Source organism: Canis lupus, chromosome 3, assembly GCF_003254725.2.
Source record: "Canis lupus dingo isolate Sandy chromosome 3, ASM325472v2, whole genome shotgun sequence".
Lineage (NCBI taxonomy): Eukaryota > Metazoa > Chordata > Mammalia > Carnivora > Canidae > Canis > Canis lupus.
Genome location: NC_064245.1, coordinates 77078973 through 77151061, shown reverse-complemented (window position 1 = coordinate 77151061; position 72089 = coordinate 77078973). Strand labels below are relative to the sequence as shown.

General features: G+C 33.8%; 1 protein-coding gene and 1 long non-coding RNA gene across 2 annotated transcripts; one reads left to right on the top strand and one right to left on the bottom strand.

Annotated features, from left to right (window-relative positions):
* Positions 1–7181: 7181 nt before the first annotated feature.
* Positions 7182–9225, top strand: LOC112665603 (60 kDa heat shock protein, mitochondrial). Its single transcript, XM_049108715.1, has one exon. The coding sequence runs from the start codon at positions 7238–7240 to the stop codon at positions 8957–8959; it is 1722 nt and encodes a 573-aa protein (XP_048964672.1). The 5' UTR covers positions 7182–7237; the 3' UTR covers positions 8960–9225.
* Positions 9226–24735: 15510 nt separating this feature from the next.
* On the bottom strand, positions 24736–54982 carry LOC118354173 (uncharacterized). Its single transcript, XR_004814184.2, has 5 exons — positions 54879–54982; positions 42841–42946; positions 41243–41285; positions 25908–25974; positions 24736–24800 (listed from the first exon to the last, which is right to left on the bottom strand). It is a non-coding gene; the product is annotated as an uncharacterized LOC118354173 (long non-coding RNA).
* Between the last annotated feature and the right edge of the window lie 17107 nt (positions 54983–72089).

Sequence of the window (72089 nt, the reverse complement as noted above, 5' to 3'; positions counted from 1 at the left end):
CTGGGGATATATTAAAGAACAGGAGGGTAAAGATCAATTCCATGATACAGTAATTCTTACTAGAATCTTATTGCTCTTCATTTGTACTACTCCAAAGATGTTCTTAAGGTAGTCTTTGCTATTGCTATGTAGATCCATGCTTCTAGAATTCTGGACAAATTTGAAACCCCAAAATCTTCATGCCACAGTACAACAGTTGTTGTTTTGTTCTGTCAGGGATAAGTGCTACTTCATGTCAACCCTCTATGCCCACCTCTTCCCTTGTACAAGTAAATCAGTAAGCATGTGTAACTGAAGTTCTACTTTGCATCTCCCCATTTGCCCAGTTCAATATAAGTGCATGGTTAAGTTCTCAGGAACCCTGAAGAAAATAGATAAACGTTTTTATCCACTTCATTGAATCCACTGAAAGACAGAAATAGCTGTTGCTTTATTTTTTGTTAGTGAGAATGCCCACTTTTCTTTGCCATTCCAAAGACTTTGTCCATGTAAGTCATAATAATAGGAATGGTCCAGCTTCCAACAACTTGTTGCCATGAGAATGAGAGGATTTCTTTAAGAATTCTCACTTATAGACTCAAGGGCCAGACAGAAATCCTAGCTTGCAGCTGAGCCAAGAGAACAATAGGTAAATCGATAGTCACTGAGCCTTTAGTAGTGGTATGAGAATAGACAACAGAGAAAAAAACTGATACCATTCTCATCATCATGACTAGCTACGCAGAACACGGATCTCATCTATAAATTGAGATCTAAAGTAATGTCTGGTGTTAGGAGCTTCTGCTTCTGTCAAAAAATGATTTATATAAATGCACATAATGATTCCTCTAATATCTAGGAGAAAAATACAAAGACATTACATTTCCCCCACCCATTTCTTTGTCTTGCTATAACAATTGTTCTGCCTCAGGAGTGCTGCTAAATATACTTCAGATATGGCATAGCCACAAGTATGTAGGATGGAGTTTGACTTTGGCACATCATCACAATTTTATCTTTTCTTCTTATTGTTGTAAGATTCTCTGTTAAAGGGAAAAGAAGATCAACAAGTTTATTTTTGTCTCACCTTAGTTTTCAAAGCATGTAATGCCAGTGATCTAAATCTAAAATGAAGAGTACATTTCTGTTATTAATGTTATGGTTGTAGTATTTCCTCTACAACACAAAAAAAGCCCATATGCTACTGTGCTATGATAAAACAATAACAAGAAGAAAATTTTAAAGTCACATCTCTCTCTTCTACTTTATTTTATTTTTAAAAAATTTTAAGATTTTTTTCTTTTTAATTTATATGACACAGAGAGAGCACAAGCTGGGGGAGTAGCAGGCAGAGGGAGAGGGAGAAGCAGGCTCCCCACTGAATAGGCTTCTCCTCACTGAACAGGGAGCCTGACCGAGGGCTCGATCCCAGGATCCTGGGACCATGACCAAGCCAAAGGCAATTGCTGAACTGACTGAGCTACACAGGTGCCACTCCTCTACTTTCCTTTACATTGTCTGCAATTAATTTCAAATTATCCAGGCACATTATCCTAAACCAAACCTCCAGAAATACTACCATCAATATTCTATCATCATCTAATTTAATGGTTTTAATAAGAATGATTTCGCCAATTTCATTATATGGATAAATTCACTAAGTATGTACAGGTAATGTAAGTATTTTGACCTGGGTTCCAAAGGCATTTAAGAAAAACTCATGGGACTTGCATTTAGTCTATTTCTTAGCTACAATCAAAGCATATTTTCCCAAATTGCTAATAATTCTCCCAATATCACAGCAGCTAAGGACTAGGAGTGCTAGTGTCAGCTCAGGAACTGGGAGAAAGTAGTCTGAGCTAAAGCTAAAAATATCCTAGAGATATTGATACTATTTGCTTAGTACAAAATGGTATCATTCCCAAAAAAACATATTCAACTAGAGGCTTATTTCATTGAGGTCAAACTTCATACTTTTCTTTATAGGAAGAAACATTGAGGATATGCAATTAGAGGAAGAGCTAGAGGGAAAAAAATCAATGTGGAACTTTGGTGCTAGAAATATAAACTTCAAAAGATTAAAAAAAAAAAACTATAGCACTATAGACAAAAACATAATCACAGCATTCAATCAAAAAGGTTGAGTTCTTATTTTCCATATGAATATATTAGAATATCATGCATTTCTGTAATTCTGATTTTATGTGAGAAGCTTTTCAAAAAATATTTATATCTTTATTTGAGAAAGAGAAAGTGTGAGAGCATGGAGAGGGCAGAGGGACAGAAACTCAAGCCGACTCCCAGCTAAGCATGGAGCCCAGCACCAGGCTAGGTCCCACTAGCCTAAGATCGTGACCTGAGCCAAAATCAAGAGTCAGATGTTGAACCAACGTTGATCCTGGGATCAAACAGGCACCCTCTGTTTTTTAATGAGGTTAGCAGATAAAGCTCTTTACCTGGTTTCCTACTTGGTAGCTAATTTACACTATCAATAAAGAGTAACATTTTAATCTTTAGTGGAATAGTAATTACTAATATTTAAACCTCATAATACTCTTCAAGGTCTATACTATAATAGATTCATTAAATAAGAGTACAGAAGTTAAGCAACTCCTACTTGTAAGGGACCACACTGAGATTTAAATCCAGGTTAGTTTGATTCTTAGAACAAGGAGAATTCCGACTGTAATATGCTCTGATCTTCAAATAGCTTCATGAATAAACAAAAATGTACACAAGAAATCATAAATATACCAGGTAACAATATGTAATATTATGTAACAATAAAGAGCTATTGAAATGTAAAGCCATTGTATAGATCTTAAAATTGATTGAACTGTAAAGCCATGATGTAGAACTTAAACATAATATACAAATAAATCTATACAGAGACATTAAATATTATATCTTTGTCAAGTGATCATAAAGGTGGGAGAAATTAACCTGAGCTGATGAAATAATGAAGAATGAGTGGTGTGAGGAGTGTAATTGCAGGAAAAAAGTTAAGCCTTAGGAAGTGGTTGGATGCATTTGGGAAGAGACATAAAGGGTAATGATGAGCACATGATGAGTATCTTAAAAAGTAGAAGTCCTGATTTCTAAGATTTGCCAGTTACATGCTCCTGTACAAGCTATAAAATGATGAAAAGGTACATTTAAAGAATATTCAGAATTTAACCCAACCGCTTCCTTCTACAGATGGAAAAACTGAGGTCCATGAAAGTTAAGGACTTCTCTATTTCCTGAAATCCTCACTAATTATCTATAGAGCTACTGGGCTCAGTTTACATGTCTATAAAATAGGGAGAAAGTTCTATTTCTCCCTAAAACTAGACAAGTTTATCACTTGTCTAGTTTTAATGCTAAAACTTGTCTAGTTTTAATGCTAAGCCTTAACACTTTTTTTTTTTAAATAGCTTGTGAATCTTGTAGAGTATACTTGTCACACTGTACAATTACTGTTTCTTCTATGAGGAGAACTTGTTATCTCTCTTACAGCACAGAATATTCCTTCAGGAGACAGAGGCTCTTCTTTCCTATTTAGTACCTGAAAGTCTGCATGGATGAATGAAGTTGATGAAACAAGGTAAATGACTTTAAATAGTAAAGACTTAATAAGTACTACATTTTTGAAAATTATATTTTTCAACGTAATGAGATGCCATTTATCATCCTACACCTTAGTATAGTAAGAAAAAAAAATTAAAGATTTTATTTATTTATTCATGAACAGAGAGAGAGGAAAAGACATAGGCAGAGAGAGAAGTGGGCTCCCTGCAGGGAGCACGATGTGGGACTCAATTCCAGGACCCGGGGATCACACCCTGAGCCAAAGGCAGATGCTCAACTGCTGAGCCACCCAGGTGTCCTAGTAGAGTAAGAAAATTTGATTTTCTTTATTTTCTTAAAATTGGATTAAAGAAAAACTTCTTTAAGTACTATTAATCTATTTTCTTACCATGAAAACTTTTAGACAATTAAGACCATAATTCATATAAAATTGATTTTGTGGGCAGCCTGGGTGGCTCAGCGGTTTAGCGCTGCCTTCAGCCCAGGGTGTGATACTGGAGACCCAGGATCGAGTCCCACGTCGGGCTCCCTGCAGGGAGCCTGCTTCTCCCTCTGCCTGTGTCTCTGCCTCTCTCTCTCTCTCTCTGTGTCTCTGATGAATAAATAAATAAAATCTTTAAAAAAAATGATTTTAAACCTTTAGCTTATTTGAGATTTTTTCATATACTTAGTTGCATATAGGTAGGCATTAAAATTGGTAACCTGTCAAATTTAAAACTTACAGAAGTTGGGGACGCCTGGGTGGCTCAGTGGTTGAGCATCTGCTTTTGGCCCAGGGCGTGATCCTGGAATCCCAGGATTGAGTCCCTCATTGGGCTCCCTGCATGGAGCCTGCTTCTCTCTCTGCCTGAGTCTCTGCTTCTCTCTGTGTCTCTCATGAATAAATAAATAAATAAAATCTTTAAAATAAATAAATAGATAGATAAACAAATACACAAATAAACAAACAAACAAATAAATAAATAAAATAAAACTTACGGAAGTTTACTAGAATAAATGACAAAAGATTGTGGCCCGTAGAGAGACAGACACACGCAGACACAAACACAAACCTAAACAAAAATATATTCCAACACTACAAAATATTTACTTTGAGTTTGGATCTGTTATTAGTGTATTTAATTAACTAATTATTTAGCAATATCTTGTTCTATCATTTTGTTTAATATTTTAATGACATTCTATTTAACATTCTGAAGCATAACAATGTAGATAAACTCCAGCATCATTTACCGATGCACACTTGTTCTTTCCCACTAATAGGAAGTTACAGTTTTCTTTTAATTCTAGAATTTAGAAGCAAATGCCTTGAACCCTACTCTCCTAAAAGGAAAAAGAAGTAAAGAGTACTTAACCGTGATTGAATCAGACAGTTTGTACAAAATCATGGGAAATGTGCATTCTAAAGAGGCAGATAATTGTACAAGCATATTGCATAGAATACATAAGTGGAGCCCTGGAGGTCAAAAAGTAGAAGCAAAGCAATTAAGCTAAGTATCCACTAAATTGTTTTTCATTGTCTAATTGAAAAGTGATCACAAGGAATCAGAAAGGTTTAAATTGAAAAGGTTTTTAGTTGAAATCTGACCTTAAGCCAATGTTATTTAATTAAATATGGCAAATAATGTATTCAGAAAGGAACTTTTCTAGAAATTCAAAATTCCACTGAGGTAATATATTTGGATCCTTTCCGAGTTCTTTCACTATTATTCAAGCATATTTTCCAGCTTTTAGTTAATGAAAGGAGCAAACTTATTTATACCAAATGTGAACATTATGAATTTATTTGTAAATCTTATCTTAATCACTATGTTTCCAGTGAAATAGACTCATCCATTCATTCACTGCTTTTGATAGTAATTTAGATCATTTAAGGTAAACATGAAGCATTGGCCTATGTAAATTCATCCATTCACTCATTACTTTTAGTGAATAATTGATAACGTTTAAAGGAAACTGAGTATTCACCGAAATCCTACAAGATTAATAGTCCCTTCAGCTAAAAGACATCACAAGCAATCAAAGCTACTTATTACTTCATATTCTTGGTTAAACTTGATTCTTACGTTGATCCAGTATAATAATTTTAGAGTTTAGACCCTACTAAAATAAAAAAGAGAAAGAAAAGGAAAATAAAGTTGTTCTTTGAGGGATCTATTCAGACAACTAAACCCCATACTTTGCCCTTCTGCCAACCGTTCTTTTCAGGTACCAGAACAACCCTTAAAATACAGACGTAGAAGATCAAGAGGCACCATGCATGGCTTCATCAAAGGCAGCATGTGTTCAAACTCAGCTTCTCCCTAGGCCTAAATGCATTCCCTTTATGAAGCTACAACTTTCAAATTGGTTTTAAAGGGACTATTCTGTCTTTGAATAAATGGAGTAGGGCAGAGAAGAGTAGTTTCTGTTGCTCCAGTTCTTTTAGGCTCTAATTCTTTGCAAGCTTAAGACCAGGCCAGCGACTTCTAGATTGTGAGGTGTCTGGCTACAAACAGAAGATGAGCCTCCTAGGCCCTAAGCAATGAACCTTCTCTCACAAACATACACCCTACACAGATTGTGCTCTCTCAGTGTTTCTAGAATAATTCCATGAGGCCCTATTAAGAGTTTGCTTAATCAGAGAAAATATCAAAGCGTTTAATTGTTTGCAATTCTTCTGAAGTTGCAGAAACCAACAGCCAATTAGTACTCAAACTCCTCTTTTCAGATGAAAAACTAATCTGTTTTTAATAGAAACTTTTCCTACTCATTTTTTTTTCCTGAAAACATACTTTGCAACCCAATCACATTTAGAATACAGTGAAACAGAATATAAAATGATATTTTTCTGCAAACTATCATCTTTTCTGGTTCATTTTCAAGATCTTTGATATTTACATATGACCTTTCCATTTTTATTAACAGTTTATTGGATTTTTGCATTCCAGCCAGCAGAAGAGAAAGGTAATTTACAGAAAGATTTGACAGTTATACACACAGCTATAAACTTCAGTCCATTAACTTATTTCTCATGTAACCTTTAGTCAATTCTACCAAAACAGCCATATAAGCACATGCCTTTTCCTTTATGTTAAAAAGCTCTCATTATAGAGCCCTATTTATAGAATGCCAAATGAAAGGAAAATCATTCTATCATGTCTCTTTATGGCTTACAGATGTTTACAGCTCTTATTTTTTAGGGCACAAAAGTAAAAGTCAAAGATTTTTTTGTGTGTGTGTTGCTTAGATTTCTATTGGATGTGAATGGATATATATTTTATACTTTTTCCTTGATTAACTTATAATTATAGATTTGATAATGGCAATATCGTTTTAATAGATCTACTTTAAATAGTGGCTTAGAATATTTTCATGTAATTCATTGTATTGTCTGAAGCAACACATAATACCATTTCTATGCAAAGTATGGGAAATGATTTGTGTTAAAATGATATTTGAACCTTAAAGTTTGCTAAGGCATTTCTTTAAAATGAAACAATTTTGGTAGCTTCTTGAAAACCTGAAGCTGATAGACTTTTGCATAAATAAAAGGACATGACTGAATTGAAGAAAAGTGGAAATGTCGTGTATTATTCGTTCTTTAGCACGGAATGGATTGTTTCTAATTTAATATTAATATTTAAATGCATAGTCGCCGCCGCCGGCCTGCCTCGCCGCCCGCACGCTCCGCCGCCGACCCGCAGAAATGCTTCGATTACCCGCAGTGCTCCGCCACGTCAGGCCAGTGTCCAGAGCCCTGGCTCCTCATCTCACTCGGGCCTATGCCAAGGATGTAAAATTCGGTGCCGATGCCCGAGCCTTAATGCTTCAAGGTGTAGATCTCCTAGCCGATGCCGTAGCCGTTACTATGGGGCCAAAGGGAAGAACAGTGATTATTGAGCAGAGTTGGGGAAGTCCCAAAGTAACAAAGGATGGTGTGACCGTGGCAAAGTCAATTGACTTAAAAGACAAATATAAAAATATTGGCGCTAAACTTGTTCAAGATGTTGCCAATAACACAAACGAAGAGGCTGGGGATGGCACCACTACTGCTACTGTCTTGGCACGCTCTATTGCCAAGGAAGGCTTTGAGAAGATTAGCAAAGGTGCTAATCCTGTGGAAATCAGGAGAGGTGTGATGTTAGCTGTTGATGCTGTAATTGCTGAACTTAAGAAGCAGTCTAAACCCGTGACAACCCCTGAAGAAATTGCACAGGTTGCTACGATTTCTGCGAATGGAGACAAAGAAATTGGCAACATCATTTCTGATGCAATGAAAAAGGTTGGAAGAAAGGGTGTCATCACAGTAAAGGATGGAAAAACACTGAATGATGAATTGGAAATTATTGAAGGCATGAAGTTTGATCGAGGCTATATTTCTCCATACTTTATTAATACGTCGAAAGGTCAGAAATGTGAATTCCAAGATGCCTATGTTCTATTGAGTGAAAAGAAGATTTCTAGTGTCCAGTCCATTGTACCTGCTCTTGAAATTGCCAATGCTCACCGTAAGCCCTTGGTCATAATTGCTGAAGATGTTGATGGAGAAGCTCTGAGTACACTTGTTTTAAATAGGCTAAAAGTCGGTCTTCAGGTTGTGGCAGTCAAAGCTCCAGGTTTTGGTGACAATAGAAAGAACCAGCTTAAAGATATGGCTATTGCTACTGGTGGTGCAGTGTTTGGGGAAGAAGGGTTGACTCTAAATCTCGAAGATGTTCAGCCTCATGACTTAGGAAAAGTTGGAGAGGTCATTGTGACCAAAGATGATGCCATGCTTTTAAAAGGAAAAGGTGACAAGGCTCAAATTGAAAAACGTATTCAAGAAATCATTGAGCAGTTAGATATCACAACTAGTGAATACGAAAAGGAAAAGCTGAATGAGCGTCTGGCAAAACTCTCAGATGGAGTAGCTGTGTTGAAGGTTGGTGGGACAAGTGATGTTGAAGTGAATGAAAAGAAAGACAGAGTTACAGATGCCCTCAATGCCACAAGAGCTGCTGTTGAAGAAGGCATTGTTCTGGGAGGAGGTTGTGCCCTGCTTCGGTGCATTCCAGCCTTGGATTCAATAACTCCAGCTAATGAAGATCAAAGAATTGGTATCGAAATTATTAAGAGAACACTCAAAATTCCTGCAATGACCATTGCTAAGAATGCAGGTGTTGAAGGATCATTGATAGTTGAGAAAATTATGCAGAGTTCCTCAGAAGTTGGTTATGATGCTATGCTTGGAGATTTTGTGAATATGGTGGAAAAAGGAATCATTGATCCAACTAAGGTGGTAAGAACTGCTTTATTGGATGCTGCTGGAGTGGCCTCTCTGTTAACCACGGCAGAAGTTGTAGTCACCGAAATTCCTAAAGAAGAGAAGGACCCAGGAATGGGTGGAATGGGTGGAATGGGAGGTGGTATGGGAGGCGGCATGTTCTGATTCCTAGAATAGTGCTTTACCATTCTTAATGAACTGTGAGAGGAAGCTCAAGGCTGTGTTCCTCAACCATAACTTCAGAGAAGTCAGTTCAAGGAAATGACTGAAGAAAAGGCTGGCTGATGTTTAAGAAAATCGCTATAACCATCAGTTACTGGTTTCAGTTGACAACATATAATGGTTTACTGCTGTCATTGTCCATGCCTACAGATAATTTATTTTGTATTTTTGAATAAAAAGACATTTGTACATTCCTGAAAAAAAAAAAAAAAAAAAAATAAATGCATGACACAGCAATCTAAATGGATTTTTTATTCCATTATGCCCAGAGTAGTTTCTTTTTGAAAAACAAAACAGCAAAACATTAAATGTAAGTAGTGAAGTATAAAAAAAAAAAGGAATTAGAACAGAAGAAAGTATCTTTTTACATGAATTTTGTTTCATTTGCAAAATGCAGTAATTTAGAATGACTTCTCCAATGCAATTTCACTGTAGAAAAAAATAGAAAAACAAAAATATAAAAATTATGAAAATATATAAGATGTAGAAATAGAATTAATCATCACAGAGGCCTATAAATCTCAATTTCTCTCCTTACCTTCTGTAGGTAGGAAGGAAGAAATAAGTGAAATATATTGATGAAATTTGAAAATTAGTAAAGTAGTCCAATTAGGGCCAATTGAGCTATGCAAGCATGATACTGGGAATGTGAACCCTGAGATATTATTAGTGCTTATACCTTGTTGATGGATTTCTACAAGGCCCATAAAGTGGGTATGAAATGCATAAGATCAAGAAATCCAAGGCTTTCTAGAATTCTTAGGACATCCGATTCCTATTTATATATTTATCTGTATGTTATAGAGTTGTAAAGGAGGAAGCATATTAGATTGTCATATTCTTGTGTTATATATTAAACAATAATGCCAGCTGACCTTAGGAAACAGAAGTGAGAGACAAATTTACTAAAAAATAGTTTTACTGTACTTCATCTCCTTTATTTCTGCTTAGCCTCTTAAGGAAATGGAAAAGTTCCATAGTGCCATCTGGTGTGAATTAAGGGAACAGCTTCCTTCAAGCAGCATCTACTAGAATATTCCTTTAAGCAATAAATCAGACTGCTAAAGAAAAGTAATTATTGACACACAAAATGCATGTAACCAATCTGATTAGAACATATATGTTTTGTCCAGTTCACCTTATTATCTTTCTTCAGGGAAGTTCAACTGTAATTGTTAGGATGTATAGATTTATTAGTTCATATTTATGCCTTTTTAAACTATTTATATTTATGTAAAAACAAAAGCTGAAACTTTTATCAAGTTTCTTATTGGTGCATTTTAAAACCTTCTTCACATTTTCATTTAAATTGTCATTATTTTACTTTGCAAATAAAAAATAATATTGGTCCCAGGATTTTCCTGTCAAGTTTACATTATGTGTGTGCATGTGAATATTTATTTGAATTGCAAAAGTCCGATGCAGACCTTCATGAAATGTTAGGGAGTTATGGATATTGTACTTTTCCATCATATATCTCCTGTTCATTTTATTTTATCAAATTATATATGTAATAATATATTGTATATAAATGTATCTATGCAAAGATATATAATAATATATAATCTATATAAATATATATACTATTTATAATTAATGCCTATGATTTCCATTGAAAACCTGGTATATTTTTTCTTCCATAAATAACATCACACTATGCTAAAGTTTTCTTTAATTTCTAAACTTTTACTCTTTTTACATTTTGTGTATCATACCAAACTATTTGCCCTTTATTTTTCATGTTTTCTATTGCCTCCTTAGTCATTTGAAGGCCAACACTCCCTCTTTTATATCTTCTGTCCCTTTCTTAAATTGCATACATGAATGTCCCAAGTTGTAACTGAATATGGCCTAGACAAACTCTGGAGGCTGTTTTTGAGACTAGAGTCCTGACTTCTGACTTTATTACCTGATTTTAATAGATAACACTAAAAAAGGATTCCTTAAAATCCTCTACAGCAGAAATTGAAAAAAATCATAGTTTTTTCATATTTTAAAATGGTAAAACACTATTTTCCCCCAAACATCAAACCACTAAATATTTTTGTCTGTAAACTATGGATATGCAAGTTGCAAGTCCATTACTGTTGGAGAAACTGGGCAATAATTATCTATAGTACATGCTTGTATATGTATATGTGTGTGTATCTGGGATACATCCCTAAGAAAAACAATTTTCAAACAAGTCAACAAGGGGAAGAAGATCACTTTTTAAAGGCTTATATATCCTCAAAATTAACAGTTCTCTCCGGTCAGGTTTCTGGCCAGTTACTCTTCAAAAATGGATTGAACATTGAGACTAGCATTAATCACCATTTACACTCTGTTCTCTATATAGAAAGAAATCACAATGGCCTATTTTGACATTGCTTAGGTAAATCCTATCTGAGGCTGAAAGTGTAATTGAATGCTTCTCAAAACATTAACCCTCGAAAGCCATATGGTTATTCTCTGAGGTATTACAAGGAAACTGGATCAAATACTGAATGCCTTATAAACCAATAATAACTGATTAAGACAAAGGGATACTTAAAAGGTATAAACTTGGCTTTTTTTCTTTTTTTAAAACCCCTGGAGTGATTATGAAAACCAACTAGCAAACTCTAAATAAGCAGTAAGTAGCCCCAAGTGAACAGCATATAATTATTTGTGATACATACTCAAAGGACTTGTAAGTGTTAGTAAAACCAAATATGTGAATTATATAAGTTAAGGAAAATTTCCCTAAAATACTGATTTCTAAATTATATTTTGAATAAGGAGTTAAGTGGAAGACATTACAAAGAGGTCATTCGGACTTGTTAATGGAAGAGGCACCATGAAATCCAAGTCCTGTAGATGGGAGTACATACAAAATATTAAAGAAATCTGAGAACTGCCTATTCTAATACAAAGATAATTTCAGCAGAACAATAAATGTGTTCATATGGCATTTCTCATTAGACCAATGAAGTAGTATTGGAAAGAGAAGTGATTCATTTTCCACATTTAGAAGATCTTTTTTTTTAAATTTATTTTTTATTTTATTTCTATTTTTTTATTTTTTATTTTTTTTTTACATTTAGAAGATCTTATGTGTATTTTCAGGAAGATGAAAACATTCTGTCATCAAAGTATTTCTACATGTATGTGCTGCAATGCCACATACACATTGCATTGAGAAGCAGCATCAGGAGAAAAATCCGAAAGAGCATTGGTCACAGATGTGTGTCAGAAGAATTTGAATGCTGACTCTTGTAGCTAGAGCTATATATATATTTTTTTTTGTGTGTTCTAAAAGTAAGATGCAGGGGTTAATGGACCAATTTTGCCCATACCTGTTACAATAACCTCAGATATTAGAAATGACTAATCACTGTTAAGAAGCAAAGTCCTAGAGATCTTACTGTATAACAGCTAAGTCATAGCCAGTCTTAGAAAATGAAGCCTTGGAACAGTTATTTGAAGATGTTATTTGAACCTTCAATTAATATTTATATTAGTACTCATTTAAGACCATTAGGATATGCAAGTTGCAAGTTCCTGCCAAAGATGCTACTTTGGAAAATATTAAAATGTATTCAAGTACAAGGGGAATTGGCATTGGTATTTTTCTGCTGAAGTTAGGTATAAAATAATTATTTCTTGGTCTACACCAATGCTATTTTAGCACAGGGAATTTTTTTTATGTGTACAAGGGAATAACAATGGCAGATAAAAGTTACTGGTTCAAGAAAAGGCTCGGAGGCATTTACATTTTTATACTAAGACCTAAAATTAAGACTATATGCTAACGCGGGAGGTTGTACTATAATTCATTTTAATGCTGAGCACACTGTAAAACTTTGTCTCCATACACAGAAAGTACTGAATAATGAGGAAACAACACTTGTGATGGGATTGGTTGTATATTTATCATTGTACTCACGAAATGAAAGTGTGCAACCTTGTTAGCAATACAGATCTGATCTGATATGAAAGATACTCATGATGCAGTACAAATTACATTCATATGTATATTAAAAACCAAAATTTGGTTCTTTGTCTTATTCGACTGATAAAATATTTGTCCTTAAGGGAAAGGTAATTCAAATATTTCCATGATGAAGTACAATGCTTCTCTGCAGTTTTTTTCTGATTGGGGATATAAAGGTGACAAGTGGCAACTCTTGAAACCTAGAGAGGGTTGTGCTGTATGTTTAGAATGATCGCAAGGCTCCAGAAATATTCCACATCAGCTGGGAACGTTAAAGCAGCAAAATTCACTTCAAATGCCCATTATACAAAGATTATAAGCTGAAATGACAGCTGCCTATAGAGATTGGAAAATTTTAAACTTTTCTTCATTCTCCCCTGTTCTATCTTTCCTGAAATAATTCAAGCTGCAGTTAGCCATCCAAGCAATCATTTACATTCTTGGACTCGCTCAGCAAATGCTCCTGTATAATCAACCTAATTCCTAAGAACATTTAAAGGCATAATGATACTGAATATTTTAAACTAGATCGTAATACTGTACTGTGTTGCAATGTTATAGCACCTTTCAAATTAGATTCATGGGTCACTAAAATTCATTATTTAAAGATTAGAAGTCTCTGTCATAGATCAGCATTTTTATAAATGAGGGTATGCTATCAATCTAGACAAAGAAACTTACTTAAAAATATAGAACATTGCAAACCAAGAAGAAAGGAGTATTGGTGCTTTTAGAAATTATATCTCTCCTTCAAAATACATTTAAAGTAGTTTATCTATTAACCTTACCCCCAAAATAAAGAGTGATTTAAAATATTTGCAGCTCTCACCATCAAGTACACATGTCATCCTCCACATGGTCAGCCAACCCTTGCTTCATCATGCCTCAAGCCTCACCTCATGCCATGCTTTCTTTCCTGCCTTTCTCTCAACTCTAGCCCTTGTAAGCTTCTCTCATCAGGTCATACCTTGTCTCTGCATCATCTTTTCTTCCTGGCTTGGAAAGCCAAACACCAAGTTCTATTTTATAAATTAGGTCTTGGTTTAAATATTATTACCCTTAAGGCTCTTCCTTTGACCCTCCCCAAACTTGGTTAAAGACCCTTCTAAAACGTACTGTTACTTAAAACTGCTATTTTGAAAACACGTATACTCATTTTTGATTCCTGCTTAGTGCTTTACAGTCACCCTTTGAAATTATTAGTAATTTTATCTTCGAATGTATATTTTATAAATAAAGTGCAATGAGAACACAGTATATATGTTACAGACTTGGAGTCTTGGCTCCTGTGAGATCCATCCTTCTGCCTCCCCTCTGTATGCAAATTGATCCTCAAGCACCCATTTCTCTGTCCCCACCCAGTAATCACTGCCATCTTCCACCCCTAGTGGGGGCTGAGATGCAGAAATGAGGAAAGTTAGTGCACAAAGTCGTAAGATTGAGCCTCAGGGGCTTGTGAAGGTCTGTACTTGCACATCAAGTATGCTATGCCCAATGGAGTGTAATGTCAAGTAGAAAATAAAAAATCCATGGCAAGTTAAGATAGATTATGAGACAAAAGTAAAAGCTTCTTTCATGCTTATTGAATAAGACATCCTCATTTTCATTTTACACTACTTTCCCAAAATTATATAGCCAGCCATGCTTATGACACTGCACCTCAAGAAATCCACATAAATAACTTACTGATCTTCAATTCTTTGCTCAAGGAAGACCTTCACACTAAGGTTTTGAATGACCACATTTCTAGGTATCAAATACCCTTCCAAACATACAACTTCAGTTCCAGAAACTCAAACTATCCCTTAATTTTTCTCCACAGCATTTGCTTTTATCTGACACATCATACAGTTTATCTATTTACTCTTATGCATCTGTTTCCCTCCACCACAAAATGAGCCTTATAAGTTAAGGGTTTAGCTAGTCCTATTTATTTGAAAATAACCATGTTCGTGAAATTTGACTATCCTGTTTGTATCAGGCAGCTTTGTACTTAACGTCTCTTTGTGTTTAACTTGGGAAAGCACTATCAATTGTGAAGGGCAGTATACCCAAGGAACAACTTTATGTCTGTCTAATCACTGGGTCCATCTATATAGTGTAGAGAAGTAAGCCTAGGCTAGATTGACATACAACAACTCACATGGAGATTATACCAGGCTCCTCTGCCGCATGTTAAACAGAATCTAAAAAACAAAACCAAAAACAAATAAACAAAAATCCTGTATCTCACTGATATATAGCAACAAATATTAAGAGAACAGGCAATTCTTTATTAAGAAAATATAAATACATCATACTTATCTGAACTACAGAATATATTTAAGATGTATATGTTGTTTAGTATATATAATGCATATACTAAACATTAAGTTAAGCATATCTATGTATATATGTGTATATGTATGTGTAAATGTTTATATATTTTACTTAAGCTATAGAGAAAAAATATTTTGGTAGTTTTAAATGAATGTGTGTTTTTGATGTTTCAGTTTTTTCTGGGATTTATAATTCTGTTGGGATAATCAGGTCTTTAGAGAGGTGAGAATGAAAACCAAGCATTATTGAATTATAAGCTGTTAAGAGAATGATTAGGAACAAAGCTATAGAACAATACACCACATTAGAAATTATAAAGTGTATTTCATCTATTAAATAATAAAAATTATTTTTAATCCACTAACTTAATTTCAACTCTTTAATTCAAAATTAAAATAATAATTGAAGTGCCATTATTTATTTATTTATTTTTATTGAGGTATAATTAAAGTTTCCTATATTGGTTTAGTAACAAAGGCACAGAAAGCTGCAGTGCATTTAGAGAACTACAAAGAGCAGCAGCACAAATAGGGAAATTCAAGAGTTTTGAGCAAGTAATAGTAAGTATTTTGGTAAGCCATCATAAGACAACACGAAAAATTGAAGTAGGAAAAGAAGGTTCACTTTAATCAATGGCTTCAACATGTATTTGCTGAACATATAGTATGTTTTCGGGTACTCTTCTATGCATCTGGAACACAACAATGAATACAGCAAGAAAAGATCCCAGCCTGAGCCATCAAACAGTGAACTGAATGAAGGAGGTGAAAGTGATTACCAGAAGAAAGCCACATTTGGAAGGAGAGTTGAAAGAAGCTAAATACACAGTACATGCATGCAAGAAATCTGCTGAACAAAACAAATTACACAACACTTCCAAAATGACTCACTGCTTTGGGGAAATACAAAATAGAACACAAAGAGGGAAAATTCACCAAAAATTGCAATCATAACAACTATGAGAAAAATGGCACTGAAAAAGAGAAACTCAGTGAAAATATTGTAATAGAATCAATCCCATGTAGCACACAAATTAGATTTCCCAGGAAGCCAGGTAGGAAAAGCCAAATGTAGACAAAGAAAATGAGGGGTCAGGATCAATCATTCATTTTAAGCAGCAGGTCTCTCTCTGGTTGTTTATTAGAATCAGTAATATCTATGTAAATATAAATATGTATACATATATACATGCACATCTATGTGCATATACGTGTGCTAACACATATATATGTACTGTATGGCAGCCACTAGAAAATATGACCCTTTAACTGCATGGCAGTGTTCCAGGGAATTTTACCAAAAAATGATTCATAAATACTTTTCTTTGAAGTTTCATTTTTAATGTATAAATATGAGACATACATTTTTTTGAATAGAATAACATGTTTTATTCCAAAATGCAGCAGTCTTCCCAAAAACAATTGTTCTGAAAATTCAGTATAAGTTGTATATTAGAATGTTTTTTCCCCTTTCATGATTTCATATACTCTGAAAGTACAGATATTATTAAGTAAAGGTTCATATTTTATGTAAAATCAGGTTACTGTATGTAAAAGAAGTGTATGTAAGCTATTTGTCAGGAGCTCAGCTGAGCTAGAGCGAGAACTGAGAGCTGAGCCACGAGAGCAGTCTATTAAAGCAATAATGAGCCAAAATGAAAGTAATATTGAAACCTATAATCACAAAAGTAATTCAAGAGACCCAAACCAGAAAAAGTATTTCTTCTGTTTCATTTCTCCCATGGAATGGCACACTAGTTAAGGGTCTGATGGATCCACACAGATTGGGATCATTGCATCTGTGTCTTACTTTGTTGAGGGAATCTGCAACAAAACTCTCTGGTAGTTTTCTGGCCCCTGGGTGGTGGTTGGGAGTAAGAGAGAAGGGTTAGGAGTGGAAAAGTACTGGGTATTGAGTCAGAGTGGAAAAAATAGTTTCTTCAAGGTTTTTCCCTCCTCTTCTCATAAAGAGACTTTGGCAGAGATACTCACAGAGGCTCTGTGCCAAAGGTCCCAGATAAAGAGACCTGGGGATGCAGGTGTCTAAGCTAAGAATGCAAAAATACATAAGAGCATGACCTGCTAGAAGGTCCCGAGTCCTTGACTGCAGTTCTTTTCAGAGATTGCAGTGTATTGGCTGTGCACCAGTTTGGTGGGAGGGCAGGTTTCCTGGCTAAGGCCTGCCAAATAAAGCCTTTGTAATTGTATACAGCATGACTTGAAAAATCTCACACAAATTTTAAGCATGGGCCAGACTCATTACTCTTAAATTCAACGTGAACTATAAAAACCCAAGTCACAATTTTGTAATATGCTTAAAAATAAATAAGTAAGCATGTTGGGGGAAGTTACTGTTTCTTAACAAATCATTGTGGCTAATATTTAACCCTGTAATTAGAAGAATATGTTTTACATTTTTAGGATGTAGTTTATATTTTGAAGGGGCTAGGGAGAAAGTACTTCTGTTCGTAAATCGTTCAACTGCTTATAGCAGAAATCAAGAAATCCTCTTGATTGCTCTTACTTCTCAATGTTTCATATTTAATTCATGAAACAGCATTGTAAGTTTTCATTCTTTGATAGTCATTCTATTCACTGCTTGCCATTTTTTGTCACTTACCAACATATGCCAAACTAGTCATCTTTCATCTAGAGAGAAAAAGGCAAAAAACACCCCAAAACTACAATACTAAAGGAAACAACTAGCAACATGATTATAGTAAGTCCTTCGTTATCAGTAATTACTTATAGTAAGTCCTACATTATCAGTAATTACTCCAGAAATTTTCTGGACAGCATAGTACTAATAGTCAACAATAATATATTCAACACTTAAAATTTTAAAATGAGATATCTAATGTTAAGTGTTCTTACCACAATAAAGTAAAACAATATTTTTTTAAAAACCTAGCCAGATTGTTGATGAAAAATAACTTTTGTCTCTAGAAATAGTTTCTATGTATGATTTATAAATTAAATTTTAATAAGACTTTACAACATAAAAGGAAGGTGACTGTATTTCAAAGAATGTTTTTAAAGCAAAGACATTTCTCATGTGTTCATTTTATACTTTTCATAAAAGACCAATAAAATCTTAATAAATTTAGAGTGTAAATTTTAGTTTTTATTATATCATTACTTTGTAAAGACAGAGAAATTTGGTCCAGCTCAGCACTTTACAGATACATAATAAGGTAATTTTATACTACTTTGGCTCACTGATCTGAGAACCTCATGGTGATTATTAATAAGAAGATAATTTGAAAAACCCACCAAATCATAAAGTTTGCATTTAAATTCTCAAGGTACCTAGACCATACTCTCACCTCCATTTAAGATCCTCTAACTAAGAAATATAAAGTGTTTAATAACCTTTAAATCGTCACTTTTAGAGTTCTTGTGCCTTAATATTCGCTCAAGAATTCTGTGTGTGCGTGTATACATACATTCACATATATATTTGAATCTATACATATATTTTTTAACATTTGTGTATACATATCCCCTCACATATGTTTAGGTTGACATCCAAAAATTTTGTTAGAAATGTAAGTAGTTGCATATTTAATTTCTGAGGTATTATAAATATTGAATTTAAAAATAAAACCATTACACAACTCATTTAAATACTTCAACCAAATCTAAATGTCATGGCAATTTGATATATTTAAAGGAAGATGAAAGTTGAAAGTTAAATTACTAAAACCCTGGAGCAAAATTCAGACATCCCAGTGTAGATTATGACATGTGTGACAAGAACAAGTTAGGAATGCATAGACATTAATCCAGATTCCTAGAACTGTCACACACTTCTAAGGCCTGCTATGAGTTACTTACTGAAGGTGCACTGCAAGCTAATGTCAAAGTACTATAGTTATAGACTGAATGTTTGTTTCCATACAAAATTTGTAGGTTGAAACCTAATCCTTAATGTGATGGAATTTAGAGGAGGAGCCTTTGGGAGATGAGTCCTGAAGGCTCTGTTTCAAGATTCATTAGTGCCCTTGTGTTAAAGAGGCCTCAGAGAGCTCCCTTGTCCCTTCTATCATATGAGGATCTTGGAATTCTCAGCCTCTAAAACTGTAAGAAATAAATTTCTGTTGTTTATAAACTACCCAGTTTATGGTATTTTATTAGAGCATCCCAAATGGACTAAGACAGAAATCTGCTTGCTATGTAGTTATAGCATAAAATACTCATTCTGGATAGTAGTATGTTTATCATTTTCATTATAGTCTATGGATTAATCTATTATCAAATATTTCTTTATTAACATAGTATATTTCCTTGTAATCATACTTATTTCATTTTAATTAGGGACAGGATATCTCACCTTAAGACTCAGTCTTTATTGTTTCCATCTCTCTCTTTTAAACATTCTTCTAAATTTCCCACCCTTCAGTAAACACAATAATTAATTTCAGTCACTAGTATAAGTGTAATTTTGGCACTCTGGTCTTATAAACAGAGCTATAGTTATTAATCAGCATGACATGGTATTCTTGAAACGAGATGGTTTATAAATCCATTTATCATTCCTTACCTCTATTTTCTACACTCATTGAAGGAAAAGGATATTTCTTATCATTGTAATATTTTCCAGTGATAACGGGAGTACCTATTGGGATGAGTATAGGTGAAACAGAAACATGAAATAAGAGATTAAACTAGATGATGCTGTGGTCGTTGGCTGAATTACTTTGCATTTGTGTAGGAAGGGGGGTCATGCTAGTGATTTCAAAGGAATTAATGTTCCTCCATGAATACCTTTCTTAAATCAAAAAATGGCATAAATACTAAAGGGAGTAGAGTTCCAAAAATTATGAGTGGAAAGACCAATCTATGATGCAGTCAATATTTATTACAAGCAGAACATACTTTAAGATTGATGTCTACAACATTGCCCTCAAGGCTTACACTACCATTTTAACTCACTGCCTCATAAACAACATAAGGCTATTTTATGGGTGATATCATCCATTCTTCATTCCTACTATAGATGTCCACTTGAGGAATAGGTCACCTCTCTAAAAATAGACTTTTGGTACTGTCAGCTAGAAATAAAATTATATCATCCAGGTGACAAAAATTCTCAAATAATCACTTCCTTGATAATGGTAGATTCCAGAAGCACATTATTAAAATCATATCATTTGACAAAACACACGATGAAATAGGAATGTTAAGGCATATAATCAAAATTAATTTTATTATTATTAGAACCAGTAGTTTGTTCCTTTGACAAATCAGAGTTAAATCTACAAGTACAGTCTATTAATCTAACTTTGCTTAGAAAATGAGGCATGCATCATACTTATTTAAACATAATTTATAATTATGAATTGGGGATAATATACCAATTAGGACAATTAAAGATTTTTTTTAATTTGAATAATCCATTACACTTTGAAGTTCAAATTTTAAAAGTAATTTCTTTCTGTTCAACTATGATAATTGTGAATATTTATTTGGCATTTTCAAAATATTATGTACTAACTAATAACTTTGTCTAAAAAAACCAAAAATATCACAGATTTAAAAATATCTCAGAGTAGTACTTAATACCCAACTACAGGTGAAACACATGTAATAACACAGGAAGTTCCTACAGTACATAAAATAAAGAACTATTTCAACAGTATGGTTAGCAACTGAAAAGATAATAAAAGTCTTAGAAAAAATGAATATGTTAATATTATTCATATTCCTTGAATGTAATTATAATAATTTATTAACATAATTCAGCATTGTACCCCACATATTCATTAAAGAGAATGAGCTGCTTTCATAATAACAAAACTATTTGAGATTAGGATGTTATACAACACTAAACATAATTTGTTTATAATTTTTTAATATTACAAAAATATTTTCAGAAGTTGAAACATTTAGACAACAAAACATAACTTTTGAAAAAATTAAAGATTTTATTTATTTATTTTAGGGAGAGATAGTGAGAGACTGAGCACAAGCATGAGGAGTGACAGAGGGAGAGGGAGACTCTCAAGCACACCCCACGCTGAGTGTGGAACCTGTGGCCAGGCTTGATCCCACAATGATGACTTGAGCTGCAACCAAGAGTCAGCTGCTTTCCATTTTCTTTTTATATAAATTCCATTATTAAAATGTTAAAAATTAAAATTTTTCTGTCTCTTAACTATTCTTTTATCTTTTACTCCTCTACACTAAATATGAAGATCCTAAATACTATTTAAGATTCACTAAATTTATATTTGTCTCTACTCCAAAGTTTATCATTTATGTGTTTTTTAAGCAACGAGTATATTTTTTACATCAGTAAAAATATAGGAATGTATTGAAAAAATCTTTTAATCAACATATTAATCTCTATTTACATATTTATCATTAAAATGTAATTTTCACAGGTCATTATAAAATATTGCTAGCATTGTTATTGATCAAAGAGAATAATCAAATCTTAGGAATGATACCTTCATGGATTAGAGGCAGCCTGATATAATATATATCACTGTAGTGGAAAAGGATACATGTCGATGAAATTTCCAACTACAGGAAAGTTAGGATAAACACAATCCCAGCTACATATTTTGCAGAAATTTACAAAACTATTGTAAACTGCATATGGAAATGCAAGAGGCAGAAAATAGTCAAAATGATCTTGAAAAATAACAAAGCTGAAAGAATCCCACTTTCCCATTTCATAATTTACTGGATTATGTTGGCGAATGTTACACAGAAACTAATTAGAAAGAGGGCATATCAATATATTTAAATGATAAATTAGACAAACATCCTAACAGATGAGAGTTAATATGCAGGCACAATTTCTCATTTCATAGGAAATTAAACCTTTTCTGATTATAATAGCCCTTACTAATTATTATAAAATACAAATGAGAAAAATATACATTTTTAACAATGCTAATAAATCAGCTCTATATATAATCATGACAAGACTATATGCCAGATATTACCAGCTATACAAAAGTTAAGAACACCTACATTATGGAAAAGTCAACTTTTTTTCTTAATTTAAAATCTACTTGTAAGACAATTATCCAGAATTTCTAATATATCAAATATATATATTATATATATATATATATATATATATATATATATATATATATAGTAGAGATTTTTGTCTGAAGAGTAACAACCTAGTGCAATTTGAGTCAATTTGGACCATGCCATAAATTCCAGGTCTTAAAGGAGACAAAAAAAAATGATACCTAGAAAATTTATCTAAACACTAGAGTTGTTTTTTTTTGTTTTTGTTTTTGTTTTGGGGGTTTATTTTTAAGAGGAAGGGATAGAGGGGGAAAGGGGAGAGGGTGAAGGGAGAGAGAAGAGAGAGAGAGATAGAGATTCCTAAATAGGCTCCAGTCAGATGTGGGGCTTGATGGAGGGCTCTACATGAGGCTCAATCTTACAACCCTAAGACCATGACCTGACCTGAAATCAAGAGGTGGACACTTAATCAACTGTGCCACCCCAGGTGCCCCTAAATATTAGAGATTATAAAAGTTGCAACTATAGTAAGGCAGTTATAAGAAAAGTAGTGAACATTTTATAAACATTTGTGCAGATATTTTTAATCGGGTAACATTAATAACACTTTAATATTTCACAAATAATATATATCTTCTGGTGTCTGAAAATTCCATTTAGCTTGCCTTTTCTATTATTCAAGTATATTGATTTTATTAATCAATGTATAATCAATAATTAAAGATTCTAAGAAAATAGTTGTCAATAGTTTAATTAGACATAGTTTTGGGGCACTAAATAAATGTTAATAGAAGTTTTCCTCTAGTATATAAAAGTATCTTTGACATTCAAGGACCCAACTATATAGTATATGTACCCGCATTGCTATGACAATGTTGGGAAATTTTAATGAATTATGGAGATATAGAACAATATATATGAAATTAGAACCATTCAGGGAAAATAATTGGATGCACTACATATGTCATCTAATTTTGGTTTATTCCACAAGTATTTTTATATTGATTTAATGGAGATATACTTTTCATAATCATGTGTATGTATATATTTTAAGGAAGTAGAGTAAAATTAATTTTATAGTTTTTAGCTATAATGCAGTTGTCTGTTGGTATTAGCTTGACTTCTTTTTAAGTATAAATACAAACTTTATAACATGAAGATAGCTATGAATACTTCTGCATTATTGGCATTTGAGACCACACATAGAGATTGTATAAGCTTATGGTCTAAATACTGCAAAGACTGTATGCATTGCTATCTAGTCTGAAATGTAAATTGAGTTGTCTACTGATATTGAAAGCTTCAAATTAAACAATAGACAGTGTATAACATCATGTCACAAAATTACAGTTGTTGAAAAGGAGCAAAGGTTGTGACCATCATTATTGGCAACGTGTAGTGAGTAATGATAGGTTATCTGACTTTCAAAATTGCAGTGACAAAAATATTTTATATGAAGGGTAAATAATATGCAATTTCCCAATGAGCTAAATTCATCATTTTTGAATGATAGATTCTGTTAATATACAACAGAGTATAAAATACCATTTCTGAGTAGAAATTAGTTAATGAAGTTAATGCACTGACTTGAGGGAATTTTTAGAGATAGTTCAAGAAAAAATATTCTGAATACAGAAACATAAAAAAAGCACTAGAACCTAAGCAAAACAAATTACTGTCAGATGACTTAAAATTTTGTCCTAGGGCTGCCTGGGTGGCTCAGCGGTTGAGCGTCTGCCTTTGACTCAGGGCGTGATCCCAGAGCCCCAGCATCGAGTCCCGGCTTCCTACATGGAACCTGCTTCTCCCTCTGCCTATGTCTCTCTCTCTCTCTCTCTCTCTATGTGTATCTCATGAATAAATAAAATCTTAAAAAAAATTTTGTCCTAGAATTACCACTTACATGTATATTGATCTGGATAAGTCTTTTAGTTTTCACAGGTTATGTTCCTACATTGAAAAAATGTTGGAATAGATTATACTCTTCACTCTGACCTTCTTCCTTCCAACTTTTGATTATTGTGTATATGGTACTCAGGAAAAATAGTTATGTCGTGTGCCCAAGAGTAGTTATCATCTTAACCCTAGAACCTACTTTTCCTACCACATCACTTGTGTGTGTATGTGTATCTTAGTACCACTAACCTCCTTTAGTCCAGGTTGGCTCACAATTGGCAGGCTCTTTTATATTTCCATTGACTTGTATATGTAGTCTAAAATAGTTCTTTAATGAGTTTTTAAATAGTTCTTTAATAGTTCTTCAGCCCAGGGCCTGATCCTGGAGACCCGAGATCGAGTCCCGCGTCAGGCTCCCTGCATGGAGCCTGCTTCTCTCTCTGCCTGTGTCTCTGCCTCCCTCTGTATCTCTGTGTCTCTAATAAATAAATAAAAATCTTTAAAAATTAAATGTGTATATGACTTGCATATAAGAATTGTATATGAAACAGGTTACTTACAGCAAGTTGAAGGATTTTCTGGATAATTATCTCACTTATAATGTAGGATGTCAAGGTTTATGCTGAAGGTAAAAAAGGAGATGACAAAGTGAGAAGTTTGAAGTAAAGGAAAGTGATTTAGAAAGCCCTTTTGTTGAAAGAGTGAGAGGTTTGCCTATTGCATGAGTTTCTTATTGATGCTATATTAGATTACCACCAACTTAGTGGCTCAAAAGAAATTTATTACCTTACAGTTCTGAAAGTCAAAAGTCGGGATCCCTGGGTGGCGCAGCGGTTTGGCGCCTGCCTTTGGCCCAGGGCGCGATCCTGGAGACCCGGGATCGAATCCCACGTCGGGCTCCCGGTGCATGGAGCCTGCTTCTCCCTCTGCCTGTGTCTCTCTGCCTCTCTCTCTCTCTCTGTGACTATCATGAATAAATAAATAAAATCTTTAAAAAAAAAAAAATGAAAGTCAAAAGTCCAAATTGCATCTTTTTAGACTACATTCAAGGTGCTGATAGAGCTGCATTCCTTCTGGAGGAAAGAGAATAATTTTCTTTTTCCAGTGTCTAGAGACTACCCTCTCTTCTTGATTGGTTGTCTCCTGCCTACAGTCACATCTTTCTAATGGGTACTTCTGTTAATCACAACACCTTTTGACTGTCCTGCCCTACTCATCTCTTTATTAGAACCCTATATTGGGCCTACCAGATAATCCAAGATAATTTCTCCACCTCAAGATCTTTTTTTTTTTTTTTAATATTTTATTTATTTATTTAGGATAGTCACAGAGAGAGAGAGAGAGGCAGAGACACAGGCAGAGGGAGAAGCAGGCTCCATGCACCGGGAGCCTGACGTGGGATTCGATCCCGGGTCTCCAGGATCGCGCCCTGGGCCAAAGGCAGGCGCCAAACCGCTGCGCCACCCAGGGATCCCCTACCTCAAGATCTTTATGTGCAAAATCCCTTTAGGTATGCAAGTTAATGTGTTCACAGGTTTTGGGGATTAGGATATAGATGTGTTTGGAGATGTGGGGATTTAATTATTCGGTCTGTTATATTACATCTCTGGTCTCCAAAGATTAGTGGGCATCTCATATGCAAAATGCATTAACTCAATCTTAGCATGCCCAATGTCTCAACTCATTACAACATCAGTTCAAAATACTCAAATCTCATTGTCTATATTACCTATGTCATATGGGTGAGACTCCGGGTATGATCCATCCTGGGGCAAATGCAATCCCGATGTGTAAACCTGTGAAACAGGAAAACATTAACTATGCCCAAAATACAATGGTAGGAGAAGTATAGGATCCTAGTTACAGATATTTCTCTTTAAAAGTGAGACAGTGGGAGGGAATATAGGGTCAGTTCTGAAACCCAGTATATTAATAATATTAGATATTAAAGTCTATAACTTCAAAACGTATAACTCCATTCATGACTCCACCATCTGGCTTTGAGGCTCTACCCTCAGTTACCTATCATTTCTCCTAAAGGGGAATTCAGATGTGGGAATATTTAATAGAAACATTGTCTTGTGTTCCACTCCTCAGAATACCTAAAAGAGGAAGAGAGAGAAAGAGATCTCTTTTTCCTTGTGTTGATAAAGAAGAAGTTGTGTGATTATAGCAAGATTGTGGGCACCTACAAGCCAAGAGAAGATTTGGAATGAAATCTAAGTTGAAAGCACATTGACCTTGAACTTCCCAGCTTCCAGCACTATGAGATATAAATTTCTGTTTTTTAAGCCACACAGTAGTATTTTATCACAGTAGTCTGAGCAGAGTAATACAGTAAGGGATGAGAAATTTGGGAGGAAGAATAATTTTTAATCATATTCCTTCTGAATTTTAGGAAAAACACTTTTTAAACGTCATTGAATGAGAAATTGAAAATAAAAGGAAGCTATCCAGACAAGATTATAAACTTTCATTTTCTTGCCTTTGCCCTGGTTAAGTCCCTTTTAAATTTTTGCCAGGACAACTCTAATAAGTACTTTTTTTCAGTCTTCCATCTTCTAGCGTTTTAGTCTTCCTCCTTCCCTCTAGCTAGGACAACTCTAATATTTTTTTTCAGTTTTCCTTCTTCCTTACAATCCAAACTCTTCATAGCTCACAATGTATCTTTTCTAACAGGCAACTGTAACACCAGCATTCCCTTCCTCCTAGAGTCCTAAAGTTTTAATGAATCATATATATTACTTATATTACTTAATTCAACTCTTTTTTACTTTTGGCTAATGATCGTTGTTCCTAAATCCAAAATCAGATCTGTCATTCACTGTGGACACCTTCACTAACCATCCTTTTTCAATGATATCTCTGAAGAACAAATGCCCCAGACTTTACAAAATGAATTGTTTTAATTATAGATTTGTAAACACTTTCAATTATCAGTCTTCTTTCTCTAATTTTTCCCTCCACTTTATATACAATCTTCAAGTACACACAGCCCTTTCTAGCCTTTAAAAAGGGCAACAACTACAACAAAAACTTGCTAAAATCTTATAATGTATTTATGCTACCAACTAAAAACAGTATTTTAGTCTCTGTATTACTAACTTATTTAAAACGTATCATATTTTACAATCAAGATGCCTTCTAGTCACAAACACTGTGTCAAAGCTGACTCTTCTTGATTCTGTCTGAGTTCTATTACATAATGTTAAATATCTCTTAAGATCTGAACTCCTGGAATGCAATTTTTAAAAACTTTTCTATCTTGATTCTTATTACACTCAACTCTCAAGGGTTCCCTTTGCCTATCTGCCTCTTAACCTTGGTGCACCCTAGATGTTTGCTCTTTCTCCTTTGTGGCTTTTTCTGATCCATGGTACAAATAACTCAAATAGCTAAATTAAAAGGTGATGGGTATTACTCCCAGTATCTGTCCATATTCAATATCCCTATGGGGCAGATAGCTCTCCCTGGGACTAAATTCTTATTTTGAAACAATGTTGCTCAAGGACCACCCTTCTCATTCTGACAAGAAAAAAAAAAACATGACCATTATTTATTGCATTCAGCTGGGTTGAGTACATTGCTCTGACCAGTCAGGGGACAATTTAATACTTCACTATTTATTTTGAGAGAAGACCATCATAGAGTTTATAATTAAAATATGGCTGAAAAGAATTGCTCCTATTTCTAATTTTCCCAGAACTACCATGAAGTTCTCTGAATTTTACACAGATTTTTTTTTTCCTCAGAATTGAGCATCACTACTGCTTTAGAAAAATGTTCCATGTGAATACTGTGGTTTCACTGTCAGGAGCTGTATTTATGTGCAGTTTTTTTTACTGGCAGATGGGGAACAGCAATTTAATTGCTGGAATTAGAGTGTAAGTTTTCTATAGTTGTTTCCAATATGAAAGATGTTGACTTTGACAGAATTTGTTTGTATATTTGTAATTTGTAATGAAGAAAAAATATATAAAGATGTTTTAATATGTATGGTGTTGCAATAAATCCCAATACCTTGAATCAGGGTTTGCTAATTTAAAAATAATAATAATAAAAATAAAGGGCAATGAGTGGCTCTATTTTTAATTTTTTGAGGAACCTCCATGTTGTTTTCCACAGTGGCTGCAATTATTTACATTCGCCCCCAAACAGTGCACAAGGGTTCTTTTTCTCCATATCCTCACCAACATTTTCTAGTTCTTGTCTTTTTGATAATAACCATTCTAACAGGTGTGAGGAGATATCACATTGTGGTTTTGATTCTTATTTCCCTCATGATTAGTGATGCTTAACAGCTTCTAATGTGCCTGTTGACAACCTATATATTCACTTTGGAAAATGTTTATTCGAAGTCTCTTGCTCATTTTTCAACCATTTTTTGTTGCTATTATTGAGTTGTATGAGTTCTTTATGTATTTGGAGTATCAACCCATTATTGGGTATATGATTTTTCAACATTTTCTCTTATTCAGTAGAGCTGCTATATGATTCAGCAGTTTCATTAATAGGTATCTATCTGAAGAAAATAAAAACATTAATTCAAAAAATATGCCCTCCTATGTTCATTGCAACATTATTTATAATAGCCAAGATAGGGAAAATTGCCTAACTGCCACTAATGGATGAGTTGATAAAGCAGATATAAAATAATTACAAGTAACGATATGATATTGAGCACTTAAAAATTTAAGAGACTAGATACATTAAGTGTTCTTACCACAAAACAAACAAAAACAAAGGAACACAAAGAAAGTTTTGTAGGTAATAATAGGTTTGTCACCTTGGTTATGGGTATGGTATCCCAGGTGTATTCATATACCCAAACTCATCCAGTTGTATATAATAAATACGTGCATTTTTTTGTTTATCAATTATCCCCCAATTAAGTGGTAAAAAATGCTATGGAATCAAAAGACAGACTTAGATATGTGATTGAGATCATGACCAACTGTATCTTCCTTTCTCAAAATGAAACAAAATTAAAGATATAATTTTAAATAAAATTAAAAATAACATTAAAATAGTCAATCATCCCACAAAGTTAAATACTGTTTAAATAATGGACAGAAATATTGATACATTTCTGTGAAATATAAAATAAGATGGAAGCAGGATTAATGTTGATCCTAAATAATCACAAAGTCTGAAACAACATATAATCAAATAGAGGTCACTTAACAAGTGCTTTTTTTTTTTAATAACACATGGAGGAACATCCTTTAATCATAGAGAATGAAGCTGGATTAAAAGAAAATGGAAAAGGATAATTAATTAAGATAGTCAGTGGCTATTTTCCCCCTCAAACTAAATGTCAGAATGGTAACTTCAAAAATAATTCAATATCTATATCTAGAGATATTCAGAGGTGACATTTTTTACCCTAGAAAAATGTGGAACAGTGCTCTGGTGAACTCCAGCTTTCAGAGGGACAAGAAGTCAACCATACAAAAAGCTAGGTTAGTCATAAACCTTAAAGTCAAGTCCAGTAATTCCACTTCCCTGTCAATGAATACATTTTAGTGTTGTAATTTTGACTTAAGTACTAAGGAAAGATTTTTAACATAGAATCGTATATCTTTTAAAAATTCTGAACCTCTTCAAAAATCAAAGCAAAATAGAAATAATTTTGAAAATTCAGATATTTAAAATGCTTACAAATAACACATGATATTTTTGTAGAATTGTGAGCAATTCTGCAAAATAAATGCTAAGTGAATTGATATTAGGAGGAAGATAACCTAAAGTAAAAGGAAAAAAGGAAGCAACCAGTAAATTGAATTCTAGTGAAATTTACAATAAGTGCTGTGTAACACTTGTGTAAACACTTAACAAGTATTAAGTAACGATTCACACAACAGATCTAATATAACATATGGAAACGTCTGCAACAATAACTCCAGATTTGTTCATTTAATGATTATTGATTGCTTTCCATGTTGAAAAAAAAATTAAGCATTGGAGAAAATGTAGTATACAAAATGCACAGGAACCCATTAAGCTTATGAGGGGAGAAAACCAATGTAAGATAAGTAAAATGTCTTACAAATTTTAAGGAGAAAAAGCAGAAAGTGGGCCAGGAAAAATTGGGGAAGGCAAGGAAAAACTCCAAATTTAGCCATTAAAGAACTCCTTGAAAGTAGGATGTTGGATTAAAAGACTAAGGAAGTGAGGAAACAATATCCTGGGGAAAGAACATTTCAGGCAAAAGGAATGGTAGCTACTGGATTACCTGGACAGCTCAAAATACAGTCAGAGGCCTGTGTAGTTGGAGATTAAGAATAAGACAAATAATTTAGTAGAATATGATGTCAGAGAAATAGCTTGGGTTGGGTAAGAAAGAAGGAAGTCAGATAACATGTATCCTCAAAAGTCACTGTTAAGATTTTGGCCATTATGAGTGAAGACTATGAAAAGAGGAATGACAGGATGTGATTTATATTTAATATTTTAACAGATTTTTGTTGTTGTTCTGGCTAATGGTTGAAAAACTACAGGTGACCCAGAGAAGAAGCAAGAAGACTAGTTACAAAACTATTACAATATTCTAGGAAAAATATGATGATGGTTTAAACTAGATGACATTGATATTTTCCTTACATTTTGAAGGTATATGCAATGATATTCTTGACATATTGAATTGGTTTGAGAGAAAGGATTTAAGAATTACCCTAAGTTTTTTTCACTTGAGCAAGTAGAAGCATGGGGAAAGATTCTTAGAGAATTCTTAGAGAATCAGGAAAGATTCTTAGAGAAACAAGAATGGGGAACACACAAAGTTCATTTTAAAGTCATAATAAATTTAATATTCCAATAAGATATCCACTTGGATACTTTTAGTTCACTGTTAGATATGTAAGTTAGGAGTTCAAGAGAATTGGGAAAGAAATAAATTTTAGAGTTATCAGAATATAAATGATATTTAAAACACTGGGACTAAATTATACAAGGAGATTAGTGCAGCTATAAAATATAAAAGTAAATCATCACTGGACCAATTCTCAATTTAGAGGTTGGAGCAATGAAAATAATTCAGCATGCGATACTAATAAAGACCTGAAGATGAAAGAGGAAAATGAGCAGTAAATGGTGTCCTGGAGCCAATAAAGAAAGTGTTTCAACAAAGGGAGAGTGATTTCTTTTTTGTAAACCTACCAATAGGTTAATAAAGGTGAGGACTGAGAATTGACTTTTGCATTTAATGCCGTAGAGGTGATTTTTGACTTTTACTAGGGCAGGTCAGGTTAAAGTGTGATTGAAATAGCTTTTTGAAAAATGAAAGGAGAGAAACTTGAGACAGCAATAAAAACAGCTCTTTGGAGGAGCTTTCCTGTTAGTAGAGAAGAAAAATAGGGGATAGGAAAAAGGGAAGTGGAATCAAAAGAAATTCTTTACTGTTGTTATTGCTTTGTTTTTTAACCTGGATGAAACAGCATCATGGTTGAATGCTAAAATGAAGAATCGTGGAGTAAAGAAGAGGGTTTCTTTCCTTCCTTCACTTCTTCCTTCCTCCCTCCCTCCCTCCTTCCCTTCCCCCTCCATCCCTCTTCCCTCTTTTTTCTTTCTTTCTTTCTTTCTTTCTTTCTTTCTTTCTTTCTTTCTTTCTTTCTTTCTTTCTTTCTTTTCTTTCTTCTTTCTTCTTTCTTTCTTTTCTTTCTTTCTTTCTTTCTTTCTTCTTTCTTTCTTTTTCTTTCTTCCTTCTTTCTTTCTCTTTTCTTTCTTTCTTCCTTTCTTTCGTTCTTTCTTTCTTCTTCTTTCTTCTTTCTTTCTTTTTTTCTTCTTTTTTTCCTTCTTTCCTTCCTTCTTCCTTTCCTGATATAGATAGATATAGATATAGATATAGATATAGATATAGATATAACAGAAAAGACATGGGAAAACAGTTGGTGAGAGTAGGTGATTTTTAGTCCATGAACAGAAAGGATTTCTTAGGAATGTGCATTGCCCAACCATAGAAACATGAAAGTAAGTGTAGTAGCAAGAATGCAAATTATATATATTATGATGAAATGGGGCCTCACTTTTAAAGATAATGATAAGAGTCTGGGAAACGAACTAGGGGTGGTGGAAGGGGAGGTGGGCGGGGGGTGGGGGTGACTGGCACTGAGGTGGGCACTTGACGGGATGAGCACTGGGTATTATTCCTATGTTGGCAAATTGAACACCAATAAAAATAAATTTATAAAAATAAAAAATAAATAAAGATAATGATAAAAGATGTAAATATACTATCAAACTCAGCAAAGTAAAATTAGGGAACATTTCTTTAAATGAGCTTCCTTCAAAAGGAAATGGGTGTATTCTATGTCTGTAAACAAATTTTAAATCCAAATGAAATAAGAAACATTTTAGGAAAAACAAAATGAGCTACGTATATGCATAAACAAAATTAACAAAATCAACAACAAAGAACCTAACTGGACCACCAATAATTTAAAGAAATCAAAGACATTTAAACCAGTGGATACTATTTAGGGTCATGGTCATTGAAATCAGGTATTTTCAGGTTCTAATGCTTATTGTGTGATCTTTGCCAATTTTTATGTCCCAGTTCCCACATATTTAAAATAATTGGTTGGGCAGCCTGGGTGGCTCAGCGATTTAGCACCGCCTTCGGCCCAGGGCCTGATCCTGGGGACCCGGGATCGAGTCTCACGTTGGGCTCCCTGCGTGGAGCCTGCTTCTCCCTCTCCCTGCATCTCTGCCTCTCTCTCTCTCTCTCTCTCTCTGCCTCTCATGAATAAATAAATAAAATCTTTAAAAAAATAATAAAATAATTGGCATAATATCAGCTTCATAATGATTTTATTGTTGCATGAGTGAAAAAAATTGATTTGTGTAAAGTTTTTATTCCATTGCCTAGCATATAAATATTGTTGTTATATACACTCCCTGCTGCTGTCATCTGAAGTACCGATGAGGTTAGCCATGCAAGATGACTTACGCATCTGGCTGTCAGATGCAGCACCGTTGGAACTATCCATTGGAGCATCTCCATATAGTCACATAAATTTACATCAGTACGGTTGAATTTCTTACACTGTAGCTCAAGAGTTCAAAAATAAGTGTCCCTGCAGCCAAGGTGGTTCTCTATGACTAGTCTTGTAAACCTCACAGTGCCATTTTTGCTGTACTCTATTGGTCAAAGCAGTTATAAGACTGCCATATTTAAGGGGTAGGGGATAGATCCCCATTTTTTTTATGGAAATAGAGCCAAAGTGTTGTAGACTTTTTTTTTTAACCACCATGCATGTCTAGAATGTATTATTTTGAGAAATGCAAGAATGGTTTATCTTAGTACTTTATTTAAAAAAAAAAGATTTTATTTGTGTATTCATGAAAGACATACAGAGAGAGGCAGAGACACACGCAGAGGGAGAAGCAGGATCCCTGTGGGGAGTCTGATGCAGGACCCCATCCCGAGACCCCTGGATTGCAACCTAAGCCAAAGGCAGACGCTCAACCACTGAGCCACCCAGGTGTCCCTATCTTAGGACTTTAAAAGACAAGAAAGGGATCTTTTTAATAGAGGTAGAAAAAATATTCAATACAATTCAATGCTTATTCTTGATTAAAAATTCGAAGAGTAAGCTAGTAGAATCTTCTGCAAATGTTATTGACTTCCAGGGGAAAACCCCACCATCAGCTGAACAGTAGGCATTCATTTAACAAATATTTACTGAGCATCTATTCTATATAAAGCACTTTTCATTAAAGTTAGAGCAATGAATAAACAATGTCTATACTTACATGGAATCCACTAGAACAGGAAAGAAAAAAGAACATTATACATGATCGTATGTATATGTTTGGGAAATTTCTACTTTTCTTTCAGATACAATCCGCTAATTAACTCCTACATTAGGGGTTGGCATAACTACGGTCTGCAGGCTAAATCCATCTCATCTTTTGTGTAAATAAAGTTTAACTGAAGCATGATATCCATTCTTTTACTTATGTTTCTGGCTGCTGTGATGCTGCATTGATAGACTTGAACAGTTGAGACAGAGACCACATGGTGTGCAAACTTGAAAATATTTACTAACCAGTTATTTAAAGAACAAATTTGTCAGCCCTTTTCTATATTAAGTTTCTGGGATTTGCCAAGCAAAATCTTTTGTTATATAAACAACACACTTGGATTCTGACTTTAATAGATCCTTTTATATTATATTAACTTGATGTTTCCTGTGTTACACATTACATTTTTGAGGATAAGAACTCTGATGTAATCATCTCTGAATACCAGTGCCTAATCTACTGTAAGATATATTACAGTTACTCTATCAAAAAGTTTACAGCTGCACGAATAAATGATTGAGCTCTGTGTCCAGTCTTGCCTCATTACTCTTTCTCTCTAGGTGATCTCTTCTTAGAAGAAATAAAAACCGTTTCATATTCTCCTCAAAATTAAAATTATTTAAAGATTTAAACATTTGAGACAATATTTTGAGAGAATGTTGTAATATACTGAAGTCACAATTCAATTTGAAGGATTTCATAATGCAAATTTAGATTTTCATTTTTTTCTCTTAGATTTACAACAAAGACAATTTAGCCTTAAATTTCTTTAAAATCTGAATAATGAACCTGTGGTATAATTATTGACATAACAACTTTGTGTATTTCCACATTTCATCTGGTTCTTATCATTCTTTTTTGAGCATTGGACTTTCATACAATATTCTTATATTGAGGAAGAAATAGAAATAAACTAAGATGTAGTATGAAGTGCTTCAAACATTTTCAAGAACTGGTTGACCTCCTCTTAAAGCACTGAAACAAGCAAACTATTTCAGAATCAGTTTAAAGAATGATTTCTAAAACTATTGCTTACTCTGTGTTTGTGTGTGTGTATGTGCATGCACAGTTACTTTTTAAATTAGTCATGAATGTATCTTTAGCCTGCAACAGAAGACTTTTGATAGAAACTATTTTTGATTAAAAATATAATCATCTAGGAACACATTGGGAAACTTCTCTATCTTTTTAAGTGCTGACATGGTTTAGGTACATTTCAATCTACTGAAGGGCAGTGACTGGTTGATTTATTAGTATGTATGTATGTATTTTTATAAATAATTTAGCTTTTTAGTAGTAATGTATTCAACTTACAAATAGAAACTAACAATGAGATGATCAAATAAATATAGTAGAGTAAAATCTGCATTTTCCTTAGAAACTTAGAAACGAAAACATTCTCACATAAGAAATATCAAGGTTTTTTTTGTTTTTTTAAGGTTTTATTTACTTGAGAGAGAGAGAGAGAGAGAGCACAAGCAGAGGGAAGGGCAGAGGGAGAGGGAGAAGACCCCTTGCTGAGCAGGGAGCCTGCCTCAGGTCTTGACTTCAGGAGACTGAGATCATGACCTGAGCTGAGGCAGACACTTACCGATTGAAGCACCCAGGCACACCTCTCAAGGTATTTCTAAAAGGTGATGTATTAAACGAGGGTAAAGGAACAGATGACTATAATTTGCTGGTTAGGAAGTAAAAAACAATCTGTGATAGAAGAGAAATAGGTACTCAGCACAATTTAATTATTTTCAAGCCCAGAACTCCAAGGACCAGAAATGATAGTCTGGAAAATACTTTACTGGAAAAGTAAAGTGAGGGTAGGGTATCCTTGATCATGCTTCTACAATACAAAATAAATGAGGTGATAGAGTGTTAAAGGAGTGGAGGATCTGTTCATTCATTTTCTTCTGAACTACACAACATTGATGTTTAAAGAAAGAAAATGGAAATTTTCTCATAATTGGCTCCTAATGTTGGTATTTCTATAAAGTAGAAATAGAAAGTCCTGTCCCAATAAACAGAGAGGATTAAGTCCCTAGGGACACTCAACTGCAATCATATGAAAGACTTGAGAGAACTGTCCAGTTCAGACAGTTAAAACTACAGAAAAAATTTTGAATAATGGAATTACTATGTGATTCTGAAAAGTGTTTATAAGCATTGGTGCTGCCTGGAAAAACTGAATCCTAACTGTAGGATGCTGACTGAAATTGCTTGGGAATTATATTGTGACTTATGGAGAACTACCCCCATGGGAATTATAATAAAACAGCGTTGTTCAGGAAATGATTCCATTTCTAGCTTAACAAATGGCCCAAAATAAACAAAATATATTTCAAACATATATACCACCATATTAAAGGTGATGTCTCAGAGGAATGAAAATATAATAGATATTTTATTGATATATATATATATTTAAATCTATTATAAAAAGATGACATTGAAGCTAACAAATTTAAAAAAAATTAGTTTCCTTTCCATTTTGTCTCATTATTTCATTCATGCTTCTTATATTTATTAAAGTTATAAGTAAAATTAGCACTTTGAAACTGATCATTTTGAATTGGATTTTCCTACTAGAACTTCAAAATCACTATTTACTTAGAACTATACGTTTAAAATTTATTTAAATTAAAGCACAATTCTGAGGAACAACTTGAATCTACTACTTTATCATAAATGTAATTTACATATAGATTCCATATTCTTCTCTGCATTAACAATATAATCTAAAATCTATTACAATGTTTGAAAGCTTATTTGTTCAAGTGCACTTTCTATTATTACCCTACAATGCCATTCAGAGGACCAATACAGGGTGCAACATAAAATTTCATTATTGATTAGAATACATGTTTAAAGGTCAGCTGTAGCAAAGCATTTTAAAACCTGATTAGATTATGCTTGTTAAAGTTTTTGCACACCTTTGAATTTCAAGATAATTATATTTAAACAATATATTGGCAGGAAAAATTATGGCTATGTTGCAAACTGTGACATTATTAGGTCAAATAAAGCATTTATAAGCTTATGACATGTAAAGGTTCTCATGATTTCAAAGAAAACAAAAATTTAGATTTACATTAGTTTTAAGTTAATTAGGTAATTTTACATATTCTATTTCCTTTAGTAGGAAAGCTATATATTGTATATATTTATCTTATATATTTAAGATATGTATTCTATATATCTTCACATGATCATCAACTTTCAGATATTACATTTTTAAATCCTCAAAATTGTTTGAATTTTTGTTCCTTCTACACAGCTTCACATATGTTCACTTTATCATCTCTATTTTCCAAAACAAGAACAAGTTCTTAATTATATTATCTAATAATTTCCTGGCTTTTTAAAAACTACTGAAATTATTCTCCTATAGATGGCTTTTGCTAGGTACTTGGGCTTCAGTCATTTTTAAAATATGAATTTGTGAAATAATGTCTTCCAAAATAATGTTTTATTAAATTTCACCTGATATGTAGACTACTTGAATTTATAAATGCAAATGGTATTTATGACACCATATTCCAATAATGCATTTTAAAACATTTTTAGTACATAATATAGAATCGAATAGAAAAAATATTCTTACAAATGATCATTACTATATTCAATGAATCTATGAGTAGTTCTATATAACTTAAATTCTGATTCAAAAAACTTAATCATGTATTTACTTTACTGATAAGTAGTTATCCTAAGCATCCTATCACTCTTTGATAATACTGAACAATTAGATGATTAACTATTCCTTTTTTTTTTTTTAGTTTATTATCTGCCTATTAGGGCCCTATACTGAATTACAAATATTTGCATAAAAATTTACCTTGATATTAATCATTGTATCAGTATTATTTATAAGAGTATACAATTATTTTTACTAAACCATTTTACATACAATTAAAACTCATTGAAATTTGTGACATAAGATGTCCTTTTAATTACTTCTCAGACTATATACAGCATTTTCATAAGATGTGGCAAAAGTATAAGTTGAGAAATAACTTCAATATTTTTCAAAATTCAAACTATTTTAAGAAAGAAAGAAACCCAGAGTACATTGAATGAACTGGTTAAATTAAGCTTTTCATGTATTAAATCATCTCTACCGTCTGTGAAAAAAATGGGATTAATATAATCCTAGGATATAGATGTCCATAATAAAATAATCAAATGTATCATATTCAGAAAGATCAGTAGATCATCCCTTTCAGAACATGCTTACGTATGTATAGCAAGGAAGACAATGGTTTACATCACTCAGTGATCCTCCTTTATCATGTTCAATTATCATTTCCTTCTGGAAATGAAAAATGGATCTAGGGTGCTTCTCAAATTTGTTGAAACCTTGTATAGTTATTGCTATTTGATAATTTTTTTATTGTTAAGTCTATGAGATAAAGACCAAAAATGTCTCCTTTCCAAAGGAGTGATTTCTAGACCCAGTTTATAATAGTCTCCTAACTCAAATGACAAATCCTCTTTAAAAGTTCACTGCAATTTTCATTGAAATGGGTTTCCCATTATTTTCTTTTAGACATTCTGCATTTATACATAGTGGGATGCTAAAATATTGCTAACGCAGTGAACATTAGTCACAGAAAAAGAGAGTCAATAGACTTATTAATAGAATATTACTATGACTTTAAATATAAATTTTTCATTTCCATTTTTTGACAGGTTATCTAATCATGATTACACAAGGTAACGTTATCAGGAATATCAATCAAATGACATATCTTTAGACCACAGATAAAATTCCATGCCATTTTTAGGCTGCAATGTCACCATGACAAGTATATGTTTTTGCAAATACAAAAATAAAATCACTGTAATTTAATGAATTAGGTAATTTTTCAAAAAATGTAGAAAATAATATCCATGAAACATTACACAAATAGATATTGAATGTTTATAGACTGACTATTGCAATAATAATTTATTTTATTTCACTATATATAGTTGAATTATATTTACCATCTTTTTCACTTGCTTAACAGTGAAGAGTTATCAAATTTTGGAGTCCCTTATCTTATAGTAACAGGCTAGCACTGTGTGTGGGAATTTACTCTTTTTTTTTTTTTTTTAAGATTTTATTTATTCATGAGAGACAGAGAGAGAGGGGCAGAGACACAGGCAGAGGGAGAAGCAGGCTCCTTGCAAGAAGCCTGATGTGGGACTCGATCCCTGGACCTGGGATCATGCTCTGAGTCAAAGGCAGATCCTCAACCACTGAGCCCCCCAGTTGTCCTAGGAATTTATTTTTTAAAAATACCAAAAAATATCTATTTGGATTCAGATACTCATAACAAATCTACCAAGAAAAGTAGATTTTCTAATAAAGCCACATACAAGATAAATATTCTTAATATAAAGGTTATGTAACATTGTGGTTTGTGTTGGTCTCAGCCTATAGAGAGCTAGAAATGCGTGGGACGCTCATCTGGATCCAACTATTACTAGTGCTGACCCCTCCTACAGCATTTCTGCAACCAGAACCAATGTTGTGGCTGAACCAGCCCTTTATTAGGACTGTAAGATGTGCCTCAGCAACAACCATGAGGGGACTTTGCAAAGATAAGGTTTACTACTTACAAGTCCCTGAGGTTACACTGCACACACAAGGTCACAGGTAGAGATAGCGAGAACGTAGAACTGGGGTTCCGTTTTTATTGGGGTCAAGGGCAGAGTGCCTAGGATTTTTCATGTTCACTTTTTATTGATAAATTTAAAACCTAAGGACAGGATTCAAGCACAGAAAGGGAAAAGCAAGCAGTCAGATGGTCAAACAGAGCTTTCTAAAAAGAGGAACTTGATGAGTAGGGTGGCCTGGCTCTATATCTAGCTGTGTATCTGGCAATGTGTTTATCCAAGATGGATATTTTTCAAGTGGAGGCCTTGGCAATCAAAAGGTTAATGTCCAGCCCTCTCATTACAATAAAAAAAAAAAAATCTAATTGTTAAATTATTCTGGAAATTAGTTCAAAACCTTTTTTTCTTTTTTAAATGGAACATAAATTTTGAAGGAAGACAAAAATCATTATCATTTGCAGTTGATATAATAATTTAATTGAAATACTCAAGACAAAAAAAAACTGAAATACTCAAGATAATCAGGTAAAATCTAGGAGAATAATTCATTGATGTTAGTACAATGACTGAAAAAGGACTTATTATTATTATTTTTTTTGATGGTTGTCACTCAGTTGGAAAACAGTACCAGAAAACAAACACAAGAATTTCTCCATATCATAATGGGAAACCAAAAAGAAGCTTCATTTGAAATGAGTTTGGGAGGCCGGAGGGGGGTTGCTCTCACATCCACATCATATATTGACAAATACCACCAATCGCATTCCCTCGGAGGAAGAAGCCTACTTTACTCCTCTACCAGGAGAGTTTCTTCTGCTGGAGAGCCTGTCAACAAGCTCAACCAATGATAGCAGAACTCAACCAATGACAACCTGGTACTACCTTCAATTCTCACTTCCTTCCAATGTACTTTTGTTCAAAGCCTCCCCTCTCAGCTTCCTTCTTCTCTCTACAAAGTTCCTCTCCTTTTATCTCTCCACTTGCCAATATTTTAACAAAGCTTGCATGTCCCAAATTGCAAGTCCTCTGCTATGCAACAGTAAACTCATTTCCCAGTAAAATAACTGGTGGTTTTATTTTTAAGGTCAACACATATAACTAAATAAATGAGAAAGTTTAGTGTGATAAAGGTACAAAAAATTAAACAAAATATCTTATTGTGAGTATATTTATCTCCTGCTGCTATATTTATATAAGCATTTGTTTCTTTGTCTTGATTTAAACAAGATATGGAGTTATCCAAGTATGTTACTTATATACATTTCATATATATAGTATACTTTTATATACATTATATAAATACTTAATATAGTGATATATGTTTAGTGTCCCAAAACCTACGCACATACCCCAAATCCACAGATGACTATGGCTAGAAGACCCATACAGATAGATGCTAATTATTCTTTTTATTTTTCAGAAAATATAGGGGTCATATTAGGTGGACTATACATGCTTATCATATGAATAAATTAAATAGAATAAATAAATAAATAATGAATGAATAATAATAATAATAAATATTAAATATTGGTCTGAGATCATCAAAACTATCGGCAGTTTTTATTTTACTTTCCAAACATGTAGGCATGGGTAGTTGAAAAAAGGAAAATATGTCCCTCTAAGCAGTTTTAGGTGTAAGGTGCAGCACGCTAGAGTGTTTACCTGACTTCCAGTGAAGACCTGGGTTCAAACAAATGTTTTGCACCTGCAGAGAAGAAAAGACCCAAAATGAAGTCTAAATATCACGGCAAAAGGGATAAGGGCTATGTAGGGCAATCCTGACTCCCGGGCTCTCCTGTGTGCTCCAGAATAGATTAAATGCTTGAAAAGGAAGAATATGTTTTGGCAGCATTGCTAGATCTATATCCCTAGGGCAAAATTGAAGACATAGTTGCATTCAATACAGACATAGATCTCCAGAAAGATATTTTCATAAGCAAGCATTGCAGGCATTCAGCTTGCGTGCCAAGAATCTCTCAGGAAACAGAGTGCAGGCCTGGAATGCACACGCTGGCATACAGAGGAGACTTGAAACAGTAAGTGCTTCAGTGACACCCATAGCAGCAGGAGATGGCAACAATGGTAGTATCAGCAGCAAAAAAAAAAGGCTATTTTTCCATTTATAAATGCAATTGAACATATGGCTAGCTTAATTAGGACTTTTCTCATTAACTCAGAATAGGCAGCCTCTACTGAAGCACCCTCGAAAGAGAATCTACATGAATAACGATCTATAGGTTTGCAAAAAGACCATTTAATAAGTTGGAAACCAAGAAGTCAGCTATGAGCATCTGTGCAACATTTGCTTATTTTTACCATATTTAGTCATTCTCTGCTGTGTACCAACAGCCCTCGAGCCACATTCAAAGCTCCCATTGATAAGAATGGTTCATTTAATGCCACCTTCGTAGAGTCTGCCGGTTTAGAAGTTGAAGCACCATTAAAACATGAGAAAATATTAGCAGAGCTGTATGCAAAGAAAGCATGCATTTGTATGTTGTAATTATGCTAAAGTTATAGGAGAAACATGATAAATCAATTCGGAATTCTCCAATAAGGAACTGTAACCCTGACAGACCAGGTTCTCTTTCTTCTCCACAAATAAATAAAACGAAAGTGAAAATGATATTAACATGCGAATCTCTTCCAGTCCAGATGCAAGTCAGGATGAGAGCATAATTCTTCAGAATAGGCCATTGTTTTGTATTTCATTGTGTACCTAACACTTAGGATTTCAAGTGAGGCAAGGATAGGAAGCTGAATAAGGAGCAGGTCCTTACAATTACAATATCCAGGATAATTTTGGACAAAGAAGTAAAGGTGGGTGATATTTCCATTGAAAACGTAAAGATGCAAATTAAGTAATGAGGACAGGAAGTTAAGGGCCCAGACTTCAGAATTAGAAGAACTGATTTCAAATATCCATGACTCCACTTCACTTTAGACAAATTACTTACCTTCACTTAGCTCATTTCCCAATCAATAAGATGGATGTGTTAACATTACTCTGCCACAGAGGGTGGGTGTGAATGGTAACCATGCTAATGCATTTAAAATATTTAGCAACACATCTACCATAGAGGCAGAGTGTAATAAATATAAGATGTTATGATTAAGAACACATGGATTTTAGTGTTTAAGTTATTTGGTGTAAGGCCCATTGCTTTTTTGCTTTTCATTGATGTCCACGGAGCCATAGATTCAATTGGTTAAGTCAGTTTCCCAATTTCTTCTAAAATTATCAAAATCAGCTAGCATACCTGTTAAAAATCCAAGCTCTCTAGGTCTTTCCTGAGAGATTCCAGTTTAGTAGAAATAGGGAAGAGAATGGAAATCTGCCAAGTTTTGGAATCACAAGCCTTGTGGCTAGAAATGAAACACAGTCCAAGAAACATCTCTTAGTGCCTTATAACAATACAGGTAATAACCTGGAAATGATATATAATTGTAGTCATTTTGTTTCTTCATATTTATTAAAGATTTAAGTAAATTCTAAACACTTGCTCTTCCTGAGACTAAGCAATCCTTCACTTTTTTGAAGGAGAAATCTAAAATGCTCCCAATGTAAATTGAGTGTGGTAAGTTGCATTAATATATAACAGCAAAACTAGCTTTAAGCGAGGGCTTATTATATTATTTGATAATCTTATGAACAGCCTGGAAAATCAAGTTAATGGGATTGACTCTAGCTTGACATTTAGATAAATTCAGACAACTGTCTACGGAGTTATTTAGACATTATGGACAGAAAGCCTTAGAATAATTTTGGTTTATTGTTATTTATATATCATTGTCTTTCATTTCTAAGAAAACAGAGTTTTGATTTAAAAACAAAAACAAAACCCCTGAAAATCTGAGGTTGAAATTAGGAAGTGAAGTTCCTGTATTGATTTAATAAAATTTCTCAATCCTTTGATATTCACCTCTTATTCAATTTTTCTGATCAGTACAGACATCACCTTGACATGCTCGTCTTTTGTTGATCTTGCCTCAGCGGAGCCTAAAATCCCTAATCTTCACTCCTTCAAGTAAATAAAATACAATGATATATTTCAAAAATATTTGTTGACATCCCGAATGAATCAAAACTTTGGGCTTATATAAAGTTCTCAATACACCATAAATAAGTTGCTTTCCATGGTTTCCCTCTATTTTTCTTACTGTCTCCAGATATAGGCCATTATCTTGAAAGAGATCTTCACTTCCAATCTGTGGGCCTATTGCTCCAAAGCAGTAACAACCTGGCATTCTCCCGAGAGGTGATCATTGAAATTCAGATATCTTCAAATACAAAATCTACAATAATGAACCTTCTCCTCAGCTTACCAACGCCTTACTTCTACTTACTAACTTATTTCCAGCTTCTAGTCTTCATACAAACTTTTTATTAGGAAATTTATACCAGATATACCTGTTAACTATCATTTTTAGTTGACATTGTAATTCTTACCACAGTGCTACTTTCTCATTCTCTATTTTTCATTTGGTGTTTGCATGTGTGTGCATGTGCGTGTATATGTATAGTAGATTGTCTCAATAAATTGTGAAGGCCTTAGAGAACAAGCCATTTCGTTATAAATTTTCTGGCATTGTCATCTTAAATATGAGTAATTTATCAAATGTCATTAGGCAAACTCCTCCAAAGTTATGAAGGCAAATTTAACAACAAAGAAACTTTCCTTTTGTATTGCCAACATAGACTGTAAGTATTATTTTTTCCTTCTATATATTTCCTAATCTTTGTGATGGAAGACAACTCTCCATGGGCTTTTCATGTTTCTGTACATCTTGGAGCAGAAGCACTGATTTAAATTTGTTCCAGACTATTTTTTCAAGGAGGTTTGTATAGTGAACCAGACTTGGTGCAGAGATAATATATCCCTCCAGAACAAAGGGCAGGCATGCTTCCTACCATTTTATGAAAGATCTGGGTTCCCTAATCTCCAGGCCTTACTTCTGAAACAGAACTCACAATATGTGCATGTATCCTCTGGCCATCTTTGCATAGATGCATAGAAATCAGTGGTCAGAAGAACAATGAGAAATGATGAGACAGTGGCTATTGCCATTGCTGTGACTAAAAATTGTCTTTTTCTCTGATCCAGGACACTCATTTCTTCTACCAGCGTCTATGAAAATCTGGATACTATCAGGACACCTGGGTAGCTCAGTGGTTGAGCTTCTGCCTTCAGCTCAGGGCGTGATCCAGAGTCTGGCTCCCTACAGGGAGCCTGCTTCTTCCTTTCCCTAAGTCTCTGACTTTGTCTCTATTTCTATGTCTCCCATGAATAAATACAATCTTTAAAGAGAGGAAAAACAAGAAAAAGAAAAATCTGAATACTATCTTGTTGGCTTGCAAAGAAGGTAACATCTAAAACACTTCTCAGTCCTTGACAGATATAATTTCTTTTGCCTAAGCTGCCTTTTAGTTATCCTGGCCATATGCTCTGTAATATGCCCTAAAGATCTAAAGTTAATGGGGATCCTGATATTAATGGTGGTATGAAAGGAAGGGAGAATTAAAACTGCCTCAATTATGTTGTTGTAAAATATGTATTTTGATTTCCAAAATCAAAGATTTTAAGTATGGAAAAGTATACTTAACGTGCCAATAGGTCTCTGATTAAATGAGGATATTCCTGCAAATGAATTTTCATCTGTTTGGCTCTGGTCTCCTTCAAATCCACCTGTATCTCCTTTCCATTCTAATCAGATATGATTGCCCTCAGGGGAAAAGCTCTGCTGTCTTTCTACTGAATCATGTTTTTCTGAGTGAACTCTACACAAGCAGCAATTCTAAGTCACACATTAAGCAGCCAAACTGATGAGTGGTTAGGAATTAAGGTTATAAAAAGTTCCAAGATTCTTAATTTAAGTAGTAGGGAGGAAAAGGAGATAGAGAAGATTAAGATTTTTCCAAGCTAGTCAGAGAACTACCCAAATTCAGGACCAAAAGCATCAGCAGTGTTTATGGCTCAAAAATAAGAATTAGTTGAAGAAAGAGGAGAGGTTAGGGAGATGAGAGAGACATGTCAGAGCATTACAAGAACTGTCTTCCTTTCATTTTATTTATTTATTCTTCAACAACCTCCAAAACTCCTTATGTATATATTTTCTAAATATAACCTGTGCTTTTTTTTTTTTTTTTTTTTTTTTTCTATCTTTGAGAAAACACTCCCTCCCACCACCTGCTGATGCACTGGCCTCCTTAACCTCTGATTAAAGCAAATGTTCTGTGAACTATGATTTTTTTTTTTACGTTGCTTAAATATAGCATCACATGGGGTGCCTGGGTGGCTCAGTTGCTTAAGCACCTGCTTTCAGCTCAGGTCATGATCCCAGGGTCCTGGGATCAAGCCACACATCTGGTTTCCTGCTCACGGGGAGTCTCCTTCTCCCTCTCCCTCTGCTCCCCCTCGCTCTGCTCCTCTCTCTCTCTCTCAAATAAATAAAATGTAAAAAAAAATACAGCATCACTTAATAAGAATTTTTCATAACTCATCTTTTCCACCTCTGAAAACAGTATTTTCACTTCCCATTGATATATTCTTACTTTCCTTTGCATATAGATTCTGCTTGATACCATTCCCTTGGGTTTATAAAGAGGGATGCTAAATTATCCTTTCTTTCTGACTTGTTACTTGCCTCAGAGGGATGTTGACAATGATTCCTAATTCTTTGAACCCTTTCCCAGTGTACCCTGCTAAATACTGATGAGACCATGCTGTCTTCAGGAGACTATTTCCCTGCGGCCTCACATCTGATACTCTTAATCTCTGAATTATGGTGCCATGTAAAAAAAAATGTTATGGTATTGGTATTATTTCTTTGTATTCATTTTTGTCCTCTTGATTATTTTTTATATTATCACTAGAAACAATTTCCATGCAACAATTTCCATTCTTTCCATGCAAAGAGATACATGGAGTAGTGTCATTTTAACTTTACACCACCAGACAGTATTTTCAAAGCTAGAGTCAACAGAATTGATGCCAAGAAGAATTAACACTTAACTCAACATTATCCTCCATGGGAGGAAAGCCAAGAGACTGATGTGGTTTGCCAAAACTCTGTAACCTTTTAATGTGAGCACTGTCTTTCAGTGTTATTATTTTTGCAGGGAAGAATAATCACAAACTCAAGTTTTATGAAAACTGTTTGCCTATTGTGCGATGAGGAATTAAAAGAAAAAAAGAACAATATTGTAGTCTTATACTGAATATTGCCTTTCCACATTATTTAAAAACAGTTTTCCAAGTATTATACTTTTTTCAATACATTTAGTAATAAATTGGGCACATAAATAGATTTGTTAGGTTAAGATGTATCATAAAAGGTGAAACCAGTGTTGTGCTGGACCCAGCTTAAACTGGTTTGTGAGTGCCAATTCTTCACATCTCTCCCAATTTCAAGATCCATGACAATATTTGGTAGATTAAAATTGGCCATTCTGGGAGTATTGCTAACACAGAAATTGACAAATGCTATATTAGGGGTTTATAAATTTTTTTTTTTCTAAAGAGCTGGTTTACTGCAACACAGATTTTTGCAACCAAATATATAAACACAAAACCACAGGTTATTATTAAGCCTTAGATATTAGATTTTCTGTTCAAAATGCTCACCTTTTACATAAGTATACACAGAGGTATCAAATTGCGAGTTTGACACAGATATCAATTAGTGCTTAATACTTCTTATTCTAACAATTCCTACTCAGATCATTACTAAGTGAAAGAAAAACATGTAATAAAACATGTATTAGAGTTGACATATGGGTATGCAGAGTTTCTATCCTCTACATACACTAGAAATCTAACAAAAACAAGAGACTTGAAGACTATTCTACTATTATCTTTTTCCATTTTTATTCTTTTAAAAGTGATCATACCTTATAATGTTTTTTAATTTTAAAATATGGTATGTATTTTTAAAGAAAGATTTTCAAGTATGTAAATTACTTAATCACAACTTATTAAAATACTACATAATTTTGGTTAACATTCTGTGTCTCAAAGTTTTAACCCATGCCTTTATAGGCATGGCATTAGATTTTATAATCTAATGGTTTATTTAGTCCATGTTATAAAATCCATATGATAAAACAGGGTTCCATGTTCTTTCCTCCATGGCATGTTTACAAGTTTATAACTATGTATTTGTGATATTCTTAATCAATATTTTTCTCTCACAGAGTAGGAGCTAATTTTGTTTTACTTACTATTATATTTCAAGGAGTGACACAGTCCTGACGAACAATAAATAATTTTTGAAAGAATAAATAAATGGACAGAAAAATTAAAAAATATCTTTAATATAGGTATTTTTTCAATTCTTTCTCTAGAATAATTTTCTCTTAATAGAGCAATTTGATAATCACCAAGGTATCTTTTACTTTACAATCTATATACTTGTAATATTTTTCTTGACTCTACTTGGAGTGCTAACCCTCTCTAGATTACTTGGTGAATGCTTGCATTTTTCATTATTAGTTCTTTGATACACTCCTTGTTAAAGTGGGCCAAAGCAAAATTCATTCTTCTAAGATTTGTTTAGTTAGATCTTATAGTAAAACATTAAAAATAATAAGTAAGGTTAAGTTAAGATAAAGGTATTCAGTAACACAAAAATGGAATTGTGTATATTGATTGGAGGATATATTACCTTTTGCATGTGTTTTTGCCTATTTTAATTAACTTAAAAAGTGGAATGAGTTAACATCTCCTATTTTCTGGTTTTGTGTGTGTGTGTGTGTGTGTGTGTGTGTGTTTTGCAGTGTGTTAGCTACTTTAATTATTGCTGATCACTGACCTGAAGCAAAGAAGCAATTTTCTTGTAAACGTACTAATTACCAACTAAGTGCTTGGTATTTGGGGCATAGAAAGCAAGGAAGAAGGGCAAGAGTTAAGAAGCTAATAATGAGTGCTTAAATTTGTAGCATTCCTACTTTCAGAAACCAGATATCATTTTTCAATGTGAGTTTCATGAACAATCTTTATTTACTTTAAATATTCTACCCAAAAGTAGCATTACAGTGTATAGCTACCCTGAGTCAGTTTTGTAAATGTGTCACGTTGTCAAAACCAATGTAGGATAAATATGACATTTAAATTTCACTCCATTATTAGTTATTCGGTGCTATTGTTAAAGAGAAAAAAAATAGCAGGGAAATTAGAGATTTATGCTTGTAAAAGCTCTCAAAGTATTTTAGTCTAACACTATAATATTTTATCATTTTATCAGACTTTGTTATTGTATTATCTAACCATTATGAACATACAGTCTGAAAAAAACATTAAATTTTTCATTGAATGCATACTAATTCAGAATACACAAAAGGAGATAAAGTTTAGCATGTAATTAGATATTATAACAAACAATAAACAATTTATTTAAAATTAAAAGATACTTTGGCAGCCATCTAATCCTAACCGAAACAAAATAATTATAATAACTAAAATTATATTTAAAATATAAATATAAATTTATTACTATGTTCTATGATTATTATTTACTATTATTTTTAAAACGTTATTCTATCTTATATACTGTTCCACCTGATTTTCTACAAATGTGTTTTCATTTCAAACTTGCTCTGGTTAGCTCTTTAGTCTTATAACAACAACAAAAATTACTTAGCTCTTAAGAGATGTCATGTTTGTGTTATTAAAGTCTAATCAGCCAAGAACACAGGCTTAGGGCTCTAGTGTGACAGCATCAGACTTTTTGATATGATGCAATGAAGAAAGGTGCTTCACAGAAACTGAGGGATGCTGCTTCACAAGAGTTGCAGGGAAATGTCTTTTGCAAGGTCCGGGTTTGTGCTGATGGATAACAGGGAGAATTTAAGGGAAACAGACTGAATTCTGTTTCAAAGGTGGATGTAAAGAGAGTAATAACCAAAGACAGGGTGATGTCGTGAGGTGTGGGCAGCGTAGCAATTGGGTAACTATAGTAATGAATAAAAAAGCAGAGTAGTTCTGGGGCATCATTGGTAAGAAAGAAACTATAACTCAAAAAGGGGGCTCAGGGGCGCCTGGGTGTCTCAGTTGGTTAAGGGTCTAACTTCGGCTCAGGTCATAATCCTGGGGTCCTGGGAGAGAGCCCCGTGTTGGACTCCCTGCTCAATGGGGAGCCTGCTTCTCTCTCTCCCTCTACTTTTCCCTATGCTTATGCTCTCTCTGTGTGTCAAATAAATAAATAAAGCTTAAAAAGGGGGGAATGCGGTTCATCTGGCATGTTACAACTGCTATATGACCTTAGAAGAAACAAGATTTCCTTTTAAATTTGCTTCTGGCTTTCTTTATCTACACCCCTCCCACCACCAGACTGATTTTAAAATAGGGTTACTCTGTTTCCTCTTCATTCTAAATAATTCTAAATAATTCTAAATAAGCTGATTTTTAATCTTTTTGTACTTAAAAGTTTTATATTCTTTTATCACCATAAATGAGTGATAGTCTTAGTCTGTTTAGTCTGCTATAACAACAACAAACAAACTATAAACTGAGTAGCTTATAAGAACAGAAATTTATTTTTCACAGCTCTGAACATTGAGAAGTTCAAGATCTAGGTGCCAACAGATTTGGTGTGTGGTGAGAGTTCACTGCCTTGACAGCTGTTTCTCCGCCTTAGAAGGGGCAAGGTTCCTTTCTAAGTTTCCAACCTCATTACCTATTCACCTCTAAAAGGCCCCAACTCCCAATATTCTCCCATTGGGGGTTAGGATTTCAGCATATGAATTTTGCAGGGAGGAGGAGGGTATCAACATTCAGATCATTGCATATTACTATATAAACTTCAATAATTTTAAGCCATGATTTTTTTCCTTTAAAGACAATTTATCCATTACTTTACAGTTTCTGAGGGAGCAGAAGTCAGGGAATGGGTAAGCTGGGCCATCTGCTCAATTTCACAAGTCTGCACTCAAAGTATTGGTCAGGATGTGATCTCATTTGAAGACATGACTGGATAACTGAGGAATAATCTGCTTCTGAGCTTATTCAAATTTTTGGGAGAATTGATTTCCTGATGGCTGTGGACTCAGCATTATTTCTGGCTGTAGGTGGAGGCTATAGTCAGATCAAAGATGCCACCTAAAATCCTTAAAGGCTGCCTACAGTTTGTTGACATATGGACACCTCCAAAATAGCCACTTAACTTACTTCATTAAGCCTGCAAGGTGAATCTCTAGCTCTTGGCCATGTAATGCAACTTAATCATGATAGCAATATAGCACTGCCTTTGCCATAGTCTGTTAGTTAGAAGCAAGAGGCAGGCCCTATTTGCACTCAATGGGAAGGAAATACAGAAAAGCATAAAACCAGTAAGTGAAAATAATTGGAGATTAACCTACAATGACTAATGTCTCCACAGTGACTAATGTCATATTTTATAGTCTGAAACAAAACTCTATATGAACAGTATTAGTACTGCTCAATGACATCCATATTTTTGTTTCATCTACATTCTTTACCCATTTTATATGAAGGTTTTTTTCTATAGACATCAAACACCTGAAGGCAAGGTATTTTAATATATTCAATTTTATTTGAAGTCTATTAAAACTATTGACTTTTCACTTTGTGTCCATATTATATATATATATATATATATATATATATATATATATATATAAAGTCCGTGGTGCTCTCAGGGAATATTAAGCAGTGCTTCAAGTACATGATTGTAATTTCCATAACCCATTACACTGATCCTGATTTTCTTTTGCCTTCCATCTCATCCATTATCTAAAGAGTGTATTTGTTTTGTAATTTCATGATATTAAAAAAAAAATGTTCAGATATACACCTACCCGTCATCCATCTCTCAGCTGAAGTACTATGTTGAAAATATTTGTGTTACTTTGTTGTTGGACATTTGTTTAAAAGCTATATTGGATTTTAATTTTTAGTCTTAGAAAAGTCCCTAAGGAAATGATAGTGATATTGGCTATTTTCTAGGTAGCTAAAACATGACTGATTTTGAAGAAACTATTTTAAAAAATGACTAACTCTTGACAGGTAATTACAACTTTTCAACACCTTTTTAGAAATGTTGTTACAGTTAGAGGTATCCTTTCCTTTCTTCAGCCACACAAAGCATCTCTTTCATTATGTGTCCTGTGTAGAGTCAATACTACAGAAATTAGTCTATAGGTTCAATGAATAGTTGTTCAAAAATGTCCCAGCATAAACAAGTTTTTGTGCATCCACAGTGATACACATATTTTTTAACTAATTCAAAGATCTTGGTTTTGAGGTGCCTGGGTGGCTCAGTAGTTGACTGCCTTCAGCTCCGATTGTGATCCTAGGGTCCTGAGATTGAGTCCTGCTTCAGGGAGCCTGCTTCTCCCTCTACCTATGACTCTGTCTCTTTCTCTGTTTCTCTCATGAATAAATAACATCTTTTAAAAAAATGAAGATCTTGGTTTTTACCTGAAAAATGTATTTGAAGTTTAATTGTTTTTCTCTTAAGGAATAGTATTCTGGGATGCCTGGGTAGCTCAGTGGTTGAGCGTCTGCCTTTGGCTCAGGGAATAATTCCAGAGTCCTAGAATCGAGTCCCACATTGGGCTTCCTGCATGGAGCCTACTTTTCCCTCTGCCTGTGTCTCTGCCTCTCTCTCTCTCTCTCTGTATGTCTCTCATGAATAAATAAATAAAATCTTAAAAAGTAAAAGGAATAGTATTCCAATAATAAATCACAAAATTGAATTAAAAGAAAAGTTGCATTTATTTGCTGTATATTTTAAAATAATCATTTTATCAAGATGAGCTCATCAGAATTTTAAGAGACTTATTAGCTTTGCATCTCTAACCCTAGTTGTTCAAAGGAATATCTTTAGGAGTGAAGCTGAAGACAGTCTGTGGAGTCTTACCCCACTTCCAGCACCGTTTGAACCAAAGGAACTCCACTTTTATCTTTCAATCTATGATTATCAATTGATCGATTGATACGGTTTGTGCACATCAGCAATATTTGCAGTAATAAAATGTTGTAAACAATGAAACTCTCAACTTAAAAGAATGTTTACTATTAAATGTATACAATGGAATATAATATAGCCATTGTACAGGTCATTTAAAGTATTTTTCCATTAAATAGTCAATTTATAGAGACTTAACAAAAGGTGTAATACAATGTAACATGAATTGAAAATACAGGCCAAAATGTTTTTACACTAAGAATCTATTTTTTAACATTATTTATAAAGAAAGATTAAAATTTAACAATAATGTAAACATGAGGTTAAAGAATATATCTACGTGGTAATACACTTGAGGACTAAAAGAAAAAGTGATTATTGCTATATTGATCATATCTCTATGAACTCACTGGATGAAATTATTTTCTTTGATTTATTTCAGTAACCTAGAATTTATATATAGAGAGTCCTTGTAAAATTGAGCTTATAAACCTTTCACTTCTTTGTGAAATAAAGAAAAGGAGAATAGATGAAAGATGAGAAATTAGAAGGGTGTACTAATCAGAGATCTTCAAAAACAAAATGCATATTCCCAAGGAGCAGTTAGGTGAGATAAAGCCCAAACACTAAAATGCCAATTTATTAATGCAAGATGTGAAATTTTGTCCTAAGAAAATGCAGACTCACCAAATATAAAAAGATAACCCACTCTTCTGGTCTACTTAAGAGTATCTCTTTGCCTTTGCCTTATTTTTATTTTTCCAACCATATTTCACACTTGCAAAATATAGAAATGGTAATTTGAGAATGCTCAGTGGGATTCCCTTAGCTTCAGGCTAATGGAGAGGACTCTAGAGTCCTTCCAAGGAATTTCTAGTCCTTAAATCCTCTGAATTACTGACCTATCTAAATTGAAGATTATATATCTACTACATGAGAATTGCTTACAAACTGAGTAAAGCAGTATACTTGAACAATACAGGATTGACAAAAACTCCAAGAAACGGGCACCTGGGTGGCTCAGTGGTTGAGCATCCCAACCCTGGATGCTCCTGGTCGTGACCCCGGGATCCTGGGATCGAATTCCTCATTGGGCTCCCCTCAGGAAGCCTGCTTCTCCCTCTTCCTTTGTCTCTGCTTCTCTCTGTGTGTCTCTCATGAATAAAATAAAATAAAATAAAAAAATAAAATAAAATAAAATAAAATAAAATAAAATAAAATAATAAAATACTCCTAGAAACAACCCCTGACCTTACATATGCAATCTTCTCATTCCAAGATCCTGTGATCTTTCACCCACTAAATTTTAGAAGAGCTTTTCTTGGTGGACATCCATATATCAATATGAGACCACAAATGAAGGAAAGTTACTTAGAACAAGGTCCTGTAGGAATTGCTTTATAGGATGGAGAGTAGAAACAGTGGTCCTTTTATGCAAAGGACAAAGCTCTCAGCCCTTGTCTACATTTTGAAAATCCTATAGCCAATTGGGTTTGAGTTCCCATTGTATTTTAGTCTCAGTGAATTAAAGTCTTATGAGCCAAATGTAGAAATTGTTAGAAGGGGAAATCAATTGAATGAAAGTGGCCCTGGATCAGGTTGCATAATTGTCTGCTTCTTTCTGTCAGGAGGAAGAGATTTGGGAAAAGAGAAAATTTTTTTCCCTGGAGGTAAAGAAGACAGCACAAGGATCACATTTTCTTGCACAGGGTATGCTCAGTGTTATCTATGTTATGCTCAATATTCCCATCTCCCATGTACACATATCAGTCAAGTCCAATTTTAAATCCTATATATCAAAATAAATGAGGATAAGGCTGTGTGAAACAAGAGAATAGGCCAGAAAGTCTCACAAATTACTTGTAAATTTAGTGGAAAAGCATGTCTAGTTAAAGAAGAGGAAGAAATGGACATAGTTACAGTGCATAGTTTCTACAGACATACTCCAAGCAGGGTTCCTAAGACTAAAGCCAATAGGATACTATATATAATATTTGTCATCTAATTTGGGTGTATTCAGGGAAATGGCTTTAAATTGGCTGTATAGCAGTTAAATAAAAATAAACAGTGGAATAGAAGCTAAGCATGTCTTTCCTGGACTACCAGGATATTAGGTATAAAATTGGAAAATTTATCTAGCATATTTTATGCTAAACAAGGCATTGAAATGAGAGAGTGAGCCTCAACAATCTTTGAATTTTTTTTCTAGATCTATCATTCCAAATTGTTCCCCATTGTTTGATCTTTAGATTTGAAATCACTTTTTTCTAATCAACACTGTATACTCCCTGGATTAAGGGAAACATACATATTTGCATATAGAAATACTAGTGTCTATTAGATGTATAATAAATAAATAAATAAAACATACTCTTTGAAAAGTGTGTTATCAGTCTTCCCTCACAGGCAGGGTGCTGTGGACTTCTTTACTCGCTCCTCCAATCAGAACATGTCTTGAAAAAAACAATTGTCTCTTTCCTGTAAGTAGTTAAAAAAATAAAAATAAAGTAAAAAAAAGGAAAGTGGAAAAATAGCTCCCAGAGAAGAGGGCAATGTAGACAACATTCAAATTGATGCTAATTCCTTTAGAATGATCCATGGAAGTGCAAGGATTCAGGCTCACTGCCCCTGGTCTAAATGTTCTGAACCTTGCTTCCTCCCTCAGTCCTGTACTATCTCTACCGTGTAAACTGAAAATTACAGCTGTAGACACTCTGCTAAACAGTAGGCATTTTTCACAAGACAACCTATTATAGGAAATTATAGCAAAAAGGAAAAAAAAAAACACTTTCTACAATGCACAGTGCTATTTTACTTATTTTTAATGACAAAAATCAGTGACCATCTTCCTCCAAAGCCTCCCAGACAAGCCACAGCTATAGTTTCTTGGGTGTAATTACATCCCAAGAATTAAACCTCCATATTGATACAAGCTTTTTGTTGTCCTCAAGGGTGGCTTTTGAAGGTAGAAAAGTCTATTCAGAAATTTAAGCAATTAGCATTCAGTTTATGAAAGCTTCAGTCTCAAAATTTGACCTTCACCTCAGGTTTTCAAATGCAGTTTGCAAATCTTAGTAGACTATGCATGAATCCAGTAAATCTTAACAAACTTTGAGTAATTTGTTCTTCTCTACAAGTTCAGAAACTTTTAAGAAAAATTTACATATTTAACATATTTGGTTTATTCTTTAAAATTCAATATTCAGATGTAATCTCCTGAGTACTTAAATGATTCTTATGAATATAAATAAATGAAATTTACAAATACAGTGAACCTAAATGTCTCTTTGATGCTGGAAGGCCCTGCACACATTTAATAAGATTTGAAGATAAAATATAATGTCAATTGCTCACATATGTTAGATTTGAGTAACAAGGTAGTTATTCTAAAAGGCCAAGTTCTCTTAAAAATACAGGAGGATGTCTTTGCACATTTGTTCTCTGCCTTTGGCTTCTTTATTTGTAGCTTCTTATCATGGGCATGTTGGCCTCTCTTTGCTTATTTTTTTATACTTACTAGTATCTCTAAAATCACTTTGATTTAAAAAAAAAGCATGTGATTTCTCCACCCTTAATCCTCTTTTATATGACATTCTCTGTAGTTCTTGCTCTGTATTCCTCATAATTCAATCTACATTTTTAAGCTGATTTTTCTCCCTCACCTCTACATTTTAACCTCTGTCTGATTCCTTTTCATATGTTCCTTTGGTCCAATAATCTCATGTTTTCTATTAATAATTTTAATAATATTAAGTAATTATTTTATTTTTAAAAATTCTTTAAAATACAACTTTACAGTTCTTACTTTTTTGGGGTATGATGAGAGAACGGAAGGTGAACTGAGGACAAAGCACAAGCTGACACCCTGCAAACCCCCCACACACACACACACTCCTGGTGGGATCTGTGTGATGTCCCTCCGGGAGGTTCCCAACTGTCCTAATGTTAATGCCTTGCTAGAGGGAAAAACAACCTTAACTTGAAAGTAGTTTCTTGAAGTATTTTGTTAGTCTTCTACTAGCATGTGAAAATCCTTTGAAACCTTCCTTTTCCTTGTCTCCCCCACTCCCAAATGTACAATCAGTCACCCCTACAACCCCAGAGTAACAGTTCTTTCTGCTCAGGGGTCCAGTCCCCATGTTTTAATAAAACTGCCATTTTGCACCAACGACATCTCAAGAATTCTTTCTTGATCTTAGGCTCTGGACCTCACCCCACTGAACCTTAGCTACATTACAAAAGTACATCAGGTATATATTTTTTCTTGTAATTTTGTTGTATGTAAAGCAGTTATTCTACTTATTATCATTTTTCTTTTTATAGTTATATGAGGTTTGACTTCAATCCTTTTCTTTATTTATGTTATATCTAGATGAGGTATATTTTCCTACATGCTTAGGAGGTGTTTCCTTTATTACAGTGGTAGGAATTTTGAGCCAGGATGCTTTTCAAGCCACACAGCTCTAGGGTTCCCACTTCTGTTCTTATTACAGGTGTTAAAATCTTTGGACTTAATTCTTTATGGTATGTCTGTTATTTTTCTTCTCTCAACTTGTGTCCAGAAATTCTTTTTGGTTTTTTTGGCCCTAGATTTCCTATTCAATTAGATCACAGGTTTCATACTGTTGAAAGGATTTATCAGGGGAAAAATATCAGGTGGTAAATTTCCAGTTAATAGGGTCAAAACCATCTCCAAACTGAATTTCAGTGATCTTGCACTCAGCAGTAAATTGGAGACTATAAGCTTACACTACTTTTAACTATTCTCAAACCAGATCATTAAACTTTCTGCAAGTGTTGAAGATCCCTTCATTGGAGGTAGTATCTTTTTTGTGTGTGTTTAATTCTTCAATTCTCAAGGAAATAAGTTCCTTGCCTTATCATTTTCTTTCGCACATTTGCTTTTATGCATCAAATCTTCATGCTTATGATAATTTGACCCATTCTATTTCTGTTTTATAATTCATAGCAGTATAGTGTTTACTAGTTTTGTTGACATTTCCCTTAGGCTGGCTTGCCTTTCTTTCTTTCTTTCTTTCTTTCTTTCTTTCTTTCTTTCTTTCTTTCTTTCTTTCTTTCTTTCTTTCTTCTTTCTTTCTTTCTTTCTTTCTTTCTTTCTTTCTTTCTTCTTCTTTCTTTCTTTCTTTCTTTCTTTCTTTCTTTCTTTCTTTCTTCTTTCTTTCATTTTTAGTGGAAGGGATTCAAATAATTATATTATAAAAGAAAAGAAAACAAAACAAAACAAAACACACCATTAGGGAAATCTTACTTTCTTGTTCTTTTGTTGTTTAAATGCTCCTTATCTACTCATTGATAGTTTAGTGTTTGTGATGCATTCTGTATAATTTATTTCATCTTGAAAAGTGCCAACCTTATTATTGCCAAAGAATGATCTTTTTAAAATTATAAAATTTTATTTTTTCTTTTTAAAACTATAAAATAACTTTATACACATTTTTTCATGTGTATCATCCTCTCAAATATCTTGCAAACTCCTTGCTTTTGCCTCACTTTTTTTTTGTCCCAGTGTAACTCTGCTCTGTATGTTCACCTTATTCATTAGTTCACAGCATAGCTCTCCTACTTCATCATTACTTTTTTTTCAAAAATTGCTTTAAAAATAATATATTGTAAACTTCTTGCATTACACAATATTTAATTTTTTTATTGTTGTCTTAGGAGCATTTATTCATTTAACAATACTTAGTACCTCCTATGCATAAGGGATTATTCAGGAAACTGGTGAATATGAGATGTGAAGTGTCTGTAAGAGTCCTTTAGGGTTTGCTATTTAAATGATAAAATTTATTTAGTAAAATTAAGATATAAATGATTTTATGGTGATTTATCCAGGGTAGAGTTAGCTGAAGTAGTGTAAAAGGATTTGTGTAACTGAGTATTAACTGTTAAGAACAAATAATTTGGTTTGGTGTTTAGTGTGTCATTGAGTAAAGGACAGGCAGGGCTGGGTAGAATTAGGTAGGGGGCTAATGGGATCAGGTTTACAAAAATCCCAAAAATGCTGAGGTGTAAGGAAACCAGACCACGCTGCTCTAGGTGTGTGGGTAGGGAGAATGTCTTTTTTATGTCACCTGTGACCAACAAAGAATAACCAGACCCTAAAAACAAGTAAGCCATTAAAGATGTTATTAACAGCCCTTACTCAAACCAAAACATCAAAAGAATGATAAGGCCACAAGCTCCCTGGTCAGTTTAAATTAAAGACTCTCAGTGGGGCCCCATGTTGGCAACCCTATCAGAACCCCTCTCACTCCTGAGAGCTTTTCTGTATCCTTGCTTAATAAATTTCTAAATTCCTTTGCTTTACTCACTCTCCTTTGTCTGCAAGATCCACCTGTGGACTCCATGAGACACAACATAGCTCTCCTGCTTCATCATTACTTTTTTATTTTTCAAAAATCACTTTAAAATAATATATTGTAAACTTCTTGCATTACACAATATTTAAATTTTTTTATTGTTGTCTTAGGAGCATTTATTCATTTAACAATACTTAGTACCTCCTATGCATAAGGGATTATTCAGGAAACTGGTGAAACTGAGATGTGAAGTGTCTGTTCTACATCATTGATAATTATATAAATTTCTTGAATCTGGTATAGATGGGTTTAGAAAATTGACTAATCTATTTAGAGCCAGAACATTCCTTTGAATGTGCTTCCTTGAGTAAAAATCTGGTTTACATTTCTTTATTTTTTTTTTTTAAAGATTTTACTTATTTATTCATGAGAGACACAGAGAGAGAGAGAGAGAGAGAGAGAGAGAGAGAGACACCGGCAGAGGAAGAAGCAGGCTCCATGCAGGGAGCCTGACATGGGACTCGATCCTGGGACTCAAGAATCACACCCTGGGCTGAAGGCAGCGCTAAACTGCTGAGCTACCCTGGCTGCCCTAAAAATCTGTTTTAGGCCTTATTCTTGCCACTTAGATTTTAAAATGTAAATAGAAAAAAAAATGTATATAGAATGTTGTCACTTCTATTTTGAATACACGTAATCAGGAACAAAATAGTTGGTTACATTCGCCCTTGCCATACATGGGTTTACTTGGCAACCTGGGGTATTTCATCAGGTATCAGGCAACTTACCCTTACATTTTTTTCATTCCTTCACTGAAACAAATTCTCTTTGTTACATTTAAACTCACATTTTGAGGTCGCTTGGGTGGCTCAGTCAGTTCAGCATCTAACTCTTATTTTAGCTCAGGTCATGATTTCACCTCAGGGTCCTAGGACTGGAGCCCTGCATGGCAGGAGGGGAGGGCAGGGCATGATCCCTTCTCAGTGGAGAGTCTGTTTCTCTCCCTCTCCCTCTGCCCCTCTTCAAGCTTGCACATTGGTGCTCTTTCTCTCTCAAAAAAATAAATTTCTTAAAAAAAAATAAATGAGCAAATAAATTTACTTTTTAAATTTCCATGGTGCCTCTCTTTTCTCATCAGTTAACCATTTTAATCCACTTATAAATGACAAATGCTTCCTGAAAAGAACATGGATAAATTTCCTCCTCTTAAAAATAGGACTTGATTCCACTTATTTGGCCTGGCATGATGGACTTATTCATGAAAAAACCAATTACTACTTTTAAATTTGATCACCTTTGTTCTTATCTCAGTGTGTGATATATTTAAAAGAACTGTTTATTTTTGTTTGGATAGCTTTTAATTTCCACATTCAGTTTTGTACATTAATAACTATGGTTATAGAGACTGATAAATGCCATGGAAATCTTGAGATAGCCGGATGGGAGTCCAGTGTTTATTTTTATGTATGTCTTTTGAAAGATACTATTACAAAGACATATGTATAAACATGCTTCAAATAAATATAAGCATTTAGTCCTCCAGTAACAAAAAAATCATGAGATCAATCATCCATACTAATAGAAGAAAATTAAAAATTTGCAAAGAATGAAATTATTTTTATATTTATCATTAGTTACTTAGAATAAACAGAACAAGACGTTGCATTTTAACATCCATAGGTACAACTATTTATATTTTTGCCAAAGAAACAATTTTCATTAACAAAAATGAATCTCTTTTCCTTTAAAGACACACCTCACTAAATTTATAAGTAAGTTGTACATTTTGTCTTGAATTTGTTTCATATTTCCCAGCTCACAAGTGAGGATTTAGTATAGCCAGAAGCAGAAATGAAAAGGATATATTGATGCCAAGTCAGTCATTATTTTTCAAACACTTACCAAACTGTCTATAGAAAGTGTTTTCACACTTCTATAATAGTTTATCATTTTTACCTGACAAGTTTATCACCAAAATGAAAGACTTAGTAGGTGTGAATTCAAGGGCTATCTGCTAATCATAATTTATTAGCATCTCAGAAAGATGTCAGAGGTCTCTTGAAAAGTTTTTTTTTTTTTCTCTGAATTGTTCTGATTTTTTTTATTACTACTAATCCCAGTAATACTACTTCAGGTAAATGTCCTTTCATGCATTTAAACCAGTTAAAGGCACCATACAATACAGAGTCTAAAATGGAGTTCAAAGCCTGAATGTACCTTTTAAACTGTTACTCTCTGCTCACAGGCAGATACACGGATAAACAGATAGTGGGTACAGGGGGAAGGAAAATGGGTAAAGGAAAAGAGCCAAGATGATGGGCAGGTACGGTTGTATACATACATGTGTATTTTTAAAACTTGTTTTTTGTTCCTTTGTTGTTTATTTTTCCACTCAATTTATGTTTAATTTTTTTGTGTTTTTCAACAACATGAAAAATTTCTGGCTGTTTTTTATATAAGCATTTAAAACCATAGATTTCTAAGTCTAGATTTATTTTCCTCCTACAATTGTTGATGTGTTGTTTCCTTTTTATTTGGTTCAGATTATTAAAATTCATCTTGTGTTTCTTTTTTCTTACAGATGAGTTTAATTATATTATTAATTTTCAAATATTTGAAGTTTTTGTAGTACCCTTCTGTTACTGATATCTAATTAAATTTAGCTATGATCAGATAATATATTGTGTATAAATTCAATCCATGTTATTTGGTAAAATTTATTTCATGATTTAGGATGTGGTAATCATAATCAATGTCCCTATGAACTTGAATAGAAGATACATACTTTTATTGTGGGGTGCAGTGTTTTACAAATGCAAGATTGGTTCCATTATTTGATAGTATTCAAATGTTCTACAGTTTTGCTGTTTTTCATAAATCTACTACTCATACTCATTACTAAGAGAAAGATGTTGAAATATCCGACTGCTTACAGATTTGTTGATTTTTCATTTCAATTTATTTTTCTCTTTTATATTGAAGCTTTACAACAGTATCCTTCCATTTCTCTCATCATCTTTTGAGGTATATTGATCTATATTCCTAATATATATATATTTGAAATTCACAAAGCCTTGATAACATTTTGCTTGAATCAAACAACTATCTTTTAAAGTTTTCCTTGCATAATAAAAATTACATTTACTAGCATAGTTTTATCTGCCTATTCCATTATCTGCCATTTCTGGATTGATTCTCTCCAGAGGGTTTTGTGTTTTGTGTTTTTGTGTTGTTTGTTTTTTGTTTGTTTGTTTGTTTGTTTTACGGTTGATGGGTCATATTGTGCTGCTTCTTCATTTGTTGTTTTTTGATACAAAATGTAATATTCTTTTGTTGAGTGATAAATTTTGTTGTTTCTTCAAAGGCTGTTAAAATAATTTTTTTTGCTATAGCCTACAATGAATGTATTATATATGCAGCAAGTTTTCTACTCTCTGTCTAAATGGATTTCCAGTCCTTTCTGACCTCTGGGAATTGCTTGTCTTATAGAGCTATACTTTTTCTTGGAGATTCTTTATCAGTTTCAAAGATATTCAGCCTATGCATGTGCGGATTGGTATATAAAGGCTCAAGAGGTGACCATATTAAAATTTCTGCAACACTTTCTCTATATAGCTTCCTCCTCTCTGAAATTGTACCTTCAGGCTCTTTGAATTCAAGTCTATGTCTCCTCAACTCAGGGAGCATACGATGTTTTTCCTTGGATCATATGCTGAAAACTGCCACCACACAGAAAATCTGGGTAATAGTAAAGTTCACCTCCTTATCTTAAAGGTTACTATTCTTTACTGGCCATTTCCTGATATCTGCACATTGGTTTTTCATATATTGCTTTTTATTTTAAGTTTTTATGTCAGGAAAGTAAGTCCAGACTCTGATATTCTCTCAAGAACACTAGAGAAAGTGTTGTGCCTCATTTTATTTTATTTTTTTTCTTTTTTTAAAGATTCTATTTATTTATTCACGAGAGAGAGAGAGAGAGAGAGAGAGAGAGAGAGAGAAGCAGAGACACAGGCAGAGGGAGAAGCAGGCTCCATGCAGGAAACCCAATGCAGGACTTGATCACATGACCCTGGGATCACGACCCAAACCGAAAGCAGACACACAACCACTGAGCCACCCAGGCATCCCTGTACCTCATTTTAAAATAGCTTTTAGTCTTACACAATTTTTCTATAATACTCAAATATGACCACTCCCTACTTAAAATACTTATAATATCTTTTTTAATTTTTTAAAAAATTTTATTTATTTATGATAGTCATACAGAGAGAGAGAGAGAGAGAGGCAGAGACACAGGCAGAGGGAGAAGCAGGCTCCATGCACCGGGAGCCTGACGTGGGATTCGATCCCGGGTCTCCAGGATTGCGCCCTGGGCCAAAGGCAGGCGCCAAACTGCTGCGCCACCCAGGGATCCCCCTAAAATACTTAAATGGTTATACAATACCCGAAAAAAGACTCAAAATTAGAGGACTTTGAAATGTCATTAAGGGGCACCTGGGTAGCTCAGTGGTTGAGCATCTGCCTTTGGCTCAAGTCATGATCCTGGGGTCCTGGGATCGAGTACTGCATCAGGCTCTGGACAGCGAGCCTGCTTCTCCCTCTGCCTATGTGTCTGTCTCTCTCTCTTTGTCTCTCATGAAAAAATAAATAAAATCTAAAATAAAATAAAATAAAATAAAATAAAATAAAATAAAATAAAATATAAATAAAATAAAATAATAAATAAAATAAAATAAATAAAATAAAATAAAATAAATAAAATACCATTCAAGATCTGATACATGTTTACCCCTGTAAGCTTTCAGCTTACTGTATCTAAATGAAAATAATGCCATAAATGGAATAATGTGGTTTTTCTCAAACACAGTTTGGGATTTACCCCTGATTGTAACTCTACATCATTCATCATTTTCTCAAAAATCCCTTCGGATTTCCCTTTCTTAACATCTACAGTCTTCTACTAGATACAAATTTAATATATACATAAAGAATTCAGTGTTAACAACATTGGACTTTCCTTAACCATGAAATATATGAGAGAAATATTTTTGTCATTTGTCTATTGCCAATTTCCTTACCCGGTATCTTGTAAACAACCACCTTGTTCCTTCCATTTAAGTTTACAAATATTTTCAGTCAGATAGTAGAAACATCAAAGAAAGGTTGATTCAAATCTCAGATACTGACAATTTTCAGAGTGGATATGGATTAATCCTTATAAAAATTTCTATTTATCTCTTGTATAAAAAATTACCCCATAACTTGGTGGATTAAATAGGAACAATTTTATAATTTCTCATGGTTCTGTGGGTTATAGTCAGCTCAGGGGCCGACTTGCTTAGAACACACAAAGTGGCTTGTTCACATGAATGGTTTGGTGCATTCAGCTAGGGGGCGGGGGTCAAATGGGACTGTCAAATGAAATACCTCTGTTCTTAAACATTTGGTCTCTGTATGCAGCTAGAGCTTCTCACTGAGTGCAGGCTCAATTTTAGAAGGCATGAGGTGAGAGCTGGCAGTCCTAAAAGGACTGAGTATGAAAGTCCCTCACTGTTACTTGTGACATATTCCATTGTCAAGGCAAGTCACAAGCCCTGCCCAGCTTCAGGGTAGAGGAAATAACCTCCACCTATTGATAGGAGAAATGGTAGGTATGCATACAAAAAGAAACAACTGTTGGGGGACTCTACTTGAGACCAATTTCCCCGGGGAGGAGAAGAAACTGTATTGATGTTTCCTTATATCTCTTTTTCAATGTCTTTTTTTTTTTTTTTTTTTTTGACAATGGGCAGGAAGACCTAGGCCTAGGAATGTTGATAGTATGTATCAGTCTTTGTTCCAGTTGTGTTGTGGCATCCTCCTCATCTTATCTTAGCTATTTGAAACATTTATATCTGTTTCCTGGGAACAAAATCTGGTTAAGCTTTATATTCTCAGATATTATTGCAGATCTCTATCTGTGAAATGATATTTTTCCTCCATTCACTCCTTGTTAACCATCCTTGGCTCAAAACTTAGTTTTTCAGAATGTTATTTTCCATTCTTTATCACAAGGAAGAACTTTACCAAAGATATCAAAATGAACTAATGCTAAAATAAACAGTTTCAAAAGTATACTTGACATATTGTGGCAAAATGAAAAATATTATTTTTTAAATTTGTGATTTAATCTTTCCTAACATCTCTAGGAGTGAACTGTGAAAGAAATGTATTATATTTTGCTTCTAAAAACAAAATCAATGAAATTGGAAATAGTAAATAACTGTAAACATATTTCACTCTACTAATTAGGAAAAATGAGATAATCTAGTATAAAGCAGCATTACTTTTTATAACTATAAAAAATAGATCTCAGACATCTAGCAATATTTGTCTTAGGCATAAAATAATATTTAAATATATTTAAATGTGGGGAAATAAATTATTTTACTCGTCTTGTCAAGGATAACTAAAAGATATGCTTTTACATGTATTTATCTTATTGTTGCTGTTATTGTTTACTTTCTCAATATCTATCTCATATACATATTTGTGATTAGAGATATATGCCATCTTTGACTTTAGAATATAATTGTATCATCAAAATAAATTTCTGTTGAGATAGTAGAGATCATTATACTTTTTTATATCTAACCATTCTGTAATAAGCATTATTTAGAAGTTTGCTTCCTTAAATTGATGGTTTTATCTTGAACTCTTAAGAACTATGTCAATCGGGTTTTTTTTTTAATATTTTTAATTTATTTATCTGACAGAGATTGAGAGAGAGAGAGAGAGAGAGAGAGCGAGCGATCATGACCGGGGTGGGGAGGAACACAGAGAGAGGGAGAAACAAGATCCCTGCTGAAGAGGGAGCCTGATGTGAGGCTCAATGCCAGGACCCCGGGATTAAGACCTGAGCCTAAGGCAGATGTGTAACTGACTGAACCACCCAGGTGCCCCCAATCAGGTTTGGTTTTGCTCCTTAATTTAGTTACCATTGTAGACACAATACTAGCTTTTTTATTTCCTCATATCCCATCTAGATGTGTAACATAAAACTGAAAAAAAAAAAGGGGATATTTATCTCCCAAATGATTCTTCTTAAGAGCAAGAATGTTCTCTTAGTTATCCTATAGAAGACTTTTCTCTATTGATCCAAACTGTATCAAATTATGATTCCCAGAATAATCACTGTTATCAGAAATGTTGTCTTTAACTTAGGCTGTTCAAATTTATTCCACATCTGCAGGCAGTCTCTGTTATACAGTATGCAAATTATATTTGTGTGTATGCTAACATTTTTTTTCTATTTACATCTAAGGGTTTGTTGGATACTGCAATCTGAAATAATTATTCAATCTGAGGTAAATATTCCATAATTCAGCTATTTTTGTCACTGAGCAGCTCCAGAGATGTTGCTAATTAATGAAATAAAAGTTCAAAATAATTTTCTGCTCAATTTGTTAGTTAGCAAAATCAATATTATGAATGGAATTTAATTGGTTAAATTAGTGATTTATTGAAAGTGTGTGGATCAGCTAAACTTTTAGAGAAATACTTGCTGCATTTGAATGGATAGGGTATAAGAATTTATAGGAAGCCCTTCACTTTTAACCATTTAGAATACAGGGTTTCTTTGGAAATATTCCTGTGTTCAGACTCAGGACATAGATGATATAGATGATACAGGTCTGGTGTCTTTTATAAAATTAACTGACTTCAGCTTCTAGAGTAGTGTCATGTTGCCTTGAGAAAGCCTTTCATGAAAAGAAAGTTTCAAAAGTGATGCACTTTGGCTAGTGTGTACCTACTTGCAAGTGCCAATGGTTAGCATCTCTTCCCAGTGCCACATTCAAACACTTAATATTGATTGCTTAAAATTGGCCAGGATAAAAATATTTGCATCATGGAAATCAGCAAATGTTAGGTATCTGGTTTTTTTTTTTGTTTTGTTTTGGATTTAGTAATTATTTATTTATTTAGCTGGCTTATAAGTACACCACTGGATTAAAGTTACTAATTTCAGGAGGCAGGACTGCACGAAGTTACACAACACATAAATGATCAGCGTATTGACAGTCTTGATTATTAATATATCTTCAATGAGTAGTGAAAGAATTTGGTCTGAGACTGCCTTTCACATTTTCAAGGCTGCAGGAAAAGAAATACATTCCTTAACAACTTGTAAATATTGATTGCTTGTTTTTGTGCAAAAGCAAAGCAAAGCAAAACAGGTACATACAGTGAAAAAAATTCTAGTATTTTTTTTTTTATTCTAGTAATTATGAACAACCACACTGTTTTAGAATTTCATAAACCTTCTAGGGGTGGATTCCTAAAGTAATTTGAATTCTTTTGGTAAGAAAAAAGAACATGATTCGGGTAGGCAACCACAAGCTTTTACTAAAATTTCACATCATTCTTATTCTTGCTCTCTGAATATATTCTTATCAGTCAGCTATTTCTCAATAATAAACACATCAGTGCTTATTTATTATTATTTGGCAGTATGTAGGTTGGCTAGAAGATTGGCTAACCTATGCTGGTTTGGCTGAGCTGTTTTGGTCAAGGTGAAGCTCCATCTGGGATCAGCTCCTTATTCTTGGTTGGGCATAGGTGTGTATCATATGTGTTCGTGTTCATTCTATATCCCAGTCTGAAGTGGCAGCAGCCAATCCAGGAATGTTATTTTTATGAGATGATAGATTTCTAAGATGCCAAACCCTAGTAAGTAAGCATATGATAATTAACTTTCCACTATTCAAAGCAAGTTATACAGCCAAGTCCAAAGTCAGGGAGTGGGAAGTCTACTCCCACCATGAAGTCAAAATATCATATGGCTAAGCCCAATATTGAAAGAGAAAATTGTTGGGCAGCCTGGGTGTCTCAGTGGTTTAGCACCGTCTTTGGCCCAGGGTGTGATCCTGGAGACCTGGGTTCGAGTCCCATGTGAGGCTCCCTGCATGGAGCCTGCTTCTCCCTCTGTCTGTGTCTCTGCCTCTCTCTCTTTCTCTGTCTCTCATAAATAAATAAAATATTTTTAAAAAATAAAGAGAAAATTGTTTAAAAAGAAAAAAAAAGAAAAAAGTCAAAATTATTAGGGAAACTACACCTAATGTTTCACAGAAATAAATTTTCACAAACCTGGCATCTATGCTTGGGATTTGCAGCAAAAGGAAATTTACTTAAACTAATACACAATCTTAATAAGCTGGAAGTTTCATGGGCTGAGGGAATATTCTAAAAATTTTCTCAAAACATCAAAATTCAGTAATTAACTTCAAGCATGTATTAGAAGAACTCACGAAGAAGGGATGGTTTTGCCTCAACTTGAATGAACAGGATTCTTATCTGAGCCAGAAACAAAGTATTCTATTCCTCATGTCACACCAACCAGCATGAGCCTCATCTTTCTTTTTGTGTCTCTTCTCTCAACTCCTATATGGGGAAGAGAAATAAAGGTATGGCCAGGTAGATGAGTACTCAACATGTCTCAGATATCTTGAGTGCAGAAAACCCCTAAGCTTATAAGGAAACTTGATTTTTTTTTTTTTTTTTTAAATAACTCTCATGCATTGTTGGTAGGAATGTAAATTGGTATAGCCACTGTGGAAAACAGTATGGAGAATCCTTAAAAAAATGAAAAATAAGAATACCACATGAACCAATAATTCCAATTCTGGGTATTTACCCAAAGAAAATGAAAATGTTCACTCAAAATATGTATATGCACCCCTATGTCTATTGTAGAATTATTTACAATAGCCAAGTTATGGAAGTAACCTAAGTGTCCATGGATAGATGAATAGAAAAGGAATATGTGTGTGTGTATGTGTTTATGATATGATTTTATTCATGTGCAATCTAAGAAAAACAAATGAACATACAAAAAGCAGAATCAGACCTACAAATGCACAGAAAAAACTGAAGGATCCAGAGCAGAGCAGAGAGGGGAAATGGGCAGATGGGTGAAAGGTATGAGAGGTACAAGCTTCCAGTTATGGAATGAATAGTCTTGGGAATAAAAGACACAGCACAAAGACTATAGTCAATGATGTTATACTGGTGTTGTATGGGGACAAATGGTAGCTACACTTGTGATGAGCATAGCCTAATGTATACAATGGTCAAATCACTAATGTAACATATGTCAACTATGGTCAAATAAAATTTTAAAGAAATATATGTATATAAACATACTTTGTTTTTTAAAATATTTTATTTATTCATGAGACAGAGAGAGAGAGAGAGAGGTAGAGACATAGGCAGCAGGAGAAGCAGACTTCCTGTAAGGAGCCCGATGTGGGACTCAATCCCAGGACCCCAGGATCATGACCTGAGCCAAAGGCAGATTCTCAACCACTGAGTGCCCTGGGTGCCCCAGACATACTTTGTTTTATTGAACTTGGCTTTACTAAGCTTCATAGACACTGTGATTTTTACAAACTGAAACTTTGTGGCAACCTTACATCAAGCAAGTTTATCAGCACCACTTTTACCAATAGAATTTGTTCACTTTGTGTCTTGTGTCATATCTTGGTAATTTTCATGGTACTTTTTATTATTATTATGTTTGTTGTGGTGATCTTAGATCGGTGATTTTTGATGTTACTCTTTTAATTGTTGTGGGGTGCATGCGTGATACCCCTATAAGATGACAGACTTAATAGATAAATGTTTGTGTTCTTATGCTCCTCAGGTGGGCCATTCCTGTCTCTCTCCCTCTTGTCAGGCCTCCCTACCTCCTGAGACACAACAATATTGAAATTCAACCAATTAATAACCCTACAATGGACTATAAGGGTTTAAGTGAAGGGAAGAGTTACAAGTCTCTCACTTTTCATCAAAAGCTAGGAAAAAAAGTTTGGCTTAGTGAGGAAGTCATGTCAAAAGCTGTGATTGTCTGAAAGCTAGTCCTCTTGTAACAAACAGTCAAGTTGCAGATATGAAAGAAAAATTCTTGAAGGAAATTAAAAGTGTTATTCTAGTGAACATACAAATGAAAAGAAAAAGACTCGTTGCTTATATGGAGGAAGTTTTAGGTATTTGGATAGAAAATCAAATGAACAGTAATATTCTCTTTAATCAAAACCTAATCCAGAGCAAGGCCTTAACTCAATTCTGTGAAAGCTGAGAGAGGTGAGGAAGTTGAGGAAAAAGTTTGAAGCTAGCAGAGGGTGGCTTATGAAACTTAAGGAAAGAAGCCATCTCCAAAACAAAAGGACAAGGTGAAGAAGCAAGTGCTCATGTAAAAGCTTCAGCAAGTTACCCAGACCTAGCTAAGATAATTCATGAAGGTGGCTAACTAACAGATTTTCAATGCAAATAAAATAGTCTTATATGGGAAGAAGTTGCCATCTAGGACTTTCATAGCTAGAGAGGAAAAGTCAATGCGTGACTTCAACAAAGAACAGGCTGACTCTCTTGTTAGGAGCTAATGCAGCTGGTGACTTTAAGTTAAATCCAGTGCTCCGTTACTATTCTGAAAATCCTAGAGCCCTTAAGAATTATGTTAAATCTACTCTTTGTGTTGTATAAATTTAAAAAAGTCTGGATGATAACACATTGTTACAACATCATTTACTGAATACTTTAATCTCACTATTGAGACACGCTGTTCAAAAAAAGAAAAAAAAAAAAGAGATCCTTTAAAAAATATTATTGTTCATTACCAATGCACCTGGTCATCCCAGAGCTCTGATAGAGATATATAATAAGATTAATGTTGTTTTCATGCCTGCTAACAAAAAATCCATTCTTCAGTGCATGGATCAAAGAGTAATTTTTACTTGAGGGTCTTATTTAAAAAATACATTTTGTAAAGTTTGGCTGCCATAGATAGGGATTTTTCTGATGGATCTGACCAAAGTAAGTTGAAAATCTTCTGAAAAGAATTCACTCTTCTAGATGCCATTAAGGACATTCCTGAATTCATGGGAAGAGGGCAAATACCAACATTAATAAGAGATTGGAAGAAGTTAATTCAAACCCTCATGGATGACTTTGAGGAGCTCCAGACTTTAGTAGAGGAAGTGATTGCAGGATTTGGTGGAAATAGCAAAAGAACTAGAATTAGAAGAAAAGCCTGAAAATGTGATTGAATTGTTACAAGCTCTTCATAAAAATTGAATGGATAAGGAATTGGCTCTTATAGATGAGTAAAGAAAATGGTTTCTTGTGATGGAATTTACTCCTGGTGAACATGATGTAAAGATTGTCAAAATAACAACAAAACATTTAGATTATTAAGCTTAATAAAGCAGCAGCAAGGATTGAGAGGATTGACTCTAATTTTGAAATAAAATTCTGTGGATAAAATGCTATCATACAGTATTGAATGCTGCAGTAAAATCCTTTGTGAAAGGAAAAGTTAATTGACACAGCAAACTTTGATGTTACCTTAAGAAACTGCCACAGTCATTTCAGCCTTCAACAACCACTAGCCTGACCAGTCAGCAGCCATTACCACAGAGGCAAGAACATCTTTCAAGGAAAAGGTTAGACTCACTGAATGCTCAGATGATGGTGAGCATGTTTCAGCAATAAAATATTTTTAAATTAAGATATACACATCTTCTGAGACATAATGCTATTGCATACTTAACAGATTATAGGGTAGTGTAAACATAACTTTTATATGGACTGGGAAACAAACATATTCATTTTATTTGCTTTATTTGATATTCTCTTTATTACAGTGATCTGCACCTGACCCCGCTAATGAAGTATACTTGTATATGTAAGCCCCATGGTAACCACAAAGCAAAAATTGATAGTGGGTGCACAAAATATAATAAGAAAGGAATATGAGCATTCCACTAAAGAAAGCCATCAAACTATGAAAAATAAAGAAGAAAAAGGAATAGAGAAAGTACAAAATACCCAGGAAACAACAAAATGGCATAAAGTACACCCAGAAAACAACAAAAGCATAGCAATATGGCATTAAGTACATACCTATCAATAACCACTTTTAATGTAGATGGACTAAATTCTCCAATCAAAAGACATAGAGTGGCATAATAATAATAATAATAATAGTAATAATAATAGAAATAATAATAATAATAATATATTTTTATGTTGCCTGCAAGACACTTGCTTCAGATAGAAGGACATACACAGACTGAAAGTAAAGGTATGGTAACAATACTCCATACAAATGGAAACCAAAAGAAAGCTGGGGGAACTATTATATTAGACAAATTAGACTTTAAAACAAAAACTGTAATAAGAGACAAAAAAGGGCATTACATAATGCTAAAGGGTTCAATCCA

Excerpts from the sequence above, each read along its gene's own strand:
- LOC112665603 (XM_049108715.1), top strand. The coding sequence starts at position 7,238 with ATGCTTCGATTACCCGCAGTGCTCCGCCACGTCAGGCCAGTGTCCAGA.